We start from the raw sequence: 72,089 nt of genomic DNA, 5'->3' as shown, positions 1-72,089 counted from the left end.
AGTAAGCATATAAACGTGACAAAAATAGCCTGAAAAAGTATTTGTTTTTTACACGTAAAAAAAAAATAGTTGGACGATTGTATTCCATTTGAACTACGTAATATATTAGACCTGTGGCTCCTGGCCAATCTTAGGTTATGCTCCACTTAGGCATTTCTAAAATCCTGATGCCACCTCGAGGTATTTAAATTTTGTTATTCAAAATTTTTTGCGTGTTCACGTAGGGAAAGCACAAAATACCACTAATTTGGTATCTTTTTTGGATCTTCGTGCTCTAGGCAGGTTTTATGCTAATGAAAAATATTGTCTAAATATATAACGTCATTACATTGCTGTCTTGTGGTTAAAATGTGACTAAGTCCCCGTATAACTGAGCTCCCATACAACTGAACGCTGATTTAACTGAACCTCTTGCCACTGAACCCTCTGCAACAAAAAATATCGTGTAGTTCAACCCCCATTTAACTGAACCCTAATACAAATCAACCCTTTTTAACTAAACACTATTAAAATTCAGTTCCCATTTAACTGAGCCCCCCATTCAACTGAACCCCAATTTAAATAAACTCCCAATCACCTCGATATCCATGCAAATCAGCAAACATTGAGCTCAACCCCTATTCAACTCAACCTGCTTTGAAATCAACCATCAAGCAGCTCCCCTCCCTCTCGATTTATTTCAGCCCACATTCAACTCAACTATCGTGTAGTTCAACTCTTATTTAACTTAATCCTCATTTAACCCAAACATGTCTTACTCAACCTCCATTCATGCCAACGTCATTCAGCTCAACCCGTCTCAAATCAACAGTACAACTAGAAAATGCAATTCAGCCTGCTTTGTCGGAGCTGACAAAAGTTGATTTGAATGGAATGATCTTTATTTATTGGTTAGTTCTTTTGTGTAAGTATTGTTTTTAATACCGCTTCGACTTAAAAGTAATCCCCTCCCCTTTAAAAAACAAAATTGTATTCTTCTCTCTTATGCATTTGAGAAATCCCGATAAAATTTTCATTCCCAAGGCCTAAACAAGTTTTAAGGTCATAACTGCATTAATAGCTGCACACTACTACAGAAAAAAACACAACCCATAGTAAATAAAGTCTTAAAAATAGTTCTGGGAATTTTAAAACAGAGCAAGAAATAAGGCTCTTTTCTTTTGTTATACTTCTCTACTAGAATTGGCACTAGAGTATCATAGAGAACTGCTTAGTGCCCTTTGTAAGCTAATATTCACATTAGGTAATTTTTATAACTCTGTCAAGCATAAAATACCTTATGGCACCAAAATACTACTTTAATATGATTCCTAGAATGTAAAAACTTGAAACCATAAAAGGACTTGCACTAAATCTTTATGACCTAGAACTCTCAAACTGGGGTTAGAATCCCCAACTTGAATGCTCTTTTTCCCAGTCACCTTAGCAAGTGAAAAAAAGACTTTAGAAAACACAAAATCATTCAAACACATAACTGATTCAATAATGACAGAGGCCATTCATTTTGGTTTTTTCACTAAAATTAATTACGAAGATATTCTTGGAAATTACAAAAAAATGCTTGATACTCTAACATGTCTTCTATTTCTTTTTTTCCCTGCGCTAGCCGATCAATGAAACATCTTAGAGGTGTTGGAATGGTAAACACCTAGGGTTCTCAGAATTTGTGTTTTATTTCTGCTACCCCATAAAGGGGTGTATTAACTTGCAACTACTTTTGATATTACATAGCATACTTCACTTGAAAGTTCAAAATGAAGACGATTGATTCACTATTTAAAATCTGCTTACAGTTCAGTTCAGTTCAGTTCATTAACATCAAAATAAATGGAAAACAATAACTTTCTACCCCTACAAGGCTCCATGGCCCGTTACATAGGGGTTAAACCAAAAATAAATACCAAATAAAGAGTCTCTTCTTAAAAAAAAACAAGAAATCCAATTAAATAATTAAATAATCCGATTAAATAAAATTAAATAAAATATACAAGTATAATAATCACAACCGTCACAATATTCTTTCAGGAACCTGCTTTTTTCAGTAGAAATTTTTGAGCCCGTACAGCTTCAGTTTCTTCCCGATACCTCTAAATTTATTTTTCTAATCTTTTGCAGTTTTGGCGTTTTCCTAGACTAGAAACTACATACAAAAAGAAAATTTAATCTGAGCAAAAAAAAAATATTTCTTGTCTTAGAGCTAGGGCCCCAATTCAGCGACCATCCCTCCTCCCCATTCACAGGTTTTAAACAAATTAATTATAATATTTGATCAAGTACGGGAAGAAATAATCTAAATCTAGTTATTTACAGGGAGAATAGACAAATTCCAGCTTAACTGGAGTAATTATTAACTTTAATTGGAGTAACTAACTTTAATTGGAGTAATTAATTGGAGTAATTATCAAATTAAGAACGAAAAGATGCGCGCTAACAGCTTTCTGAAAGATAAGCATTTTCCTTGACTTCCCGTGACGAAAATCAGCCGTAATCGCGGCTATGCTGGCTCTTAGGTTTGGTTGAAATTAGTTTAGCGTTCCCAAATTGGCAATATGCGAACGGGAAACAGCGAACGAAGGTTCAAACAAATTTTAGCTTCTAACCAAGCAGTAGTTCAAATTTATTCTTTGGCCATGAGTTGAGCTCAGGGAAGCAGGTTCAGATTTATATGGGGGTTGAGTTACATAACAGTTGAACTAAAGAAAAGGTGAGTTAAGCAGTTGTTGATCTAAATAGGGCTCAGTTGAAGGAGCCCTTAGTTGAGGATTCTGTTAAATCGTGTCGACTTACACGTAGGTTGAGTTGCAGGGGGGTCCAGTTAAATGGTGGTTGAGCTGCACAAGGGTTCAGTTAAATGAGGTTGAGTTGCGCTTGGATATAGTTAAACAGGGCTCCATTGCATGAGGGCTCAGTTAATTGAGGTTGAACTGCACGAGAGTACAGTTTCATGTGGGTTATGTAAAATAGGGTTCAGTTGTACGATGGTTCAATTACACAGGGGTTAAGTCAAATGGAGGTTCAGTTACACCTGGGGTCAGATGCATGAGGGTTCAGTGGCTTAGGCTACATTCAGTTATACGAGAGTTCAGTTTCAAACAAACTCTATGGTGTAGGTTTTTTGCTATTTAAATGCATTTCAATGTGATGTCATTCACAAGAATTTTTTTTCTCCAAAAATAAGGCTCTAAAGTATAGTCAGCCTAACATTTGCTTATCTTGCCGATGAATGACCAAAATCTTGCCATGCCCCACCGGTGGGGTCTTTGCCACACTCCGGAAATCACTGTATTAGACTTTGACACTGTAATTGTCCTACAATGAAAGATAGTATAATATGGTATGGGAAGACTATGAGTAGAAATATTGAGCAGATATAATTAATGGATGCTATAGGATATAAACACTGCAATCATAATAGTAGGATATCTGTTTTTCTGGATTAGCTAGGGCCCGTCATCAAACCCAGGTCAATTAATTCCAATCTTCTGTGGCTACCATGGGATTAACATTCCAGACTTTCAATCCATTGTCAGTGGAGACAGGGCTTTGAGTCCTGTTGACACTGGCTACTTGGCTTAGAACAGAGATCATCGGTGCAACTTTGTATGCTCAGAGTTGACCCAGTCTTTAAATGGGTACCTGTAGTAAGTTGACAAAAGTAAAGAAGGAAAGGTGCGCAAAAGCAAAGGATGGATGGCCCCCAAATTCTCATTGCAATTCGTGGAAGAAGAGCCATGAAACGGAGATCAAAACCGCCAGTAGAGACTATGAAGTCCAACGCCAAATCCTTTACCTTTATACCATGGGACAAAGCTCAATCGTGGGGAAAAGGAAGAGAATAAAATCTCAAGTGGTAATTACTTTCTTATTTACGTGCCCGTAATTGTCCTGACATAAATTTAGACATGAAAATTGTTTTGTTTGAAAGCACAATTTCGTACTAACACATTTGAATGGCTTTCCTTAACTAAAATTGTACTCTTTCATTTTTAAGCTTTGCTTCCCCTCCCAGACGACATTTCCTTTCTGGCAATGTTCCTGGTTGTGTTCGATCACAGGTAGTAGGCTATAGGTCAGAACACGTAAAATTGTGAATTCTCTATGTAAAATACCATGACGGCTCGTAAATAATAACCATGGCGGTATGGATACTTAATTATGGAGTCGATCTGGTTGTAATGCATCTTATAAGACTCTAATGAGGTTCCAAATTCAATTATATTTTTTGAAGATTTTATTTTTTTACATTCTGTTTTGCCAAGTCTAAGTTAATCAGCTATCACTTCAAAAGACATAATTCGTGCTCTTGATTTTGAAAATCATTTTCAGGATTTAAGAATCCCCATGTTTGCCACCAAAGGCATAAACTCTACAGAGTTTAATTTAAAGTTCAGTTTTGCCACCAAAAACTACAAGCCAACAAACTCAGCTTAATTTTTAAAAAGTGTCAAAATTTCATCATCAAACAAAAATAGAAGGTATAAAATTATATGGGATTCACTATGATAAAAATCAGAAGCTTCAGTGCCATGATGTAGCAGGAAAAAAAACCCTGCAAATCAGTGTTTCCCACCACTCTGTGTCTATAAACAATAATGTCACCTCGAAGAGGTCCAAATAAAATACTTACCAAATTATGCTTACCAAATGCCAAATATACTTACCAAATACTTACCAAATACCAAATTAAAATAATGAGACTTCTAGTCGAATCAAAATAATCGAAACAAACTACAAACAGGCCTAAAGAGCTATTTAGTTTAAAATGTATAGTAGGAGGCTGGTGGAAAAGAGTTTTAAACCAATCTATAAGCCTCCTTCATTTCCATACTTTTTAATAAAACTGTAATGTTAGTACTGTATACTGATAGCTCTCCTTCAATTGAAGGATTATTTGAAGGAGTTTACCATTAAGAATCAAATTCATTTGATCAGCTAAACAAAAAGGAGAGAGATACTACGATCGTGAGTATTTCCAGATTATTTCTGAAAATTTTAGATGAGGGGGGGAGTGTTATTTTCTTAGAAAAGCTCTAAGTGTGTTATTATTAAGAAATAAAAACATTTCATATATATATGGGATAAACATCTTACGATATCTCCTTGTCTGTCGACAAGCGAGTGAGGTATTGCCCCTAATCTCCTCTTCCAATGTCCCACTGAACATTTTAATCGAAGCATTTTTCAGGAGAATTTAAATTTTGATATAAAGAGTGGGTTTTCAGGACTTATGGTAACTTCGGGTTTAATGTTAAAAGCAAATAGGCATTAAAAATACAAAAAACATATATTTTGAAATGAATGTGATTATCCACATTAAAACTTGACACAAAGAGATATTGTATACGTTTGGAATATTTTTGCTTTTCAACCCTAAATTTCTTATGCTAAAATTTTCTATTACTCATCCACTTTCAATTACTTCTGTAATAAATACTCGCTCTCCAAAAACTTGTTCAAAACTCGTAATGCCATACTTTACTTTCGTTTGAAATATATATATATATATATATATATATATGTATATATATATATATATATATATATATATATATATATATATATATATATATATATATATATATATATATATATATATATATATATATATATATATATATATATATATATATATATATATATATATATATATATATATATATATATATATATATATATATATATATATATATATATATATATATATATATATATATATATATATATATATATATATAGATAGATAGATATATATATATATATATATATATATATATATATATATATATATATATATATATATATATATATATATATATATATATATATATATATTTATATATATATACATATATATATTTATATATACTGAATAAAGAAGAAGAACCACTTACCATTGAAATAAAAATCTTCATTCTATAATTTAAAGTTTTCTTTTTTCACCAGTTAACAGTTTTAATCTGAATTTCTTCTGATATGTTTCATTCTTTATATTTGCTGGTGGCAGCCATCACATGATCGTTAACCAAGGACTTGTCGGCTAGCTGCTGCGTAATTTAGTATCAAAATATATTGCAAACCACGTCTGGTTGTAACCTTAAGTTGAAAACTTAATTGAAAAAAAAAAACAGCAAAACAACAGTCTAGTGAGACAAACGTTTTATTTAAAGTTGCCTCAGGAACATCGATTGCAAAAGCAATAGTAATAGTTGATAGTGAAAACAAATTAATAGGATTTGTTACATAATTCTGTTCTGTATCCGCACTGTTAAATTGACCAAAATCGTCCAAAATGCTCAAATGGAGGTTCCAGTGACCAATTTTTTAATTTTCAATAAAATCAGGTTCTAGACTGTTTATCAATTTTTTTGTTTGAAGTGGAGAGGCTAAAACAACTTAGAGAGCTTTTTAAAGGCTTATATAAAGTTAATGCTCGCATTCCTATGATTTGTAATAAACTCATACTTATAATTCCCTTCACTCATACCTTCCCTTCAAAAAGTACTAATGGGAATACAAAATGGCGAGATACCTGTCCTTGAGGAGAAAGACTGATTAGCATAACAAGCGCATAATTATAATCCGTGTTTTGTAATATTCTAAACTTCCAAATTACGATTTCTAAACTCGGATACCTCTCCAAAATTTTACAAGCTGCCGTAGTAATTTGAAATTGAATAATGTCTTTGAAAAATAAACTACCAATGAGAAAAATATATAACTCGATTCAGGAGTAACAAATGTCATTTGAGTCTTAATGCTAAGATTTAATAGCGACAAAAATTCTGAGGAATTCTTAAAACGGTTTGGAAACCACTCACAATGACGGCCAATAAGTATTATAAATATACCATCCAAATAACTTCAGTTGAAATATTGAAAACTCTTAACCAGAGGTTTGCAATCTCCCATCATGAAAAGTTCCACCAAGTTCTTATTTTATAAATACAGTTATCTTGCACTAGAAGTAATCATTTGAATATAACTAATTATATAATATAATTATAATTGATAATTATATAATTATATATATTAATATAATATATATTAATATAATTAAAATTATATATTATAATTGAATATAACTAATATAACTAAACGCTAAAGTCGAATAGGCTACTCTCCTGACAATGAATGCTAAGGCGTTACACACTAGCGCCCTGGTTTTAATTTTTTTTTCTTAGATGGTGCCAAATCTATCTGTTTTTTTGTTTTTTTTTTGTATTTCTGTGAAAATGTGTGTCTTTGTTGTGCCTTCCGTCGTTTTTTCACTTAAAAATTGCAGCAGAAGCTAGAACCTAGTTTACAAGAAACTTAGGCTCCTTACAGCATAAACTAAACAAGAAATTTCGACTGGAGAGCCTCATTAGAAAAACTACAAATAGTTTTCAGCTATTTGAAAATAGCTATCATTTTAGCAGATAGTAGATTTATTTAAAGATAAATTTGAAAAATAAGACAAATTATTTACCCCCTCTACCCAAGGCTAATATACCAGGAATGGTGGGTCCCAGAAAAATAGAATAAAAAGACACACTAAAAAGGAAAATTTCAAACATATACCCGGCACTGAATACCCGCAAGAACCAAGCCAGAGCCAAATACCATGGCCAATAAATGGCATTTGTTTTTTAAACTTGGCACAGAGATACCCATCCTACTAGTAGTGCAGTAAGGGAGGTGCGGCTATTAAAAGCCCCAGATGCAATTCTTGTAGGTGACACAAAATAACAAAAATGGATCTAAAAAGCTATTAAATAAAAAAAACAAGTTTATATATAACTGCAAGTATGGAGCGACATTAAAACTTAAAACGAACAGAAATTATTCCGTATATGAAAGGGGTTGTCCCCTCTTCAAAGCCTGGCTCTTTGCGCTAAAGTTCGACTCTCTCTCAGAACTCTACTTTTTAAAACAATAAAAACTTTAGCGGAAAGAGCGAGGCGTTGAGGAGGGGACAACCCCTTTCATATACGGAATAATTTCTATTCGTTTTAAGTTTTAATGTCGCTCCTTACTTGCAGCTAAAAAAATTTTTTTGTTTAATTTCTGAACGTTTTTGAATTAATACATGTTTTGATTTTGACTCACCGCAAATCAATAAATAAAGTAAACTTAGTATATTATATTTTTGTGCTACATGGCTTTTTCATAGTTTTGATCGGATGATTTTGATAAAAAAAGGGATGGGAGAGGAGGCCTAGTCGCCCTCCAATTTTTTGTTACTTAAAAATATAACTAGATTTTTTTTAAACATCTTTGCTAGTAATAAACATAAGTACCTTACGAAGTAACTTAAGTAAATAACTTATTTATTTGGGGATTTTTATTATGTATCTGAGAGGGTTCGCCTCCCCGTAAATATTTTGCTCTTTACACTAAAGCTTGAACTTTTCCCCAAATCTTTAAGAATAAGCCCTGAATCACAAGGGTTGTAAAATATATGATTGAAAATACTTTAAAAAAATTAGCGTAAAGAGCGAGGTGTTTTGGAGGATATCAAACCTCTTATTTTCGTAATAATTTCTGTTCTTCCTAGATTTTAATTCTGCTTCTCACTTCCACCTGAAATTTTTTAATTTTTTATTTTCTCATTGTTTTTTTTTTAATAATGCTAGAAAATTCTGCAGCCCCTTCATGAAAATTCTCTTCCCTCATAATAAATTACTCCATGGATCCCCCCACGTAGTCCCTTTCCCCAACCACCCCCCCTTCAACACGAAAATGTCCCTCTGAAAACGTCTGTACACTTCCCAATAAGCATTTCAGTATGTTGGTTATTGACAATGTTGAACAAAATGGCTATCTCAGAATTTTAATCCGGTGACTTTGGGAAAAAAGGAGCTTGGGAGGTGGCCTATGTGCCCTCCAATGTTTTTTGTCACTTATAAAGGGCATTAGAACTTTTAATACCACAGTCTCCCCTGGGGACTGTGAGGGATAAATTCGTCTCGAAAGACATAATTATTAAGCTTTTTGACTATGTTGAACAAAATGTTCAACACTAGAACTCTAGAACTCTTAATTTTCGTTATAATCAGCCCTCTCGCGACATTGTAGCAACACTGGGTCAATATGATCACCCTTGGAAAAAAAAGACAAATAAACATCAATCCGTGATCTGTCTTCTGGCAAATATGCAAAATTTCACATTTTATAGTAATGTGATTGATAGTAAAATTTTTGTTAAGATTCAATGACTTTTAGGGGACGTTTCTCCCGGTTTTCTAAGATAAGGCGAATTCTCTCAGGCTCGCAACTTTTGATCGGTAAGATTAAACTTGATGAAACTTATATATGTAAAATCAGACTGAAAATGCGATTCTTTTGATGTAACTATTGGAATTAATATCCCCTTTTTTAGAGTTTTGGTTGCTATTGAGCCGGGTTGCCCTGACTACAGTTTGTTACCACGAACTGTTTGATTTTTTTTTATGTTCAATGCTTGCAAGTTTGTTTTTTATATTTACAACAAATTCCTTTCAAACTCTTTTCCAATACCATGTCCTATTTGTTTCAAAATAAATCATAGCACCAGACGCTTGAATTAGCTAGTTTTTTTTAATACATACCCTGTAATGATTAATTAATTACTTTGCCACACACAATAATCCAAATTATTATAGAATTCATACTGTAATAATTGTTTAAACTTCATTACGTATTAAGTTTTTTATATTGAAATGCTTATACCCAAATCATTTAAAACTAACGATCTACTTTTCCTTTCACTTCTTTGCAAACACTTTAAATGAATTATGCTATTTTATGTCTAACAGTTAGGAATAAAACCTAAAATAGGGGGGGGGGGGGTAATTAAAATTATACAATGGGTGGCAGAAGATATTTTTACCATTATGGTCAATGGGAAGATTAAAAAAGAATATTAATCAAAAAAGTCTATGAAATTTTTCTAAGCCACCAAATGGGTGGCCTAATTTAAAATATAGGATATTTAAATATTTAAATATAGAAGAAAGCTTGTCTGGAAAGCCATATTTTAAATAAGGGGTAGATAATGCAAATACAGTAACCAAAAGATTTATTTTCTTTGTCTCTCTTTATATAAATTGTCTTTGTTTTTGATTTGAAATAGATAACAGATATTGACAAACATATCAAAAATAACTTTTCAAAATAACGTTTAAAGTTTTTGCCAAAACAAAGACTCGAGATATCAAGGATATCTTACATAGATATCAAGAAAAAATACTCCTGCTCAAATAGAATTATATGAAATAATTACTCTGAAGGTTTGTTTTCTAAACTTCCGTTACAAAGAGTCGATTTTTCTTTTTGTGCACTTAGTATCTACCAAGTGACGTATAGTGATCGCAGATTCTGTCAGTCTGTTGGTCGGTCTGTCGGTCTGTCTGTCAGTCTGTCTGTCCCGGTTTTGCTAGTTTAGGCACATCCAGGTAAGCTAGGACGATTAAGTTTTGCAGACGTATCAGGAACCAGACCAAATTAAACTAATAATTATTATTTCCTCGATTCGACCATCTGAGGGGGGGGGGCGACGGTAAAATCAGAAAAATCAGAAAAAGGAGGTATTTTTAACTTACCAACTGGTGATCGGATATTAATTAAATTTGATATTTAGAAGGATATAGTGTCTCAGAGCTCTTATTTTAAATCCTGACCGAATCCGGTAACATTAGGGGGAGTTGGGGGGACCTAAAATCTTGGAAAACGCTTAGAGTGAGGGATCGGGATGAAATTTGTTGGGAAAAATAAGCTTAAGTCCTAGATACGTGATTGACATAACCGGAACGGATCCATTCTATTTGGGAGAGTTGTGGGGGGGGGAGAGGGGTTAATTCTGAAAAACTAAGAAAATTAAACTTACGAAAGAGAGATCGAATCTTAATGAAATTTCATTTTTGGAAGGACCTCGCAACCAAGATCTGTTATTTTAAATCCTGACCGAATCCAGCTTCATTGGGGAGGGGAGGGTTTGGGGGGACCGGAAATCTTGGAAAACGCTTAAAGTGGAGAGATCAGTATGAAACTTGGTGGGAAGAATAAGCACAAGTCCAAGATACGTGACAGACATAACAAGAACAGATGCACTCTCTTTGGTGGAGTCAGGGGGGGGGGAGTAATCCGAAAAATTAGAAAAAATGAGGTATTTGTAAACTTACGAATGGTTGATCTTAGTGAAATAAATTTAGAGGGATCTTGTGCCTTAGAGCTTTAATTTTCAATCCCGACCATATCTGGTAACATTAGGGGAGTCGGAGGGGCAAACCGGAATTCTCGGAAAACGCGAAAATTGAGGGGTGTTAGGATCTTAATGAAACTTGATATGTAGAAGGATATTATGTCTCAGACGCTCCACTTTTAATTCGAATCGGATTCGGGGACATAGGTGGCAGGAGGGGGGAAACAAAAATCTTGGAAAACACTTAGAATGGAGAGATCGGGATGAAACTTGATGGGAAGAATAAGCAAAAATTATAGATATATGATTGACCTGACTGGAAGGGATCCGTTCTCTTTTGGGGAGCTGGGGGGTGTTCATTTGGAAAAATTAGAAAGATTGAGGTATTTTTAACTTAAGAACGGTTGACCAGATCTTAATGAAATTTGATATTTAGAAGGAACTCTTGTCTCAGAGTTCTTATTTCAAATCCTATGTTGACATTGATATGTTGAAATTGGGGGGATTTGGGGGGGGGGGACAGGAAATCTTGGAAAACGCTTAGAGTGGATAAATCGGGATGAAACTTGGTGGGTAGAATAAATAAATTTCGTAGATACGTAATTGACATAACCGTAATAGATCCACTCTCTTTGGGAGAGTTAGGGGGGTCGGGTTCAGTGCTTTGGCGAGTTTGGAGCTTCTGAACGTGCTAGGGCGGTGAAGATTGATAGGCGTGTCCGAAATCTGAACAAATCCACGATTCGACTATCGGGGGGGGGGGGCTGAAGGGAGAGGAAAAATTTGAAAAAATTAGATATTTATAACTTACGAGTGGGTGATCGGATCGTAATGAATTTTGATATTTAGAAGGGCTTCGTGACTCAGTTATTTTAAATCCCGACCGGCTTTAAGCCTCTGATTTTCCTTTTAAGTCAATCCCTTGATTCTTAGAAGTTAGCTAAAGCTCATAAAATATGAGCTCTTGGCTCTTCCGACCTCGTCACAAGTGCCATATGAGCTCTTAGCTCTTGTTTCTAGGTTGTAGCTGCTGCTATAATTATGAAACGGAAAAGATGGATGGTACTATATTCTATGGAAAAATCTCTAAATAAAACTACAAATTTAATTAGATTGGTAGCAACTGAAATCAAAAATAGTATCTATGGCTCTAGCGCACAACATATTAACACTCATCACAAAAACAAGTGATTTTTACCTGTTACGTTTAAAAATGACTTTAGGCACAATATGAACGTATTTTAATATTTAGAAAAGGTGGAAGTTTTTGAGATGGGGGATTGTTGTCCTCTGTTTAAAGAGTACCAACTGCCACGATTCTAATCCTACAGTTTTTATTCTTGTTTAACGAGAGCAGTTCGCAATCAAGTCTCGCTGTCAAAACAGAAATAGATAGTAGCCTAGTCCTGAATCACACATTAATGAACTTTTTAAACCTTTTCATAGCCTATGACACTTTACAATGCCAATTTAAACAAAGATATATAGAACGAGGTAACCTGCATTCAGTTGCTTCTTAAAGAGCACTTAAACGGATCTCGACAACGTTCTAGTGCCCCTTTAGTAGCGTAGAACTAAAAAAAAAAAAAAAAAATAATGATACACAAACTAATTTACAATTTTTTCTATGATTATCAAAATAGGGGATTAACTCCTTATAGGAATTATTTGGACAATAATGACTCCAATGGTCCCTTTTTGTTTCAATATGCTGCCTTATTTGGTCAATATAAAGTTCTTCTTCAAAATTCAAGGAGATTTGTTTTCACAATTAAATTGTATAAATGACATGACATTAATTTGCAATTAAAGAACGAAAATGATACGAGATAGTATTACTGATTCATAATTAAATGAAGATTATGTCATTGTGTATATATCTTTTATTTATTTTTAAAAATTTCAGTTATAATATCAACTTTGGTTGGTATTTGCTATTTTGCTGCAATTGCTTTAACCACAAATATAAGAGAAAAAGAAATTGTTTTGATTTAAGATTCAACTACAGTTGTTTTAAAAGACCTTGATTGAAGATTATGCAAAGGCTATTATCAGCAGATATAAGCATTGAAAATCTGCAAGAAGATATCAGATTGAAATTGTGCAGTGGTGAAAAACAGAACTTAAAACTGTAAAATGAAGGTTTTGACTTCAATGGTAAGCGTTCTTTTAATTTATTAAATAAAAAAATGTATTTTTCTAATGAAACTACCAAGTGGCAGTAGAACTTAAAGGAAATAGGTAATTTTCTTTTTATGGGGAATGTTGCCGTACTTGCCCTTCCTCAATTTCCTGTTCTTTACTCTAAACCTTATCATTTTGCTTCAACTTCCTAAAAACGGCAACTTAAACACCCAAAGCAATTGAAATCAATTATAAATTTTTTTTAAGGGCAAAAGAATTTTATTCTTTTTAGTTTTGCTTGAAATACTAAACTGTTTCGCGTTTACAATTTTGTTTATATTTTGTTGAAAGTTGGTTTTGAAATTTTTTTTTCAGTACCAAGCCCAAAGTTATTATTACTATGTACAAGGCTAAAACACTTGCCAATTTCCGCTCCGTTCCCAAAAAATTAGACATTTTTTTCATTCAATTTGAATTTTGCAGTACAACCCTTCACAAAAAGAGCTTGTTTAGTGCATCTAAAGTATTATTATGCAAATATTCAGCATATCAAGTGATATTTCCACGATGAAACAGGAACTTTCACCCCCATCAGCTTCCAAGTTGTAGGGCTGATCACGGATCAACCCAATAAAGTCCTCCTAATGTAAGGATATCATAAGTTAAATTTATGATCCTTTGATGGTTGATATATCATCCCAGTAATAGAATCTTCAAAAATACGGGCCTAGAAAGGTTTTTTAGGCCCCAGATACCCACCGACTTTACAAAAGAATGCATTGGCTAACATCTTCACAAACTATACAAAACCATTGGTTTTCAGATTAGTTTAAATCCAAGTAATTTCTATTTTACTAAAAATAGTAGATTCATGCACTTCAATTTATTAATATTATTCTAATTCAACAGAATCCCAAATATTTAATGGATTTAAACCCCTGTACTATTGTAATATTGTTGCTCATATAATATAGTGTTTCCTGCAAAATTGCAAATTCCTTGTCTCATATTCCATGTTGGCTCGTATACATTGGTCATACCAGAATTTTTTTGGGTGTATCTCACGTAGATACATCTTATGTAGTATGCTGAAGACCGTATCCAGGGGGTAAGGTCATTGATACCCCCCCCCCCCCGATATATTTATCTGACAAAAAAACGTACCAAAAATGAATTTCAGCAAAGTTTTAAAGTTTTTTCGTAAAATCCCCCCGCCCAAAATTCTTTTGTAAGCCCCCCTCTCAAAGACCATCCTGGATACGGTCGATTCCAAAACTAAGATGTAATTTCTTAGGTTTAACGAGACTTCCGATTTCCTAAGCAATCATTCCTTGCCAATCTTGATTAATAAGCCTCCAGCTGCTAAAGACACATTATGACCTCTTTGCTGTTACAAATTTCGTGACATATAGTTTTGCGATAAAACGGGAGAAATCAAAATACAAAAAAAAATACATTTGAAATTTTTTCACTTTTCTAATTTCATAAATATAAAATTATCAAAACTTATCAAAATTATCAAAATTTATTCACTACCGTCATAAAATTGATTATATTTACTTTGAGGTTAATTTTCGCCTGAATGTGTTATATAATGTGTATACAAAACGTGAATGTTGAAAATAATGAATAACATAATCAAATTACTCCTTTTCAGGTTATTTGCGTCCTCTTCATGTGCCTAGTCAGTTTCACTGCTGCCAGACCAAGAGAAGCAGGAGCCTTTGGAACATTACAATTTGATGATTTTGCAGAAAGAAGACAAGGCTCTGATGAAAGTAAGGAATCAGTTACATAACCAATGAACATGGGTTGTAGATACCTGATTCTCGAATAACCATGATCAATAGTCTAAGATCTTGATTAATTTCTGAATTTGCCCGTAAACAAAGTTGCCACCTAACTTTTAACTGCTTCAGTTTTCATTTACAAATCAACCGACAGCAAAAAAAGAACCTACAAAAACGCTGATGATAATAAACGTTACTTATAAATTGTTTTTTCTTAAGCCGAAAAGATATAATAATATATTAAAAGATATTGTTATAATAATATAATATTAAAAGATATGACAAATTGTTTTTTTAAGCAGAAAGGGGTGTAAATTTTAGTACGATTTTTTATTATTGGTGATTCACCATCATTAGAAGTTGTAAATTTTTTTTCAACTTTCTAAATTTTAATTTTACTTTTCCAACTAACAAATCTCCAACTAGAAATTTAAACACTGTTCTTGTCTTTTTACACTGCATGTGTGTGCGTTCTATTCCTTGTTTAAATAGTTGACGGTAACGAACTATAATTAAGGAGCAATCTGGCCCAATAGTAACCAATATTCTAGAAAAAAAACTTTCATAACAATTCATAGATACAGAAATCGGTTTTAAACTGATTTCCGAACATTAAAATACACTAGTTTTACTCATTTAAAGTCTAAAAACTTGACAAAAATTGCCTGGTTTCTAAAAAAGGAAGAAATACCCCAAAACTATCAACAGATCTAAATTAAAATCACACCGTCAGATTCAGCGTATCTGAAAACCTTATGAATAAGGTTTCAGACTCCTATCTTCAAAAATAATGACTTTTTTATTTTTGAGAGAAAACAGGACGCGTATTTTATTTTGAAAACAGGTCGCGTGTTAATTTATTTCAATGTCCATAACTATATAATCTAAAATCTAACTTCCCATTTTCAGAGAAATTAAAGCTAGACATTGGCGGCTTCATTCCTAAAAGCAACTTAGTCTGTAATACCGCTCTCTTTACTTGATTTCTCGTGAACTTATGTTTAGTGACGAATAATTGTATTTAGTAATGGTGGGTTATGGTGCAGGCCAGAAATCCAGAGAGATTCCTAAGCAAATAATTTCTGACTCTATTAAATAAAAAAAAAACATTTTTTCCAACTGAAAGTAAGGAGCAATATTAAACTACAGAAGTTATGCCTTATATGACGAGGTTCTCTTCATTTTAAGTTTAAATGTTGCTCCTTGCTTTCGGTTTCACATCCTTAATTTTCAAGGCAAAAAAGGGCCCATGTATATTGTAAATTTTTTGTTTCCTTTGGTCGTCTCTCCCAACATACACCGACAAAAAGTTAAATAAAAAATTTTAGACGGCAAAATTACCTTTGAAAACGCATAAGCATTAGAGCATTGCACAAACTATTGCAGAAGTTTGTTGCAGAGAGTTTGGAACTGAAGAGTAGGTAACCCTATAATTACAAAATAATTACGTCCATGTTTAAATTTTAATGTTTCTCTTTATTGTCATTTAAGAAGATTAATCTTGCTCAATTAAAAAAAAAAAAAAAAAAAAAAAAAAAAAAAAAAAAAAAAAAAAGAGGCGGCAGTTTCTTTCAGTTTCCACACGTGTTATTTTAAATAATTTAGAGCCCGTATTTTCAAAATTGCCTCTCATTGAAAAGTTGTGTTGTGGTCATATTTAACTGTCTGGACAAAATATGGAACAGTCCTGAGCAGTAACTTGGGTTTAAAGTATGTGTATTTAAATTGAGAGGGTGTCTTGAATCAGCCCTCTCCCATCCCAGAAGACCGGCTGAAGGGCCTCGAAACAGAGATCAGCACTACTGGTTAGGACCTTAAGGGTCTAGTGCTGTCATTCTTACTTACATATTTACTCCAAAGATGTCCACATGTTTTTAATTTTACATGTATTTTTTGAATTTATTTCTTCCCTAACAAGTATACATCGCTGCTATAAGCTTCAGTTTAAACTCTCCATACGGTAAATAACTATGTTTTTGAAATAGCTTAAATTGCAGTAGAAATCAATTGCCCTTTTATCATCAGTTTTTGTTTCTCGGCTGAGTATACAGAACTATTTCACGTGCTAGGCACTTACAAATAAGAATTTAGAGTCCTTCCCATCCTAAGCTATCTCAATGTGTACAATTTTACACACATTATTTTGTATAGTTCCCCAAAAGTCATCTTCACTGTAATGAACTTTCGTTTAATTTTGCCAAAAGTAAAAGTAAGAAATTTTTATTATGACGTAAAAATTGAATAAGAATACATAATAAAAAGGAACATTCGTGGAATATTAAACAAAAAAATTTAAATAAAAAACAACATCCTTTTTTTTTCGGTTACTCAAAATGTGGGTGACAATTACGAAAAATTGTCTTTTTAAAGATCCTACCAGTAAGCCGACATTTGGGCCCAACCACCAGGGAATATTTGGAAAATATAAAACAGAAGAAAACCTTTCTTGTTAAACTTTAAAAAAGGGGTAGTATAACATATTTTAAAAGGAATTTAAATTATCTTAGAAAGAGTGTTAGTTGGAAAGACTTTTAAGACTTCAAGAAAATATTAGTAGAGCAAAAAAAAAATACGCACTTCTGGTGAAACTTCCAATACAATAACAAGAGAAATGACAACTTTTGCTGCTTCTCTACAGTGCTTGTAAAGTTACCATAATCAGACTGAATTCTTTTATATCCATTTAGGAAACAATCAAAAGAGAGATGAGAAAGGCAGATTTTACGGAGGATATGGCTTCGGCTATCCATATTACGGATACGGTGGATATGGCCTTGGAGGATATGGAGGCTATGGTGGCTATGGCGGCTATGGTGGCTTTTATGGATAAACTGGAGAGGCTGTCAAATGTCTCGTGTTACCGCTGCTGTTGGCTGTTATAAGGAAAATATTTTGTTGCTTCTTTGTTAGAATAATTTTATATAATATACATAGTATTTTATGCGTATTTCTACCAATTCTCTAAACAACAATAAGGGACTTATGGCAATTACAAAATACTCAAGTATCACAAGAGATCTCTGTCAGAGAGAGAGAGAGAGAGAGAGAGAGAGGAGAGAGAGAGAGGAGAGAGGAGGAGAGAGAGAGAGAGAGAGAGAGATGAGAGAGAGAGAGAGGAGAGAGAGAGAGAGAGAGAGAAGGAGAGAGAGAGAGAGAGAGAGAGAGAGAGAGAGAGAGAGAGAGAGAGAGAGAGAGGGAGAGAGAGAGAGAGATTTAGCTTAATAATAAATCACAGACGTGACACTTAACTCTGAGTACACAGCTAGAAGAACTACTAATCGTTGACGTCCCATAAAAACTAAAACTCGTAAATTTAGTACAATATGTTCGTAGTCTTTTTTAAAATGAACAAAAGTAATGGATATCTTTAGGTTCACCCTCTAAAATATCTCAAGCATAGACCCTTGTAGATTAAATAAAAATTCAATCTGACTGTGAAGAAACGCTTTAATATGTTGACTAAATGTTGAATATTAATCCGTCACCGTACTTTACACCGTAATTGATTTGTACATTTATTTAGGATCCTATAAGAACAAATTTCGTGTGTCCATGTATAGTAATTGTTGGTTCTATAAAATATTAAAAGGCGAGATTCCTTTAGATTTAAACTAATCTAGGCCCGAAAACTAATCATCCACAGTTATATTTAATTGAAAGATCAGAAACGTAATCTGGACTAGGAGAAATCATAATGATGAAACATTTAACTGTATTAAATAATACAATTAAATAATACAGACAAAATAAAAACAAGCGAAAATAACCAAATACAGAGAATAAACCTCTCAAACGACTGCTTCTAATGCAAGTATTTTTACCAATGGGTCTCATACTATCTTATTGTTAGTAATTAAAGAGCAGCCAGGGTCAATAGATGCTGAAACTCTAAGGAATAGAAGTTTGATAATAATCAAACAGTTAGTGGTAACGAACTGTGGTAAGGAGCGACCCGGCTCAATAGCAAACAAAACTGTAACAAACAGAATTTTGATACTAAAAGATACATCAAAAGAATACAATTTTCATGCTGATTTCGAAATATATAAGTTTTATCAAGTTTAGTCTTTGTCATCAAAAGTTACGAGCCAGAGAAAATTTGCCTTATTTTGGAAAATAGGGAAAACCACCCCCTAAAAGTCATAGAATATTAACGAAAATCACACCATCGCATTCGGCGTATCAGAGAACCATAAAACAAAAATTTCAAGCTCCTATCTACAAAAATGTGGAATTTTGTATTTTTTGCCAGAAGACAAATCACGGATACGCGTTTGTTTGTTTGTTTTTTTTTTGTTTTTTTTTTTCCAGGGGTCATCGTATCGACCAAGTGGTCCTAGAATGTCTCAAGAAGGCTCATTCTAACGGAAATGAAAAGTTCTAATGCCCATTTTAAGTGATCAAAAAAATTGGAGGGCACCTAGGCCCCTCCCACGCTCATTTTTTTCCCAGAGTCAACGGATCAAAATTTTGAAATATGCATTTGGTTCCACATAGTCGAAAACCTTAAGAACTATGTCTTTGGGAATGACTTACTCCCCTACAGTCCCTGGGGGAGGGGCTGCAAGTTACAAACTTAGACCAGTGTTTACATACAGTAATAGTTATTGGGAAGTGTAGAGACGTTTTCAGGAGGATTTTTTGGTTCGGGGTATGGGGTTGAGAGGAGGGGGCTATGTGGGAGGAGCTTTCTTTGGAGGAATATGTCATGAGGGAAGAGAAATTCAATGAAAAGGCGCAGGATTTTCTAGCATTACTAAAAAAATTCAATTCAAAAAATAAACATGAAAAAGTTTTTTCAATTGAAAGTAAGTAGTAGCATTGAAACTTAAAACGAACAGAGATTATTATGCATATGAGGGGCTCTAAAAATATTTTAGCATAAAGAGCAAGGTATTTAGGAGGAGATAAATACCTCGCTCTTTATGCTAAAGTATTTTTAGTAATTTCAACTATTTATTCTACGGCCTTTCTGATTCAGGGGTCATTCTTAAAGAATTGGGACAAAACTTACGATTTAGTGTAAAGAGCGAGGTATGAACGAGGGTACAAACCCCCTCATATAAATAATAAAAATATAAGAATATAAAAGTTTGTTACGTAAGTTAATTCTTAAGTTACGTAAATTTTTTACTAAGAAAAACGTTGGTTAAAAATTAAAAGTTCTAGTTGCCTTTTTAAGTAACCGAAAAATTGGAGAAACTAGGCCTCCTTATTCACCCTTTATTTATCAAAATTGTCTTATCTAAATTAAGAGAAAGCCATTTATCCAAAAACAGAATTAATATGCAGATTTCATTTTAATAATCTATTTGCGGAGAGTCAAAATCAAACATGCATTAATTCAAAAACGTTCAGAAATTAAATAAAAAAAAACCTGATATTTCAAATGAAAGTAAGGATCATCATTAAAACTTGAAACGAACAGAAATTACTCCGTATATGAAAGGGGCTTTTGCTCCTCAACGCCCCGCTCTTTACGCTAAAGTTTCTTACTGTTTTAGAAATAGAGTTAAGAGAAAGAGTCAAACTTTAGCGTAAAGAGCGGGGCGTTGAGGAGGAAAAGCCCCTTTCATGTACGGAGTAATTTCTGTTCGTTTTAAGTTTTAATGATGCTCCTTACTTTCATTTAGAAAATCTAGTTTTCTTATTTTATATAACAAGACAATTTGATTTGATAGCTTTATTTACGTAAAGTTTAGTCGGTTTTAAATGACCAGCCAAATTTATTTGCAGAAATATATTTAACTGGACAAACAAATACAACGTAGAGACAATAGGGAAAATTTCAAGACAGTGGAAATTATTTCTGTAGATATTTCGTCGCTATTTTCAACTAGAATATTGAAAAATTACCGCCACAAAAAAGATGTAAACTTGACTTGAATCAAACCACCGAATTTCCCAAGTCTGACACTTCTTTTTCAGTGGTTTCAAGGTTTCACAGTATGGAAGTTTCAATTCTATCATATTGTATTGTTAAACAACAAACTTAGCAAGGACTAAAATGATAATGATAATACTTTTTGAGATACGCGAGAGGTTAAAAACTTTCTAAAATGCTATTTTGCATAGCCTCCAAGGTAAACAACTCCAGGGTAAACTTTTCTCTTAGTATAAATAAAAACTAATTAGAATCACGGTTTTGTATCAACTGTTTATACCAAGAGTGATCAAAAGGTGGAAATGTGCTTATTATATTTTAGTAGATGGCAATTAAAGATCCATCTTTCCACTAGAACATAATATAAAATTTTATGTAGAAATCATACTGTCAAAAGAATTATTCACAAATTGACTGCTATTTGACTTTAATTAGACACATTTCATATGTCTAAGTCGATAAGTCTAAGAGTCAAATTGATATTCGTAAAGTTTTTCATGTCGTCTTGCCCTTGCAGTGAACAAACATATTTTTTCCTATATAATACAATGAAGTGGACACTACTGAGGCAACATCGATGATAATTTTTTATTTTATTTTTTATGATCCGTAAGTCAGTTCTGATTTAACCCAATATTATTATAGTTACAGCAGTAGCTGTAACCTAGTAAAGAGTGAGCCATTGCAGATAGTAACCAAAGGTTGATAAATGCGTTGAAACAAACTGCCGGATGAGACAAATTTGCCGTCTCATACTGATTCAGGAACTATACCACATTTTTGCGATTTTGCCGGTAACTATACTCACTTATTTACTTTAACGAACTGTAAGCAAGAAGCAACGCGGCTGAATAGTAATGGAAACTTTAAAAAACGGAATTTTGATACCAATAAGTACATAACAAAAGAATCAACTTAATATGCGGATTCCATATATATCATAGTCGTTCTGTTTAGTGTTATCAATAAAAGGCTACGAGCCTGAGAAAATTGGCCTGATTATCGAAAAAGGGGTGAAAAATCCTAAAAATCAAAGAATTTCAAAGAAAATCACACCATCAGATTCAGCATATAAGGGAATCCTATTATGGAAATTTGAAGGCCTTGTCTGCAATTAAATAAAAAAAACAAGTTTTTTTAGCTGAAAGTAAGGAGCGACATTAGAACTTAAAACGAACAGAAATTAATTCGTATATGGAAGGGGCTGCTTCCTCATCAACGCCCCGCTCTTTACGCTAAAGTTTGACTTTTTCTCTCAACTCTGCTTTTTAAAACAGTAAAAAACTTTTGCGTAAAGAGCGGGGCGTTGATGAGGAAGCAGCCCCTTTCATACACGAATTAATTTCTGTTCGTTTTAAGTTCTAATGTCGCTCCTTACTTTCAGCTAAAAAAACTTGTTTTTTTTTGTTTAATTTCTGAACGTTTTTGAATCAATGCATGTTTGATTTTGGCTCTCCGCAGAGGAATAATTAACACGAAATTTGCAAGTTAATTTTTTTATGGGTAAATGGCTTTCTCATAGTTTTGATCGAATTATTTTGAGAAAAAGGAAACGATGGAGGAAGCCTAGTTGCCCTGCGACTTTTTGGTTACTTAAAAAGACAACTAGAATTTTTGATTTTTTTACGAATGTTTTTATTAGTAAAAGATAAACGTAACTTATAAATTAGTTTACGTAACGAACTTTCGTAATCTCATGTTTTTATTATATATACGAGGGGTTCGCCCCCTCGTCAGTACCTCGCTCTTTACACTAAGATTAAATTTTGTCCCAATTCATTAAGAATGACCCCTGAATCACAAAAGCCGTAGAATAAATAGTTCAAATCACTAAAAATACTTTACGTAAAGAACGAGGTATTAGGAGGAGGTGAGCCCCTCATATGCGTTATAATTTCTGTTCGTTTTAAGTTTTAATGCTGCTCCTTACTTCCAGTTAAAAAACTTTCATATTTATGTTTTCATTGTTTTTTTTAATAATGCTAGAAAATCCTGCACTCCCTTCATGGAAATTTTCTTCCCCCATGACAAATTCCTCGATGGAAAGTTCTCCAAACATATCCCCCTCTTGTAAACCTTTCCTTTCAACCAAAAAATCCCCCTGAAAACGTCTGTACACTTCCCATTAACCATTTCTATATGTAAGCACTGGTCAAAGTTTGTAACTTGTAGCCCCACCCACGGGGACTGAAATATGGAATTTTGATTTTTTTTTTTTTTATTTTTTTTTTCAGAAGAAAGATCATGGATGCACTTTTATTAATTTTTTTTGTGTGTTTCCTAGGGGACAATCGTTACGAACCAATACCCAGAATACTGGGAGAGGAGTCATTTGAACAGAAATTAGAAGTTTTATTACCCTTCTTGAGTGACCAAAAATATTGGAGGGAACTAGGCCCCCTTACTAACCCTATTTCTGCCAACATCGTCTTATCAAAATTTTGAGATAGCCATGTTGTTTATCATAGTTGAAAGGCCTGATAACTATGTCTTTGGATATAAAATGACCCCCTCCCCCAAAACTCCAGGCGAAAGATAGTTTAGTTAAAAAAAATTTTCCTCCTACCTAGAAAAATGTGAAATTTTGTATTAGGTTGGTGCTATATCATACATGTACTAAGTTGATATTAATGGTATTCAGAGCTACCTAAAAAAAACACAGTTTCAATATATTGAATATATAACTATATTTCAGTTGAATAACCATTTTAACTTTTGATCTCGCATTATATTTTGTCATGATAGGAACCAAACACCAATAAATTCTTTGGTTCAAAACATACCTTCGTTCTTTCTAGTAGTTGAATCCAGCTTAAGTGGGTCGGCATCAACCTCTTCTTCTTCTTCTTCTTCTAAGACTAGTTCAAGTTTTGCAGATACACTGGAAGAACTAGCCAAAGAACTTTCTTCCTGCTTAAGAAATAAAAATGTATTCGCAGTATCAAAAACTGGCCTATGATCATTTGTATATATGTTTTCAACTTCTGAAGGAAAATTGAGGTAAATTCAAATAGAAAGTCACAGAATAAAGCAAATCTATAGCAAATCTACTGGTCCAATGCCATGGATATAGGCAAAGAGCATAGCTAGCTTATAAGATTGGGAACTGGCTCTAGTGTAGACAAAAGAAAGTATCAAAGACATCTAGAGTTTGGAGACACTTGCCATATCTTCGGTGTAATAATAAGAGCAATTAATTGATTAGTACAATCAGTAAAATTTGGGTAGCGATGTGTGTCTGATCTCAGTTCCTCACAGAAAAAGAGCTAAGAGCTCATATGGCACTTGTCACGAGACAAGAAGCTAAGAGCCAAGAGCTTACATGGTATGAGCTCTAATAAAATTCTAAGAATCAATAGATTGATTTAAAAGGAAAATCAGAGGCTTAATGAGTTCAGGATTTAAAATAAGAGCTATGAGTCACGGTGTCCTTCTATATATCAAATTTCATTAAGATCCGATCACCCGCTCGTAACTTATAAATACCTAATTTTTTCTAATATTTCCTCTCCCTTTAGCCCCCCAGATGGTCAAATCTAAGAAAACGACCTTATCAAGTCAATTTGTGCAGCTCCCTGACACACCAACCAATTTTCATCGTTCTAGAACGTCCAGAAGCACCAAATTCACCAAATCACTGAACCCCTACCCCCCAACTCCCCAAAAGAGAGCGAATCCAGTACGGTTACGTCAATCACGTATCAAGGACATTTGCTTATTCTATCCACCAAGCTTCATCCTGATTCCTCCACTCCAAGTGTTTTCTAAGATTTCCCCCTCCAACTACCCCCAATGTCAAAAGATCTGGTCGGGATTTGAAATAAGAGCTCTGAGACATGAATTCCTTCTAAGTATCAAATTTCATTAAGATCCGATCACCTTTTCGTAATATAAAACACCCCGATTTTCACGTTTTCCAAGAATTCCAGTTTCCCCCTCCAGCTCCCCCCGATGTCACAGGATCTGGTCGGAATTTAAAATTAGAGTTTTAAAGTATAAGATCCTTCTAATTATCAAATTTCATTAAGATCTGGTCACTCTTTCGTAAGCTACAAGTACCTTATTTTTCCAAATTACCAGGCCCCCTCCCCCAACTCCACCAAAGAGAGCAGATTCGGTCCGGTTATGTCAGTCATGTATTTTAGACAGGTTTTTATTCTTCCCATCCAGTTTCATCCTGATCTCTCCGCTTTAAGTATTTTCTTAGATATCCCCCCCCCCCCAATGACGCTGGATCCGGTTGAGATTTAAAATAAGAGATTTGAGTTACGAGGTCCTTCTAAATATCAAGTTTCAGGAAGATCTGATCACTCCTTCGTAAGTTAAAAACACATCATTTTTTAAAATTCTTCAAAATTACCCCCCCCCCCCCCCATTAGAGCGGATCCGTTCCAATTATGCAAATCACGTATCTAAGACTTCTGCTTATATTTCACACCAAGCTTCATCCCGAACCCTCCAATCTTAGTGTTTTCCATGATTTTAGGCTCCCCCAAACTCCCCCCAATGTCACCAGATCTGGTCGGAATTTAAAATAAGAGCTTTTAGGCACGATATTCTTCTAAATATAAAATTCCATTGAGATCCGATCACCCGTTCGTAAGTTAAAAATACCTCATTTTTCTAATTTTTCAGAACTACCCCCCCAACTACCCCAAAGAGAGCGGATCCGTTTCGGTTATGTCAATCACGTATCTACAATATTTGCTTATTCTACCCACCAAGTTTCATCCCGATCCCTCCACTCTAAGTGCTTTCCAAGATTTTAGGTTTTCCCCTCCCAACTCCACTCAAATGTCACCAGATCCGGTCGGGATTTAAAATTACAGCTCTGAGACACATTATCCTTCCAAAAATCAAATTTTATTAAGATCTTATCAACCGTCCGTATGTTAAAAATACTTTATTTTTTCTATATTTTTTCGATTTACCGGGCCCCCCAATCCGCCCTCCCCCAGATGGTCAAACGGGGAAAACGACTCTTTTTAATTTAATCTGGTCCAGTCCCTGATACACCTGCCAAATTCATCGTCCTCGCTTACCTGGAAGTGCCTAAAGTAGCAAAACCAGGACCGACAGACAGACCGATAGAATTTCCGATCGCTATATGTCACTTGGTTAATACCAAGTGCCATAAAAACGAGAAAAAGCTTGAGGAAATGCCAAGCTTCACCGAACACTCGATGGTGTTTATGTTTGCTTGTCGACACTAGCGGCAGTTTCCAATCTTATGAGTTACCCTTACTCTTTGGGTACACATTTGTTACTAAAAAGGACTAGATATTAGCTGTTGTGATCGAGTAGCCCCTGTTTCAGCTTCTAACAATCATCCGTTCAATATGACTCGACAAGGGTGGAGGGGAATGCATGGGAGTCATATTACTCCTTATTAACTCTATGCTATTGCACAGATTATGATCTGTGTGCATCCAGGCTCTGATTTTAAGGTTCTGATTTAAGGTTCTGATTTTCTCAGGATTCTCATCAATCTGTTAGCACATCAAAAGATTCAGAAACATAAATAGATTTTGCCCCTTTAAGATGCAAATTCAATTGTTGTGTACCTTTTTCCCTTGTATTTTTTTTTTTTTTTTTTGCAGCAGCTTTATTTAACTTAGCAACACACGATTGAAAGGAATGTGTTTGATATGTAGCAAGAGAAGGAAGACTGATTTGATAAATATTTTACACGAGATGTGTAAGGCTCTCTACCTCCCACCTTTTCCATTCTTCTCCCAGTAAAGCTTAACTTGTCATGTACTAAAATGTGACATAATTCACAAGGTAGAATCAGATTGTTATTCCAAATGCTTTATTCACCTTTTATATTACAAGGCATTCGTCTCCCTTCCACAGTTAGGATGAAATTACAGGTTTGATAATAAGAATTAATTCTAGTAAAGTGAAAGCTAACCTCTATGGTAAAGAGCGATGAGCAGGTAGTTGAGGTAGCAACTTGCTCAGTCCCTCTCACGTATGGTATAATTTCTAGTCGTTGTAGGTTTTAACATCTCTCTTTAAGGAATGGATTGAAAAAAAAAAACTTTTACCACAAAGCAAGTTTTTCAGAGAGAAGTAATGAGCTGCATTAAACGATACAGCCCATGCCCCAAGGGCTGTAGGTGGGGTGTCTTACCTCCAGAGAAATATATATTGGACCTTTCAACTATGCCAAACAAGATGGCTATTTAAAAATTTGATTGAATGTCTTTTGGGGGAAAGGTGTGTTTGAGGGTGGGTTTCCGAAGTTTCTACAACAACTCCTTCTGTTCGAAATGTCTCGGTGGAAAAAAAAATATTAAACGATGAATAAGTAATTCACTGTGCCCACTTCATTCTTTACTCAGGCTGACTAAAAAAGCAAAATGATTGGACTAAGTCATAGGAAGCTCTATTGCGCTGCCTATAATATATCATTATTTATTATTTATTTAGTTTTGTTTCAGCCCAGGGGACTTCTTATCGAAGAAATCGTAGTAGGAACTTTAAAAAGGGTACATTCGATTGAAAATCAAATGCACCGAAGGGCTTGTGCCTTTTTTAATAGTCAAAAGTGATTGGAGGGCAACAAACACCTCTCCCACGTCCAGCATTTCCCTAAACACAGCCAACCAAAATTTTGCGATAGCCATTTTGTTCAACGTAGTTTGAAGGTCTGTCAATTATATCTTTGATGATGACAACCCCCCCCCCCCCAAGGGCTCTTGAGGGAAGGATTGTAAGTTGTGTCCTGGGGGCATACAAGGTTTAATTAGAAATGGTGATCGTATAAACTTCGGAGGGAGTTCATTAGATTGCTGATCAGAAGTTTTGGTGCCCTTTTTGAGATCCAGAGTGATGGGATTGTGGATATGCCCCTCACATTTCACATTTTCCTGAAATAAATCTGAAAGAAATTTTGAGATAGCTATTGGCTGTCGTTAAAAAAAAAATCAAAAAAGGCAGATTCGGTTGGAAATTGAAAGAGCTGGTGTCCTTTTTAATAGTCAAAGTGATTGGAGGGTGACTAACCGCCCACTTCCCACGCCTACTATCTCCCCAAACGCACCGAAGCAACATTTTGAGATTACCATTTTAATAAACATAGTTGAAAGGCCCGGAGAGTATGTCTTTGAGGAAGACAACCCCCACTGCCCACATGGTAAAGGTTGTAAGCTGTGCCCTAGGGACATATAAGGTAAGGATAGAAAGCGTGATCGTATAAACTTTGAAAAAGGACCCATTCGATTGGTAATCAGAAGTTCTAGGGTCCTTTTTATGATTCAGAGCAATCGGTGGGTAGATACCTCTACCCCCCCCACCTCGTATTTTTTGGAAATGTATCTGATAGAAACTTTGAGATGGCCATTTGTTATCGTAGAAACTTAAGGAGGTGGACACCCCTCCACCTCGTATTTTCCTGAAATGCATCTGATAGAAATTTTGAGATGGCTATTTGTTGTCGTAAAAACTTCGGAAAGAGCTCGTTAGATTGGACATTGAAAGGTCTAATGTCCATTTTAATAGGTGAAAGGGATTGGAGGGCCACTAACCCCCCTTCCACACTCACCAATTCCCCTAACACACCCAATCAAAATTTTAAGATAGCCATTTCGTTCAACGTAGTTGAAAGGTCCATAAATTATCCGTTGAAGGATGGCAACCCCTCCCCCTTAGTGCCCTTAAGGAAAGTGTTGTAGGTTATGCCCTGGGGGCGTGTAAGGTTTTTATAGAAAGAGTGATCGCATAAATTTCGAAGGGGGCTCTTTTGATTACTAATCAGACGTTTTAGCGTCATTTTTGAGATTCAGCGTCATTGGAGGTTGGATACCCTCAATACTTTTTATTTTCCCGAAATGTGTCTAAGGTTATGATTATATCTGAATTAATTTAGAGATGACTATTTGTTGTCGTAGGGGCTTCAAAAAACACTAGTTCCAAATTGAGAGGGTTAGTGCCCTTTGTAATAGTCAAAAGTGGAGGGCAACTAAACCCCTCCCACACCCACACTTCCTCAAACGCATCCAATAATAATTTTGAAAAATTATCGTATTTTTCAACAAAATTGAAAGGTCCGGAAAATATGTCTTTGAGGATGACAACAGCCCCACAGCCCTTAGGGTACAGGTTGTAAATTATGCCCTGGGGGTATATAAGGTATATATAGAAAAGACGCTTGTATAAACATTGGAAGAGGATCATTATATTGGTAATCAGACGTTTTAGTGCCTTTTTAAGGTTCAGAGCGATCGAACGGTGGACACCCCCACCCCACACACCTCGTATTTTTCCAACAAACATTTGATAGAAATTTTGAGATGGCCATTTATAATCGCAGAAACTTCGAAAAAAGCTAATTTTTTAATATTCGAAAGTCTTGGGACTTTCTGTTGTCCAGTTCTAAGCCTGGTTAAGTACTTTGGTGTATGCTTGAGAAGATATGTTGGTCCCCGTGCCTGCAGTGGTATCCGGGATCATTTTTTTTTCCTGTGACCAAAACATTTTGACTCACGAAATCAGACGGTTTGAACTAGATTTATTAGAAGTTTCACAAACTCATATTCCAGGGGTAGGAAGTAAGAAATTAGGTGACATAGAATTTGTTAACTCAGGCAGGAAGCATGGGGTACATAGGCAGGGAGTAGGGTTCATGATGAATAAGGAAGCTCCTAAGTCCTGTTTAGGCTGGGAAAATATTAACAATAGAATACTAATTGTTCATTTTATGACTAATAAGTTCAGAACGTCAGTTATAGTAGCATACGTCCCTGTTGAACCAACTAACGGAGATACTATTGACTCAGATCAAATTTACTTACAGTTACTGGAGCAAATAGACAAGGTATATCTGTTTAAGATAATTTGGTTTCTTCAACACGTTTCTTAAGCGTGGTAACATAGTTATAGCTATTTGTCTATTCACAATGACATATTGAAAAGTAGCCTTGTAGCTGAAAGTTAAAATGGATAAAAATCAAAATCTGGACACGAGTATAGAATGGATAAGAGACGGAGAGTGGTGGATGAATGTGCAAGGGGATCGAAAGATATATCCGGATATTTTGGTAAAATATCTGAAAATACTCAGAAATCGAAAGGGAAGTTTTGGCTAATAATAAACCCGTTCCACCCTCAAAAACATCATTAATTTTAGTTTTGCGGCAAATTAAATAGCAAATGGACCATTAGGACTTTCCCTTGAATAAATGTAACTATTTATTTATTCTAACTATATAGCTAATTTGGTTAAAATAAAATGAATGAAAGCGTCAAAAGAAATTTAGACCAAGAACAGATCCATGGGGTCTGAGGGGAGACCCTACCCACCAAAACACTTCTGGCACATTTATTCCATTCTTTTTTCTTTTTTAAAATAGATTTGTCAATTTGGCACCCACCTCGAGTCACATTGCCGCCCTTGATCCAGTGGCCCCTGTAAACAAGATTTTGTTCTTGATCTGTTAGACATTCAGACATGAAACTGCTCGCATGATCAGTTTACGAATAATTTCGTCATAAAATTATAAGATAAACCTTGTTTTCAGGAAAAATTAATCATATAGTTAAACTTGCTTGTTAGATCTTCATCTTCTGATTGTGTTTTCTTTTTTTCTTGTTTTGGTAGATTTTTTTTATTCTTGTCTTAAGAGCCAGTCGATTTAAGGTACGGTTTCTGGGGGTCAATGATGGAGATATAATAAGGCAACTTACAAGATTAATTTATGTTAAGGAGTAATTTTTGAACTACCCCTACCCACTCCCCACTAAAAAAAATCCTCGATTTTAGTTTTGTGACTAATTAAATAGCAAATGGCCCAAAAGGGCTTTCGCTTAATAAATCTATCTATCTATTTATTTTAACTGTATAGCTAATTTAGTTGAAATTAGATGAATGAATAGAGTTAAAAGCAATTTAGCCCAGAAACAGATGCATGGGTTTGGAGGGGACAACCCTCCCCCAAGACACTTTTAGCCACCCTTATTCTGTTTTTTGGGGGCTATTTTAAAATAAACTTGTCAATTTGGTGCCCGACTCGAGTCAAATTGGTTCTCTTGGCCCGATGACCCCCAAGACCCCTGCTCCCCCCCTCGTATTTTCCTGAAATGAATCTGATAGAAACTTTGAGACGGTCATTTGTTGTCGTAAACACTTCGAAAAGACCTCATTTGATTGGACAAGGAAAGGCCTAATATCCTTTTTAACTGTCAAAAGTGATTGGAGGGCAACTCTCCCCCCTTCCACACACACCATTTTCTCAAACACATCTAATCTAAACTTTAGGATGGCTATTTTTTTCAACGTAATTGAAAGGTCCAAAAGTTAAGTATTTAAGGATGACAACCCCCCTAGTGCCCCCACGTCAAGGGGTGGAAGTTATGCCCCAAGGTCATATAAGGTTCATATAGAAAGGGTGATAATATAAACTTAGAAGGGGGCTCACTGGACTGCTAATCAGCAGTTTTACTGCCATTTTGAAATTCAGAGCGTCAGAGTGAGGATACCTCCCCCCCGCACACTTTGTATTTTCCCGAAACTTGTCTGATAGGAATTTTAAGATGGCTATTTGTTGTCGTAGAAACTCTGTAAAACACATATTTGGTTGGAAATTGAAAGGACTAGAGTACTTTTAATTGTGAAAGGGGATTGGAGGGAACTAACCCCCTTCCCACGCCCACCGTTTCCTCAAACACATCCAATGAAAATTCTGATAGAGCTGTGATGTTCAACATAATTGAAATGTCCGGAAATCATGTTTTAGAGGATGAGACCACCCACCCCACCCGAGAATCCTCAGGGCAAGGGTTGCGAATTATGCTCTGGGGGCATATAAGGTAATTGTAGAAAGGGTGCTCGTAAAAACTTTGTGGGGGCTCATTATATTGGTACTCAGACGTTCTAGGGCCCTTTTTAAGATTCAGAGTTATCGTTGGGTAGATACCTCCACCCCCACACCTCGTATTTTCCGGTAATACATTTGATAGAAATTTTAAGATGACCATTTTTTGTCGCAGAAACTTAAGGAGAGCTCATTCGATTGGAAATTGAAAGTGCTAGTGTCCTTTTTAATAGCCAAAAGCGATTGAAGGGCAGTTATCCCTCCACCCACACCTAAAATTTCCCTGTAGTCATCTAATCAAAATTTTGAGATAGCCATTTTGTTCAACGTAATTAAAAGGTCCAGACAATATTTATTTCAGGATGACAACCCTCCCCCCACATATCGCTTCGGATAATGGTTATAAGTTTCTCCCTGGGGCATATAAGATATATATAGAAAGGATGATCGTAAAAACTTTGAAAGGGGCTCATTGGATTGGTGATCAGAAGTTCTAGAGCCCATTTTAAGATTGAGAGTGATAGGAGGGTGGGTACCCCCCACCACACCTTGTACTTTCCTGAGATACATCAGATGCAAATTTTGAGAGGTCTATTTGTTATCATAGAAACTTCAAAAAGAGCTCATTCGATTGGAAATTGAAAGGCTCAGTGACCATTTTAACAGTTAAAACTGATAGAGATCAACTAAACTCTCCTCCCATAACCACTGTTTCCCCAAACATATCCAATTAAAATTTGAGATGGATATTTTGTTCAACTTAATTGAATGGTCCTGAAAGTATGTCTTCGAGGAAGATAACACCCTACAGCCCCCAGGGCAAGGGTTGTAAGTTATCCTCTGGGGCATATAAAATATATATAGAAAGGGTGATCGTATAAACTTTAGAGGGGTCTCAAGAAGGAATGAGCTTCCAGAAAGGTCCAAAAATTATGTCTTTGAGAATGAAAACTCCCCCACTGCCCTCAGGGCAAACGTTTTAAGTTAAGGCTTGGGGGCATATAAGGTATATAGAGAAAGTAGTAGCAGTAGACAGGTGTAATAACAAAAACATGACAGCTATCGCTGATTTGCGTTTTGAATGTGCAACACATTCAAAATCAAAGTACACTTGTAAATATAAATCAGACTATAAACATTATTTCTTATTGTACATTTTGACGAAAACCGGGATGAAAGAATAATCATATCGGTTTGTTCTTGCTTTAACGGGAACTAGCTTATCTTGCTTTCTCATTCTTGATGGTAGAGGTTGATCAGGTAGAATGTCACAGTGCTAAGATTTAGAAAGCAAGAACTTTCCAAAACTCATTATCAGAGTTTCGTATCGGTTTTGGGGTGACGGCAGTCCTAGCAGTTCCGGAGCCTTATCGTAGATGATGTCACGGTGGCCCAAGATGATTGATACCGCTCGCTTCTAAACCGATTCAAGCTCCTGATAAAGATACACTGTTCCAAGTGCTGAGGGCACCCAAACAGGGCACGCATATTCCAGAATGGGGCAGACGTACACTATGTATGCATACTTAATACTCTCTGTGTTCGCCCTGAACCTACGTATATCGTTTAAAGTCTGTAGACTAGCGTTTTCACTTTTAACTACTTTTTCAATATGTGCGGCAAAGCTCAAGTCATTGGAGAAAGTAACTCTAAGGATATTGATACTGTTTGTTCGAGGGAGTGGAACATTTGGCTCCACAACATAACTTTTTGGCGGGTTAAAGCGCAATATCTTCGACTTGTTCACATTAATCTCAAGATTTAGCTCAGCGCACTCTTTTGTGAAAACACTGAAACAGTTTGAACTGAATTGTGGAGTCACAACTCCATTTTGTACTAAATATTTCAGGATAAATGACAGGCCGTCCAAGAAATTGTAGCGGTCGTCATAGTCAGCTATGAGGAAGTTAATTACAGACAAGAATACAGTAGCTGCAAGCTTAGTGCCGTGAGGAGCTCCACAGGTAGATGAGGACCGTTCGGAAATGCTACCACCTTCGTAGAGAGCAAACACACGCTGTATCCCCTGACTGAGGATTTCCAACACGAGCGTATGAGTCTTTTTCTTAACCCTCATTACCTTAAGGATTAAGGGCAGCTACAATGTGATTGATGAAATCAAATGCCTTTCGAAAGTCGTCTATGGCCGTATTATCTCTGGTTGATATATTCCTTGATTTGATTAAGTAAGACCCTCATGATAAAGGTCTCAGCTACTATTGCCAGGCATGGTGTTTGCGAAATGGGTCTAGGTTCGTCACATCTCTTAGGGTTGGCAACCTTCGGAATTATTCTAACGTAAGCTTTCTTCCAAACTGCTGGAAAGATCCCTATGCGAAAGCAAAGGTTTATCAGCACTGAGAGTGGCTGGTGATTGTACAAACTATGGAGGGACTCACTGGAACGGTAATCAGAAGTTCTAGTGCCCTTATTAAGGTTCAGAACGTTCGGATAAGTGCCCTTATTAAGGTTCAGAACGTTCGGAGGGTGAATACCTAACAACACCGCACATTTTCCTGAAATATATTCGATAGTTTTGAGATGGCCGTTTGTTGTTGCAGAAAATTCAAAAAGTGCTAATTTGATTGGATATTGAAAGGGCTACTGCAACTTTTTAATATTCGAAAGTGACTAGAGGGCAACTAACCCACCTTTATTGCCCAACATTTTCCCTAACATATCCATTCAAAATTTTGAGATAGCCGTTTCGCTCAAAGTAGTTGGAAGGTAAGAAAATTATGTGTTTAAGTATGACAATCCCCCCTAAGGTCCTCAGGGAAAGGGTTGCAATTTATACCCTGGGGGATATAAGGTTTATACAGAAAGGAAGATTGCATAAAATTTGGAGGGGGCTCATTGGATTGCTTATTAGAAGTGTTAGTGCCATTTTTTAAATTCAGTGATGGCTGTGTGTATACCTGGATATCCCCCCTAAACCTCATATTTTCCCAAAATGCCTCTGATGGAGATTTCGAGATGGATTTTTCTTGCCGTAGAAACTTTGAAAAAGGGTCATTTTATCGGAAATTGAAAGGGCTAGTGGCTATTCTAATAGTCAAAAGTTATTGGAGGGCAACTTATCCACTCCCGCGCCCACCATTTTCCCAAACATATCCAATCAAATTTTTTAGATATCCATGTTGTTCAACATAATTGAAAGGACTCAAAATTATGTTTTTGAGGGAGATAACCCTCCAGACCCCTCAGAGTAAGGATTGTAGGTTTTTCCCTCGGGGCAAATAAGTTATATATTGAAAGGATTTCGTACAAACTTTGCAAGGGGGCTCATTGGATTAATGATCAGAAGCTATATGTCCCATTTTAAGATTGAGAGGGGTCTGAGAGTGGATATCCCCCCACACCTCGTATTTTCCTGAAATGCATCTGATAAAAGTCACTCCTGTGGCTAATCCCAAGAATACAGATCACGGATGCGTGTTTACTTTTTTTTTTCCAGGGTGATCGTATCGACCCAATTGTCCTAGAATGTCGCTAGAATGTCGAATGATAGCCTCTCTGTTAAACTTAGTCAAAAACCTAATAACTTTGTCTTTGGGGACGACTTAATCCCCTACAATCCCTGGGTGAGAGGCTGCAAGTTACAAACTTTGACCAATGTTTACATAGTAATAGTGATGGTTATTATGAAGTGTATAGACGTTTTCAGTGGGACGACTTGCTCTTTACGCTAAAGTTTTTTTTTAAGTAGAATTGTGACTTCAACTTTGGCGTAAAGAGTGGGGCATTGAGAAGGGGACAGCCCCTTTCATATACTGAATGATCCCAGTTCGTCTTAGGTTTTAATTTTTCTCCTTACCTGCAGTTAAAAAACTTATTTTTAAAATTTAATTTTAAAAAAGCTTCTTATTGTCCAAATTAAAAAAACTCTTGCTTTTCAGGAGTCGTTCATAAGGATTTCGGAGAAAATTCTAAATTTAGCACAAAGAGTGAGGTGCTGGGGAGGAGGCATAACCTCTAATATAATTCCTGTTCTTTTAAGTTTTAATGTTGTTCCTTCCTTTCAGTAGAGCGTATTTATTTTATAATTAATTTTTTAATCGTTCTATTGGAATTTCTTTTTCACCTCCACGGAAAAATCCTTTAGACAATTCAATCCCAGTGAAAAATAACCCCAGAGAATTACCCTTAACATCTCCACTGGAAAAAATAAGCTGACAAAGAGAAAGTAAGACAAATAAAATTAATTTCATATTGAAATCCTGGTATTTTCCACCAGTGAAAAATTTGTCTTGAAAAGTTGGCCCCCAGATACTTCACTCACCACTGAAAATTCTAACCATAGAAAACAGCCCTAGCAGAAAATTCAACCCCCACCAAACGAACATTGATGCACACTTTTCAATAACAAAACCCATACGTAAGCAATGGGTCAATTTTATAAATTAAAGATCATCTCCTTGGGGTTTTGGGGGAAGGGGTCATTTTATATCCAAAGATATAGTTTTGGGCCTTTTAACTATGATAAACAAAATGTCTGTATCAAAATTTTTATCCGTTGATTTTGGCAGAAATTGGCGGAGGAGGAGGCTTAGATACCCTCCAATATTTTTGATCACTCGAAAAGGGCAATAAAACTTTTAATTTCAGTTCAAATAACCCCTCTCCCAGTATTATAGGCACTGGGTCAATACATTCATCCCCGAGGAAGCCAAAAAACAAATAAACAAACAAAAAACTACAAATAAACACGCATCCTTGATCTTTCTACTAACGAAAAAAAAAATCAAAATTCCATTTTTTTTGCAGAAAGAGCTTCAAATTTCCATAGTAGGGCTCCCTAATATGCTGAATCTGATGGTGTGATTTTCTTAAGAATTCTTTGACTTTTTAGGGTGTGAAACACCCTAAAAAGTAGGATGTGAAACACTCTATTTCGATAATCAGGTACATTTTCTTAGACTCGTATCCTTTGATGGGCAACACTGAATGGAATGACTCTGGTATATATGTAGAATCAGCATATTAAGTTAATTCTTTTATTATATACTTATGGGTATCAAAATTCTGTCTTTTAAAGTTTTGGTAACCATTGAACCATGTTGCTCCTTACTTGCAGTTTGTTACCACGCATTATTTGATCATTAAGTAAATATCTGAACCTAGTTAATAGGAAAATTGCAAAAGTATTCTGTAGTTCCTGAATCAGAATAACATGGCAATTTTTCTCATTATGCCTTTTTTTTAATACGCATTTATCAACTTTTTGTTACTATATCCTAGGGCTCACTCTTTACTAAGTTACAGCTACTACTGTGACCATAATAATCTTGGGTTAAATCAAAACTGACTTAGCCTATATATTATACACAAATAAAAATATATTCATCATCGATGTTGCCTCAGTAGTGTTTACTATATTGTATGATTAAATAAAAAAAAACAAGTTTTTTCAACTGAAAGTAAGGAGCGACATTAAAACTTAAAACGAACTGAAATTACTTCGTATATGAAAGGGGCTGCTTCCTCATCAACGCCCCGCTCTTTACAATAAAGTTTGACTCTTTCTCTCAACTCTTCTTTTTAAAGCAGTAAAAAACATTAGCGTAAAGAGCGGGACACATGATGTCCATCCATGGACACATGAAATTTGTTCTTATAGGAACCTAATTAAATATACAAATCAGTGCTGAACTTAGGTTCGGTGTAGGATGAAAATTCAACATATAGTCATCATATTGAAGCCTGACTTCACAATCATATTAGTGTTTTATTTTATCTACCGGGGGCTTATGCTTGAGATATTTTAGGTGATGAACCAAAATATATCCCTTAATCTTGTGCATTTTAAAAAGACTTCGCACATATTGTACTAAATTTACGAGTTTTAATTTTTTTGAGACTTCAACGACTAGGACTACTGTTCTTGTAGCTATGTATTTAGAGTTAAGTGTCACGTCTTCGATTTATCATTATGTTAAATCTTTATCTCTCTCTCCCTCTCTCTTTTGTCTATGTCTCTTTCTGTACCTCTCTCTCTCTCTCTCTCTCCCTCACACTCTCTCTCTCTCTTCTCTCTCTCTCTCTCTCTCTCTCTCTCTCTCTCTCTCTCTCTCTCTCTCTCTCTCTCTCTCTCTCTCTCTCTCTCTCTCTCTCTCTCTCTCTCTCTCTCTCTTCTCTCTCTCTCTCCTCTCTCTCTCTCTCTCTCTCTCTCTCTCTCTCTCTCTCTCTCTCTCTCTCTCTCTCTCTCTCTCTCTGCTTACATTCCTTTGTTTTTGCTTTAACTTCCATTAATCCCTTATTGGTCCTTAGAGAATTGGTAGAAATACGTATAAATACTATGTATATTATATAAAATTATTCAAACAATAATGGAACAGAACTTTTCGCTTGTAACAGCTAACTGCAGCAGCAACACCAAATTATTTGATAACCTTTCCATTTTAACCATAAAAGCCACCATAGCCTCCATAGCCTCCATAGCCACCATAGCCTCCATATCCTCCTAGGCCATATCCACCGTATCCGTAATATGGATAACCGAAGCCATATCCTCCATAAAATCTGCCTTTCTCGTCTCTCTTTTGATTGTTTCCTAAATTGAAATAAAAATATTCAGTTTGATTATGGGTACTTTACAAGCACTGTAAAGAAAAGAACTTTCAACTGCTTCTCACGGTGTGAGAGGCAGCAAAAGTTGTCATTTCTCTTGTCATTTTCTTGGAAACTTTACCATGGGAGGTTGTTTATTTCTTGGCTCTACAAACATTTCTTGAAGTTTTAAAAGTACTCCCAACTAACACTCTTTCTAGGAAAATTTTAAATACTTTTACAATATATTCTATCACCCCTTGTTTAAATTGTGAAGAGAGAGGCTTTCTACTATTTTGTATTTTCCAAATATTCCCCGATAATTTGTCCCTAAATTGGTAGGATTCTAAATTCCTTTTCGTAAGTGCCTAGTACGTGAAATAGCTCGGTATACTCAGCCGAGAGACAAAAAAACTGATAATACAAAGGCAGTTGATTTCTACTGCAATTTAAGCTATTTCTAAAATATAGTTAATTACCGTTTGGAGTGTTTAAACTGAAGCTTATAGCAGCGATGTAGACATGATAGGGAAGAAATGAGTTGAAATAATACACGTAAAATTAAAACCATGGGGATATCTTTGCAGTAAATCAAACAGTTCGTGGTAACGAACTGTAGTAAGGAGCGACCCGGCTCAATAGTAACCAAAACTCTAAAAAATTGAATTTTGATATCAATAGCTACATCAAAAGAATCGCATTTTAATGCTGATTTTAAATATATAAGTTTCATCAAGTTTAGTCTTACCCATCAAAAGTTACGAGCCTGAGAAAGATCTTAGCGAAGGATCTTAGCGAAAATGACACCATCAGATTCAGCGTATTAGAGAACCCTACTGTAGAAGTTTCAAGCTCCTATCTACAAAAATGTGGAATTTTGTATTTTTTGCCAGAAGACAAATCACGGGTGCGTGTTTATTTGTTTGTTTTTTTGTTTTTTTTTTTTTTCCCAGGGGTCATCGTATCGACCAAGTGGTCCTAGAATGTCACAAGAGGGCTCATTCTAACGGAAATGAAAAGTTCTAGTGCCCTTTTTAAGTGACCAAAAAAATTGGAGGGCATCTAGGCCCCCTCCCACGCTCATTTTTTTCCCAAAGTCAACGGATCAAAATTTTGAGATAGCCATTTTGTTCAACATAGTTGAAAACCATAATAACTATGTCTTTGGGGATGACTTACTCCCCAACAATCCCTGGGGGAGGAGCTGCAAGTTACAAACTTTGACCAGTGTTTACATATAGTAATGGTTATTGGGAAGTGTACATACGTTTTCAGGGGGATTTTATTTTGTTTGGGGGTGGGGCTGAGGAGAGGGGGCTATGTTGGAGGATCTTTCCTTGGAGGAATCTGTCATGGGGGAAGAAAAATTCAATGAAAAGGGCGCAGGATTCTCTAGCATTACTATAAGAAAACAATGAAAAATAAACATGAAAACGTTTTTTCAAATGAAAGGAAGAAGCAGCATTGAAACTTAAAACGAACAGAGATTATTACGCATATGAGGGGCTCTAAAAATACTTTAGCATAAAGAGCGAGGTATTTAGGAGGAGATAATTACCTCGCTCTTTATGCTAAAGTATTTTTAGTAATTTCAACTATTTATTCTACGGCCTTTCTGATTCAGGGGTCATTCTTAAAGAATTGGGACAAAACTTACGATTTAGTGTAAAGAGCGAGGTATTAACGAGGGTACAAACCCCCTCATATACATAATAATAATTAAAGAATATAAAAGTTTGTTACGTAAGTTAATTCTAAAGTTACGTATATTTTCTGCTAATAAAAGAAATTCGTTAAAATTAAAATTAATAGTTGCCTTTTTATGTAACGGAAAAATTGCATGGCAACTAGGCCTCCTTCCCCATTCCATATTTCTCAAAATCGTATGATCAAAACTAAGAGAAAGCCATTTAGCCAAAAAAGGAATTAATATGCAAATTTCATTTGAATAGTTTACGTGTGGAGAGTCAAAATCAAACATACATTAATTCAAAAACGTTCAGAAATTACATAAAAAAAAACTAGTTTTTTTAACTGAAAGTAAGGAGCGACATTAAAACTTAAAACGAACAGAAATTACTCCGTATATGAAATAGATTGTTCCCTCCGCAATCCCTCGCTCTTTACGCTAAAGTTTGACTCTTTGCCACAATTCTGCTTTTTAAAATAATTAAAAGCTTTAGCGTAAAGAGCGAGGGATTGCGGAGGGAACAATCTATTTCATATACGGAGTAATTTCTGTTCGTTTTAAGTTTTAATGTCGCTCCTTACTTTCAGTTAAAAAAACTAGTTTTTTTTTATGTAATATGTAAGTAAGAATGACAGCACTAGAAGCTTAAGGTTCAAACTAGCAGGTGCAGATCTCCATTTCGTGGCCCTTCAGCCGGTTTATTGGGATGGGAGATTTTTGGGGTGGGAGAGAGCTGATTTAAGACACCCTCTCAATGTAAATACATATACTTTAAATACAAACTACTGCTCAGGTCGGTTCCATAAACTGTCCAGACAGTTAAATATAACCATAAAACAAGTTTTAAATGAGAAAAAAATTTGAAAATATGGGTTATAAGTTATTCAAAATAACACGACTGGAACTTGAAAGAAACTGCGGCCTCATTTTGGCCAAATTGTGCAAAACAAATGTTCTTAAATGACAATAGAGAGAGACATTAAAATTTAAACACAAAGTAAAGCTTTTTCGTCTCATTAATAAGTAAAATACATTTGAGTGTACATGAAATCAGTGTACCCTTACCGCAGTAGCATTCTTTATAAATGTACAAAGGTTCAGCTTTAAGGGGGGAGGGTATTTTTGTATAGATATGTCGAAATCTCATAAGCTTATTCTATTGCTAAATGTTCATTAGTTTTGGTTAATGACATGTTTCGTTCGAATAACCTTGGGGGATTTCTCCATTCTCGCCTGAGTTCCTGGATTTTTTTACTGTGCTGAATAAAAAGGCTATTTCAAAATTTCGATCATGTGACTTTGGAAAAAAATGAGCGTGAGAGAAGGCCTAGATGCCCTCCAATATTTGGTCACTTTAAGAGAGCGCTAGAACTTTTAATTTCCGTTAAAATGAACCCCCTTGCGACATTCTAGGACTACTTGGCCAATACGATCACTCCTGGGGGAAAAAAATTCCACATTTTAGGAGATATGAGCTTAAAACTTCTACAGTAGGGTTCTCTGATTTGCTAAACTGATGGTGTGATTTTCATTAAGATTTTATGATGTTTTGGGAATGTTTTACCCTTTTTTTAAAAATAAGGCAAATTTTCTCAGGCTCTAAACTTTTAATGGGTAAAACTAAATTTGATGAAATTTACACATTAAAAATCAGCATTAAAATTCTATTCTTTTCATGTATATATTGGTATCAAAGTTCCGTTTTTTGGAGTTTCGGTTACTATTGAACCGAGTCGCTCCTTACTACAATTCGTCACTACGAACTGTTTTATCCATTTGGAATATTAAGCAACTCAGTTTAGTTAAATAAAGCTTGAAAATCAATGCGAGAAAAATTGTTTTTGCAACAATAAGGTAGTTATCACCCCAAACCACTGTTATAATGGTTAAATTGAAATTTAGCGACATACTAAATTTCGCCTTTTTACCCCATGCTCCTTTTTACACTTCTCTGAAAATCCATGGAGAAGAACACAATTTTTCACACTTTTCGTGTTAACGTACTGTAAGTAAAGAGTGACCGGGCTCAATAGTAACAGAAAATCTAAAGAACAGACTTTGATACCAATAGATACATGAGAAGAATTGGTTATTAATACTGATTTTAAATATATAAGTTTCATCAAGGTTAGTCCTGATCGTCAAAAGTTACGAACCTGAGAAAAATTTGTTTTATTATCACAAAAAGGGGAAAATGTCCCCTAAAAGTCATAGAACCTTAATGAAAATCGCACCATCAGATTTAGCGCATCAGAAAACCCTACTTCAGGTGTTTCAAGCTCCTATGTGCAAAAATTTAGAATTTTGCATTTTTTGCCAGAAGAAAGATCTTGGATACGTACTTATTTGTTTTTTGTTTTTTTCCTCAATGGTGGTCGTAGTGACTCAGTAGTCCTGGGATGTTACGGTATTGCTAATTCAAACAAAAATTAAAAGTTCTAGTGTCCTTTTCAATTGACCAAGAAAATTGGACGACAACCCTCCAGCCCTCATTTTTTTCAAAGTCACCAGATTTAAAATTTTGCAATAGCAATTTTGTTCAGCATAGTCGAAAAATCTAATGACAATTTCTTTGATGAGGACTTAATCCCCAGTGTCCCCGGGGGAAGGGTTGGAAGCTATGAACTTTGTCCATAGATTACATATAGTATGGGGTATTGGGAAGTATACTGATGTTTTAAGGGATATTTTTCTAGTTGTGGAGGGGGGTCGGAGAGAGACAGTTACTCGGAAGGATATTTCCATGGAGGAATTTTTCATGGGGGAAGAGAATTTTCTATGTAGGGGCGCTGGATTTCCCAGCATTATTTAAAAAAACGACTAGAAATAAAGTAAAATAACAAGTTTTTTCCACTGAAAGTAAGAAGCAGCATTAAAACTTAACATGTACAGAACCTTTTCATATACGTCCCTCATATACGTAATAATTTCTGTTCGTTTTAAGCTTTAATATTGCTCCTTACTTTCAGTTTAAAAAATTTGTGTTTTTTTATTTAATAGAGTTAAAAATTATTTGTTTAGGTATCTCTGAATTTCCGGCCTACACCATGACCCACCAATACCAAACACAATTATACATTACTAAACGCAAGTTCAAAAGAAATCAAGTAAAGAGATTGGTATTATAGACTAAATAGCTCTTTGGAACGAATACGCCGATGTCTAGCTTTAATTTCTCTGAAAATGGGAAATTGGATATTAGATTATTCAATATTAGACATTAAAATAAATTGAAACTCATCCTCGTTCTGTTTTTTGGCAAAAAATACAAAGTTCATTATTTTTTCAGATAGAAGCCTGAAACCTTTGACGCAAGGTTTTCAGATACGCTGAATCTAAAAGTCTGATTTTAATTCAGATCTTCTGATAATTTGGGGGTATTTCCTCCCTTTATAAAAATCAGGCTATTTTTGTCAACTTTTAAATTTTGATGATTAAAATTCACCATTTTGAGGGATAAAGGAACACTTGACCGGTATAAAGTGTATTTTTTATATTCGGAAATCAGCATAAAAACTCAATTTTCTTATGTCTGTATTGTTATCAAAATTCTATTTTCTAGAGTATTGGTTACTATTGGGCCGGGCTACTCCTTGATTATAGTTTGTTACCGTCAACTATTTAAATAAGGAATAGAACACACACACACATACAGTGCACAATGACATAAACAGTGGTTAAAATTCGAATTGGAAATTTGTTTATTGGAAATTGAAATTTGAAAAGTTGCAAACAATTTGGAAATTTCTAATGATGATAAATAACCAATAACAAAAACTCGTGCTAAAATTTACACCCCCTTTCGACTTAAAAAAAACTTGTTTGGGCTCTGAGGATGACGCGAAGAGTTAATTATATCTAAGTAACGTTTATAATTATCAGTACCTTTGCAGGTTCTTTTTTGTCTGTCGAATGATTTGTAAATGAAAACTGAGGCAGTTAAATGTTAGGTGACAATTTCGTTTACAGGAAAATTCAGAAGTTTATCAAGATCTTAGATTATTGATCATGGCTATTCGAAAATCAGGTATCTACAGCCCGTGTCCATTGGTTATGTAACTGAATCCTTACTTTCATCAGAGCCCTGTCTTCTTTCTGCAAAATCATCAAATCGTATTGTACCAAAAGGATCTGCCTCTCTTGGTCTGGCAGTGGAAAAACTGACTAAGCACAGGAAGAGGACGCAAATAACCTGAAAAGGAATAATTTGATTATGTTATTCATTACTTTCAACATTCATATTTCGTTTAAAATTACACAATATGATACAAATTCAGGCGATAATTCACTGCAAAGTTAATGTAGATAATTTTTGGACAGCAGTGAATAGATTTGTTAATCTGCAATAGTATTTATATCATACAAATATAATTTTTAAATTCATGGCTGTAGAGCATGCGTAACAGATAGAGATTATCAATTTGACCAAATCTGAAGTCCTATTAGGGAGCTGATACCACTTTGTATAGCGGATTGTAACAAGGGACTTAACTTTGTAATCGATTAAATAAAAAAAAAACAAGTTTTTTTAACTGGAAGTAAGGAGCGACATTAAAACTTAAAACGCACAGAAATTACTTCGTATATGAAAGAGGCTGCCACCTCATCAACGCCCCGCTCTTTACGCTAAAGTTTGACTCTTTCTCTCAATTCTTCTTTTTAAAACAGTAAAAAATTTTAGCGTAAAGAGCGGGGCGTTGATGAGGTAGCAGCCTCTTTCATATACGAAGTAATTTCTGTGCGTTTTAAGTTTTAATGTCGCTCCTTACTTCCAGTGAAAAAAACTTGTTTTTTTTTTATTTAATTTCTGAACGTTTTCGAATCAATGCACGTTTTGATTTTGGCTCTCCGCAGAGGAATAATCAAAACGAAATTTGCATATTTTTTTTTTTTTTTGCTAAATAGCTTTCTCGTAATGTTGATCGAATGATTTTGAGAAAAAAAATAGCGGGGGACGAAGCCTAGTTGTCCTCCGTTTTTTTGGTTAATTAAAAAAGCAACTAGAACTTTTAATTTTTTACGAATATTTTTATTGGTAAAAGATTTACGTAACTTATAAATTAGCTTACGTAAAGAACTTTTGTATTCTCATGTTTTTATTACATATATGAGGGGATTCGCCCCATCGTCAGTACCTCGCTCTTTACACTAAAGCTTAAATTTTATCCCAATTCATTAAGAATGACCCCTGAATCACAAAAGCCGTAGAATAAATAGTTGAAATTACTAAAAATACTTTAGCGTAAAGAGCGAGGTATTAGAAGGAGGTGAGCCCCTCATATGGGTAATAGTTTCTGTTTGTTTTAAGTGTTATTGCTGTTCCTTACTTCCAGCTGAAAAAGCTTTTTCACATTTATTTTTTAATTGTTTTTTTTTTTAAATAATGTTAGTAAATCCTGCTCTCCCTTCATGGAAATTTTCTTCTCCCATGACAAATTCTCGATGGAAAGTTCCCCCAGCATATCCCTCTCTTCTCAACCCCTCCCCCAACCAAAAAAATCCTCCTGAAAACGCCTGTATACTTCCCAATAACCATTACTATATGTAAGCACAGGTCAAAGTTTGTAACTTGTTGCCCCTCCCACGGGGACTGTGGGGGAGTAATTCGTCCCCAAAGACATAGTTATAAGGTTTTTCGAATACATTGAATAAAATGGCTATCTCAGAATTTTGATCCGTTGACTTTGGGAAAATAATTAGCGTGGGAGGGGGCCTAGGTGCCCTCCAATTTTTTTGGTCACTTAAAAAGGGCACTAGAACTTTTCATTTCCGTTAGAACGAGCCCTCTTGCAACACTCTAAGACAACTGGGTCGATACGATCACCCCTGGGAAAAAAAAAAAAAAAAAAAAAAAAAAAAAAAAAAAAAAAAAAAAAAAAAAAAAAAAAAAAAAACACGCATCCGTGATCTGCCTTGTGGCAAAAAATGCAAAATTCCACATTTTTGTAGATAGGAGCTCGAAACTTCTACAGTAGGGTTCTCTGATACGCTGAATCTGATGGTGTGATTTTCGTTAAGATTCCATGACTTTTAGGGGGTGTTTCCCCCTATTTTCTAAAATAACGCAAATTTTGTCAGGCTCGTAACTTTTGATGGGTATGATTAAACTTGATGAAACTTATATATTTAAAACCAGCATTAAAATGCGGTTCTTTTGATGTAGCTATTGGTATCAAAATTTCATTTTTTAGAGTTTTGGTTACTATTGAGCCGGGTCGCTCCTTACTACAGTTCGTTACCACGAACTGTTTGATACTTTATAACCAGTTAGTTTTATTTGATAAGCGGTTTCATTAACCCATGCATGATTAAAAATAAAGTCAACTAATCTTCCATACATAATACTACCGTAAATCACTATTGATAAATAAATGAAACTCAAAACGAACAGATATTACAATAAATAGCCAAGTCAAACTTAAAACAAAAATTAACATTAACAGGGTTGTTTGAACAATTGCCTTCAAAAGAGCAAAACAAAATTGGCGCTTTACTCAAAAAACAAAACAAAACAACAACAACAACAAAATAACCCTGGATTGTCAGTTTAATTGACATGGACTGATATTTATTCCCTAAAGGTTTTGATAATTTTATATTTATGAAAGTAAGAAAAGTGAAAACATTTCAAATGTATTTAGTTTGTATTTTGATTTACCTTTTATTATCACAAAACTACATGTCACAAAATTTGTAACAGCAAACAGGTCAGCATATTTCTTTAGCAGCTGCATAATTATTAATCAAGTCTTGCAAGGAAGGATTGTCTTGGAAATCGAAAGTCTCGTTGAACCTAAGAAATTACATCCCAGTTTTGGAACATATTCAGGACCGTATCCAAATTGTTTTTTGTTTTTTTTGGGGGTGGGGGCTAAGAAAAGATTTGTACAATAGTACAAGGAAATTTTTACCAGGGGTAAAAATGACCTCCAAATGCTTGGGAATTTGGTTGAAGAAGATTTATGTTAGTAAATTTAAGTGCATATAATGCATTACCAGGTAGTGTTATTTTTAGTAAAATAGAAATGACTTGGTTCTAAATAAATCTTAAAACCAAAAAAGTGTAGTTAGGGAATAAACAAATGGTTTTGTATAGTTTGTTAGGATATTAGCCCATGTATTCTTTTGTAGATGGGTGGGGAGGGGTACCTGGGGCCTAAAATAGCCGCAACTCTACTTTTTAAAACAAAAAAACTTTAGCGTAAAGAGCGGGGTGTCGAGGAGGAAAAGCCCCTTTCATATACGGAGTAATTTCTGTTCGTTTTAAGTTTTAATGTCGCTCCTTACTTTCATTTCAAAAAACTTGTTTTTTTTTATTTAATCACTTGATAAGCTGAATATTTGCATAATAATACTCTAGATGCGCTACACAAGCTCTTTTTTTTTGCGAAGGGTTGTACTGTAAAAATTAAAGTTCAATGAAAAGAGTGTTGTCTTTTTTGGGAGCGGAGCGGAGAGGGACAAGTTTGGTAGCTTTCTACATAGTTATAATAACTTGGGCTTAGTACTGAAAAAAAAAATTAAATTTCAAAACTAATTCTCAACAAAATGCAAACAAAATTGGAAACAAAATTCAGTTTCGTATTTCAAGCAAAATTAAAGAGAAAAAAATTCTTTTGTCCATTAAAACAATTTTCACTCCATTTCAATTTCTTTGATGTTAGAGTTGCTGTTTTTAGGAGGTTGAAGCAAAATACAAACATTTATAGTAAAGAATGGAAAATTAAGGAAGGGCAAGTTGGGCAACATCCCTCATAAGAAGAAAAATAATTATTTTCTTTAAATTCTAATACCACACAGTAGTTTCATTAGAAAAAAGAATTATTTCTTTTAATTTACTGAATTAAAAGAACGCTTACCGTTGAGGCCAAAACCTTCATTTTACAGTTTTAAATTCTGTTTCTCCCCACTGCACAATTTCAATCTGATATCTTTTCGCAAATTTTCAATCCTTATATCAGCTGATGATAGCCTTTGCATAATCTTCAATCAAGGTCTTTTAAAACAACTGCAGCAGAATCTTAAATCAAAACAATTTCGTTTTCTCTTATATTTGTGGTTAAAGCAATTGCAGCAAAATAGCAAAGATCAGCCGATGTTGATTGCATAGCTGAATTTTCAAAAAACAAGTTTTGAAAAAAATATATACAATGATTATATGATATATTTGATACGATATTTTTATTTAATAATGAATCAGTATTACTCCTTTTTATTATCTCCTTATCTCTCCTTATTATCTCCTTTTTGGTCTTCAATGGCAAATGAATGTGATGTCGTTTACAAAAATTGATTGTGAAACCAAATTCTCGTGAATTTTGTGGAAGAATTTTGACGTCGATCAAATAAGGCAGTATATTAAAAAAAAGGCCATTGGAGTCATTATTGTCTAAATGATTCCCATAAGGAGTTAATCCCGCATTTTGAAAACCTAATAGTGATTCCATGGCTCTAAAATTTGCTATGTTTAGCATCTTTATCTCCTCTTGAGTTTGCAGTCTTACCCTCAATTACTGGAAATCTGTTTTTCATGGACCCTCATCATATTTTTTCTATGGTTCTAAAAATTTGTTTCAGTATTTAGTTAAGTCTTACGTCTCTTATTGTTCTGCTGTATGAATATCAACTTTTTTTTCGTTTCTGAAACCACCCTTTAAGGTATTAAACAGTTCGTGGTAACGAATTTGTAACTAATTTGTGATTTGGCATAATAGCAGTCACAATTCTAAAAAAGGAAATTTTGATAACAATAAATAAATTAAAATAATTACCGCTATTGTTTATTTAATAAAAAAAAGATGTTTTTAACTAAAAGTAAGGAGTAACATTAAAACCGCAAACGAAGAAAAATATTTCAAATACATAATAATTTAAAAACTTTTAAAGAAGCTCCTGAATGTAAATAAATGACACTCGTATTTTAGGAGTAGTTCTTAAAGAATTAGAACAAAAGTCATATTTTAGCGTAAAGAATGAGGCATTGAAGATCGGGTAATCCCCTTCATATAAAACAACTACTGTTCATTTTAAGTTTGAGGTTGATCCTTACTATCAGTCCAAAATTTTTTTTTGTTTTGTTTAATTTCTGATTGTGTTGAATTAATGTCGTTAAATCCAGCTTCCTTCCATCAAAAATAAAAAAAATAATTTAAAACAAATTGTTTTTAATTGAAGGTATGCCTAAAGAGCAACATTAAAACTGCAAACGAAGAAAAAACTTCAAAGCACTAAATTATTTCAAACTTTTAAAGAAGCTCCTGATTCTAAATAAATGCCGCTCGTATTTTAGGAGTAGTTCTTACAGAATTAGAAAAAAATTCAAGCTTTAGCGCAAAGAGCAAGCTTTAGTTTAAAGAGCAAATAATTGAAAACTGTCGTGTTATTTCAAGAAGCTTTATATTTTTTTTAAGTATGCCCGTCCTTTTTCTGTAACTACATGTACATTTTCTTTGGCTCTACATGCCGGTTTTCTAATTCTGGCTGCATTCTATGACCATTTAGTCCAACAGTTAGATCAGATTTCAGTAATTTTTTTTAATTTGATACCCACAGATATTCCTTAGATACTGCCAATATGTCCTGCTAGACAGCTAGCACGAAATAAGAGTGTTTTAGCTGCGTTCAACATCTCTTTTAATATATTCTTGAAGTTTCACCCTGATATCCTAACTTTTTCTGGAGTCCCAGAATTGAACTTGCCACCTTTTTCTTATAAATTTTCTATAAATTAACAATGGGTAATTTTTTTAGCTTAAACCCCTTCTCCCAAAGGGCTATCTGAAGATACGTCAATCCCCCAAAATTAGCTATATCACCTTCAGACTGTACACAAATAAAAAGAATTTCGTATAGAATTAAATCTTGATAAATTCCCCCAGAGAATTTCTCTTGAAAAGTTCACCCCCCCCAGAAACTTCACTCTCCATTGAAAACTCTAACTAGAAAATAGCCCTAGCAGAAAATTCAACCCCTAACACCTGATAATGTATGCACACTTTCCAATAACAAATACCTTACGTAAGCAACGAGTCAGTTTTATTACTTAAAGATCTTTCCCCTGTATTTTTGGGGAGGGGGTTATTTTATATCCAAAGGCATAGTTATTGGGTCTTTCAACTATGATGAACAAAATGGCTATCTAAATGTTTATTGGACGATTTTGGCAGAAATGGAGCTGGGTAGGGGGGCCTAATCGCCCTAAAAAAAAAAAAAAAAATTAAAATTCCATATTTTTGCAGATAAGAGCTTCAAACTTCAATAGCTATGTTCCCTAATATGCTGAATCGGATGGTATGATTTCCTTTAAAATTCTTTGAATTTTAGGGTATTTGAATTTTATTTCACCCCTTTTTCGATAATTAGGCAAATTTCCTCAGGGGCGTAGGTTGTAGCCCCAGGGCTGGGTAGCACGAAACAGAACGATTTTAATATATACAGAATCAGCATAATAAGTTGATTCTTTTGTTATATACTTATGGGTATCAAAATTCCGTATTTCTAAAGTTTTGTTACTATTGAACCGCGTTGCAAATTGCTTACAGTTCGTTACCACGAACTGTTTTATCATTAAATAAATAAGTGAGCCTAGTTAATTGCAAAATTGGAAAAATGTGCTTTAGTTCCTGAATCAGTGTCGGATGAATATTTTTTCTCATTGGGCAGTTTTTTTAATCAGATTTGTCAACTTTTGGTTATAATCTGCTATGTTTCACTCTTTGCTAGGTTACAGCTAGTGCTGTAACCAAAATAATCCCGGGTTAAATCAGAGCTGACTCATATGTTATATACAAATAGAAATATATTCATCATCGATGTTGCCTCAGTAGTGTCTACTTCATTGTATAATACAAATAGAATGTATTATACAATGAATACTATTAAATAATTAAATTAATAATTAATAATTAATTAAATACTATTAATAAATAATACATATTAAAGAGAATGTGTTTGATCACTGCAAGGGCAAGACGACATGAAAAACTTAACGAATTTGACTCGACATACAATATGTCTAATTAAAGTCCAATAGCAGTCAATTTGTGAACCATTTTTTGGACAGTATGATTTCAGCGCAAAATTTTATAGTATGTTGTTTTTGGAATGATGGATCTTTAATTGCCATGAACTAAAATATAACAGATTCAGAGGCAAGGATGTCATGCATAATAAGTACTCATGCAAGGTAATCAATATGTTTTTCACCTTTTATTATGTTTGGCATAAACTGTTGATAATAAGCTCTCATGATAAAGCTCTCAAATATGGAGGCTATGCAAAATAGCTTTTTAGAAAGTTTCGAACCGTTCGAGTATTTCAGAGGTTTTTTCGCTATCATTTCAGTCCGTGCTAAGTTTCTTGTTTAAAAATACAGTATGATAGAAATGGGACTTCCATAATGAGAAACCTTGAAACCACTGAAAAAGAAATGTCAGACTTGGTAATTTCGGTGGTTTGATTACAGTCAAGTTTACATCCCTTTTCTGGCGGTATTTTTTCAATATGCTTATGCAAATAAATTTGGTTGGTCATTTAAAGCCAACTGGAATTTACCTATATGAGCTAAGAAGGCTAACAAATCAGGTTGTCGTGTTATATATTGTTATCAAAACTTCTATTTCTTTGAGTGTTGGCTCCAATTGACCCCGACTGCTCTTTAATTACTAACACTAAGATGGTATGAGACCCATTGGTAGAAATGCTTGCATTAGAGGCAGTCGTTTGGGAGGTTTATTTTCTATATATGGTTATTTTCGCTTGCTTTCATATTGTCTGTATATTGTTTCATTATTATGATTCCTCGTAGTCCAGATTACGTTTCTCATCTTTCAGCTAAATATAACTGTGGATGATTATTTTTCGGCCCTTGATTAGTTTAAATCCAAAGGAATCTGAACATTTAATATTTTCAAGAACCAACAATTATTATCCATGGACATATAAAATTTGTTCTTATAGGAACCTAATTAAATGTACGAATCCGGTCTGAATTTAGGTTCGGTGTAGGCTGAATATTCAACATATAGTCATCATATTGAAGCCTGACGTCACAATCATATTAGTGTTTTATTTTATCTACTGGGGGCTTCTGCTTGAGATATTTTAGGTGATGAACAAAATATATCCCTTAGTGTTTTTCATTTTAAAAAGACTTTGCACATATATTGTACTAAATATACTAGTTTTAGTTTTTATGAGACTTCAACAACTAGGACTACTGATCTTGTAGGTATGTGTTTAGAGTTAAGTGTCATGTCTTCGATTTGTCATTATGTTAAATCTTTATTTTTCTCTCCCTCTTTCTTTTGTATATACCTCTTTCTCTCTCCACCCTCCCTTTCTCTCTCTCTCTCTCTCTCTCTCTCTCTCTCTCTCTCTCTCTCTCTCTCTCTCTCTCTCTCTCTCTCTCTCTCTCTCTCTCTCTCTCTCTCTCTCTCTCTCTCTCTCTCTCTCTCTCTCTCTCTCTCTCTCTCTCTCTCTCTCTCTCTCTCTTTCTGCTTTCCTTCATTTTTTTTTTGCTTTAGGTTCCATTAATCCCTTGTTGGTCCTTTGAGAATTGGTAGAAATTCGTATAAATACCATGTATATTATATAAAATTATTCTAACAATAATGCAACAAAACTTTTTGCTTGTAACAGCTAACAGCAGCAGCAACACCAAATTATTTGATAGCCTTTCCATTTTAACCATAAAAGCCACCATAGCCTCCATAGCCACCGTAGCCTCCATATCCTCCAAGGCCATATCCACCGTATCCGTAATATGGATAGCCGAAGCCATATCCTCCATAAAATCTGCCTTTCTCGTCTCTCTTTTGATTGTTTCCTAAATGGAAATAAAAATATTCAGTTTGAATATGGTTACTTTACAAGCACGGAAGAGAAGCCGGAAAAGTTGTCATTTCTCTTGTCGTTTTCTAGAAAGCTTTACCATAGGAGGTTGTTTATTTCTTGGCTCTACAAACATTTTCTTGAAGTTTTAAAAGTACTCCCAACTAACACACTTTCTAAGAAAATTTAAAATGCTTTTACAATATATTCCACCCCCCCTCCCCCCCACTTGTATAAATTGTGAAGGGAGAGGATTTCTACTATTTTATATTTTTCAAATATTCCCCGATAATTTGTCCCTAAATTGGAAAGATTCTGAATTCCTTTTCGTAAGTGCCTAGCACGTGAAATAGCTAGGTATACTCAGCCGAGAAACAAAAAACTGATGATACAAGGAGCAACTGATTTCTACTGCAATTACATAAAAAAACTTGTTTTTTTAACTGAAAGTAAGGAGCGACATTAAAACTTAAAACGAACAGAAATTACTCCGCATATGAAATGAGTTGTCCCCTCCGCAATCCCTCGCTCTTTACGCTAAAGCTTTTAATTGTTTTAAAAAGCAGAATTGTGGCAAAGAGTCAAACTTTAGCGTAAAGACCGAGGGATTGCGGAGGGGACAACTCATTTCATATACGGAGTAATTTCTGTTTGTTTTAAGTTCTAATGTCGCTCCTTACTTTCAGTTAAAAAACTAGGTTTTTTATATAATTTCTGAACGTTTTTGAATTAATGCATGTTTGATTTTGGCTCTCCACATATAAATTATTAAAATGAAATTTGTATATTTATTCTTTTTTTGGCTAAATGGCTTTCTCTTAGTTTTGATCAGTAGATTTTGAGAAATAAGGGATGGGGAAGGAGGCCTAGTTGCCATGCAATTTTTTTCGGTTACGTAAAAAGGCAACTATAAATTTTAATTTTTAACGAATTTTTTTATTAGTAAAAAATATACGTAACTTAAGAATTAACTTACGTAACAAACTTTTATATTCTTTAATTTTTATTATGTATATGAGGGGGTTTGTACCCTCGTTAATACCTTGTTCTTTACACTAGAATTTTGAGAAGAAGGAGAAGAACTAGAAGGAGCTTGAAAATTTCGCTACAGGGTTCTCTGATACGCTGAATGCGATGGTGTGATTTTCGTTAAGATTCTATGACTTTTAGGGGATGTTGTCCCCTATTTTCTAAAATAAGGCAATTTTTTCAGGCTCGTAACTCTTGATGACAAAGACTATTTTTGATGAAACTTATATATTTAAAATCAGCATGAAAAATCTGATTCTTTTTATGTATATTTTAGCCTCAAAATTCCGTTTTTTAGAGTTTTGTTTACTATTGAGCCGGGTCGCTCCTTACTACAGTTCGTTACCACGAACTGTTTGATTTAAGCTATTTCAAAAACATAGTTAATTACCGTTTGGAGTGTTTAAACTAAAGCTTATAGAGGCGACGTAGACATGTTAAGGAAGAAATGAGTTGAAATAATACATGTAAAATTAAAACCATGGGGACATCTTCGGAGTAAATATACAAGTAAGAATAACAGCGCTAGAACCTTAAAGTCCAAACTAACGGTGCGGATCTCTTTTTCGTGGCCCTTCAGCCGGTTTATTGGGATTGGAGATTTTTGGGGTGGGAGAGGGCTGATTTAAGACAGTTTCTCAATGTAAATACATATACTTTAAACACAAGCTACTGCTCAGGTCGGTTCCATATTTTGTGAAGACAGTTAAATATAACCACAAAACAAGTTTTCAATGACAGAAAATTTTAAAAATATGGGTTCTAAATTATTAATTATAATACGACTGGAACTTGAAAAAAACTGTGGCCTCAATTTTGCTAACTTGAGCAAAATTAATCATCTTAAATGACAATAGAGAGAGACATTAAAATTTAAACACAAAGTAAAGCTTTTTCGTCTCATTAATAAGTAAAATACATTTGAGTGTACATGAACTCAGTGTACCCTTACCGCAGTAGCATTCTTTATAAATGTGCACAGGTTCAGCTTTAAGGGGGGAGGGTATTTTTTGTATAGATATGTCGAAATCTCAAAAGCTTATTCTATCAGTAAATGTTCATTAGTTTTGGTTGATGACATATTTCATTCGAATAACCCTAGGTGATTTCTCCATTCTCGCCTGAGTTCTTGGATTTTTTTTTACTATGCTGAATAAAATGGCTATTTCAAAATTTTGATCGTATGACTTTGGGAAAAAATGAGCATGGGAGGAGGCCTAGATGCCCTCCAATATTTGGTCACTTTAAGAGAGCGCTAGAACTATACATTTCCGTTAAAATGAACCCCCTTGCAACATTCTAGGACTACTCGGCCGATACGATCACCTCTTGGGGACAAAACAAATAAAAAAACAAAATTCCACACTTTAGCAGATATGAGCTTAAAACTTCTACAGTAGGGTTTTCTGACTTGCTAAACTGATGGTGTGATTTTCCTTAAGATTTTATGATTTTTTTGGAATGTTTTCCCCTTTTTTTTTAAAAATAAGGCAAATTTTCTCAGGCTCTTAACTTTTAATGGGTAAAACTAAACCTGAGAAAATTTATACATGAAAAATCAGCATTAAATTTTATTCTTTACATGTATATATTGGTATCAAAGCTCCGTTTTTTGGAGATTCGGTTACTATTGAACCGGGTCGCTCCTTACTACAATTCGTCACCACGAACTGTTTGATCCATCTGGAATATTAAGCAGTTCAAATTAGTTAAATGAAGCTTTAAAATCAGTACGAGAAATATTTTTCTGCAACAATAAGGTAGATATCATCCTGAACCACCGTTATAAAGGCGAAATTGAAATTTAGCGACGTAATAAATTTCCTCTTTTTACCCCATGCCCCTTTTTACCCTTCTCTGAAAATCAATGGAGAAGAACACAATTCTCACACATTTTGTGTTAACGAACTGTAAGTAAGAAACGACTGGGCTCAATAGTAACAGAAACTCTAAAGAACAGACTTTGATACCAATAGATATATGAAAAGATTTTGTTATTAATGCTGATTTTAAATTTATAAGTTTCATCAGGTTTAGTCCTGATCGTCAGAAATTACGAGCCTGAGAAAATTTCTCTTATTATCAACAAAAGGGGAAAATGTCCCCTAAGTAATGTCCCCCTAATGTCCCCTAAAAGCTTTAATATTGCTTCTTACTTTTGGTTAAAAAATTCATTGTTTTTTTATTTAATAGAGTTAAAAATTATTTGTTTAGGTATCTCTGAATTTCTGGCCTACACCATGACCCACCAATATCAAACACAATTATACATTACTAAACGCAAGTTCAAAAGAAATCAAAAGGGATAGTTCAAAAAGTTCAAAAGGGATAAAGAAACAGTTGACAGGTATAAAGTGTATTTTTATGTTTGGAAATCAGCATAAAAACCCGATTTTCTTATGTCTATATTGTTATCAAAATTCTATTTTCTAGAGTATTGGTTTCTATCGGGCCGGGCTGCTCCTTGATTATAGTTCGTCACCGTCAACTATTTAAATAAGGAATAGAACGCACACACATACAATACACAATCACACAAACAGTCTTTAAAATTCGAATTGGAAATTTGTTTATTTGAAATTAAAATTTGGAAAGTTGTCAACAATTTGGCAATTTCTAATGATGATAAATCGCCAATAACAAAAACTCGTGCTACAATTTACACCCCCTTTCGACTTAAGAAAATCTTGTTTGGGCTTCGAGGATGTCGCAAACAGTTAATTATATCTTAGTAAGGTTTATTATTATCAGTACCTTTGCAGGTTCTTTTTTGTCTGTCGAATGATTTGTAAATGAAAACTGAGGCAGTTAAATGTTAGGTGACAATTTCTTTTACAGGAAAATTCAGAAGTTTATCAAGATCTTAGATTATTGATCATGGCTATTCGAGAATCAGGTATCTACAGCCCGTGTTCATTGGTTATGTAACGGATTCCTTACTTTCATCAGAGCCCTGTCTTCTTTCTGCAAAATCATCAAATTGTAATGTTCCAAAGGCTTCTGCCTCTCTTGGTCTGGCAGTGGTAAAACTGACTAGACACATGAAGAGGACACAAATAACCTGAAAAGGAGTAATTTAATTATCTAATTCATTATTTTTAACATTCATCTTTTGTTTAAAATTACACAATATGATACCAATTCAGGCGAAAATTCACTGCAAAGTTAATATAGGTAATTTTAGGACGGTAGTGAATAGATTTGTTAATCTGAAATAGTTTTTATATCATACAAATATATTTTTCAAATTCATGGCTGTAGAGCATGCGTAACAGTTAGAGACCATCAATTTTACCAAATATTAAATAAAAAAACAAGTTTTTTTAACTGAAAGTAAGGAGCGACATTAAAACTTAAAACGACCAGAAATTACTTCGTATATGAAAGAGGCTGCTTCCTCATCAACGCCCCGCTCTTTACGCTAAAGTTTGACTCTTTCTCTCAATTCTTCTTTTTAAAACAGTAAAAAACTTTAGCGTAAAGAGCCGGGCGTTGATGAGGAAGCAGCCTCTTTCATATACGAAGTGACTTCTGGTCGTTTTAAGTTTTTAATGTCGCTCCTTACTTTCAGTTAAAAAAACTTGTTTTTCTTATTTAATTTCTGAACGTTTTTGAATCAATGCATGTTTGATATTGGCTCTCCGCAGAGGAATAATTAAAACGAAATTTGCATTTTTTTTTTTTTTTTTGGCTAAATGGCTTTCTCATAATTTTGATCGAATGATTTTGAGAAAAAAAGAGCGGGGGAGGAATTCTAGTTGCCCTCCGATTTTTTGGTTAATTAAAAATGCAACTAGAACTTTTAATTTTTTACGAATATTTTTATTAGTAAAAGATTTACGTAACTTATAAATTAGCTTACGTAAAAAACTTTTGTATTCTCATATTTTTATTACATATATGAGGGGGTTTGCCCCATTGTCAGATCCTCGCTCTTTACACTAAAGCTTAAATTTTGTCCCACTTCCTTAAGAATGACCCCAGAATCACAAAAGTCGTAGAATAAATAGTTGAAATTACTAAAAATACTTTAGCGTAAAGAGCGAGGTATTAGGAGGAGGTGAGCCCCTCAAATGGGTAATAATTTCTGTTTGTTTTAAGTTTTAATGCTGTTCTTTACTTCCAGCTGAAAGAACTTTTTCATATTTATTTTTTCGTTTTTTTTTTTAAATAATGCTAGTAGATCCTGCGCGCCCTTCATGGAGATTTTCTTCCACCATGACAAATTATTGATGGAAAGTTCCCCCAGCATATCCCCCTCTTCTCAACCCCTCCCACCAACCAAAAAAATCCTCCTGAAAACGCCTGTACACTTCCCAATAACCATTACTATATGTAAGCACTGGTCAAAGTTTGTAACTTGTTGCCCCTCCCACGGGGACTGTGGGGGAGTAAGTCGTCCCCAAAGACATAGTTATAAGGTTTTTCGACTACGTTGAATAAAATGGCTGTCTCAGAATTTTGATCCGTTGACTTTGGTAAAATAATTAGCGTCGGAAGGGGCCTAGGTGCCCTCCAATTTTTTGGATCACTTTAAATGGCACTAGAACTCTTTATTTCAGTTAGAATGAGCGCTCTCGCAACATTTTAGGACAACTGGGTCTATACGATCACCCCTGAGGAAAAAAAAAAAAAAAAAAAAAAAAAAAATAAACACGCATCCGTGATGTGCCTTCTGGCAAAAAATACAAAATTCCACATTTTTGTAGATAAGAGCTTGAAACTTCTACAGTAAGGTTCTCTGATACGTTGAATCTGATTGTGTGATTTTCGTTAAGATTCTATAACTTTTAGGGGGCATTCCCCCCTATTTCCTAAAATATCCCAAATTTTCTCAGGCTCATAACTTTTGATGGGTAAGATTAAACTTGATGAAACTTATATATTTAAAATCAGCATTAAAATGCAATTCTTTTGATGTAGGTATTGGTATCAAACTTCCATTTTTTAGAGTTTTTTTTGTTCGTTACCACGAACTGTTTGATGAAGTCCTGGTAGGGAGCTGACACCACTTTGTATAGCGGATTGTAACAAGGGACTTAACTTTGTAATCGATACTTTATAAGCAGTTAGTTTGATTAGATAAGCGGTTTGATTTCTCATAAACTGTTCATATATTTAGAGAAAATATTTGGCTAAAGAGAAATAAGACCTTCAAAAAGTAAAAATATATGTAATATTTCCAGAGGGTTTTTGCTTGATAACATTTTCATCGTGTTCTGGTCAATAATTACTGTGGCAAGTGCCAAAACAATCGAGCTGAGCAAGTTTTTTAAAGCAAGGACTCGGGTGGCTTAAAAGAAGCATAGAACTATAAATCATTAATTTAAGAAACTAATTTCAAAACACAAGTTTTCCAAAGAAGAGTAAAGAGTTTCATCAAGCCATGAATAAGTAAAAATAAGGTCAATAATCTTCCTAACGTAATACTACTGTAAATCACTATTAATAAATAAATGAAACTCTAAACGAACAGATGTTACAATAAATAGCCAAATCAAACTTAAAACAAAAATTAACATTAACAGGGTTGGTAGAACAATTGCCTTCTCAAGACCAAAACAAAATTGGCGCTTTACTGAATAAACAAAAAACAAAACAACCACAACAACAAAATAACCCTGGATTGTCAGTTTGGTTGACATGTACTGACATTTATTCCCTAAAGGTTTTAATACTTTTATATTTATGAAGGTAAGAAAGGTGAAAAAATGTCAAATGTATTTAGTTTGTATTTTGATTTACCTTTTATTATCACAAAACTACATGTCACAAAATTTAAATTTGTAACAGCAAACAGGTCAGCATATGTCTTTAGCAGCTGTTGGCTTATTAATCAAGACTTGCAAGGAAGGATTGTCTAGGAAATCGAAAGTCTCGTTGAACCTAAGAAATTACATCCTAGTTTTGAAACATATTCAGGACCGTATCCAAATTTTTTTTTTTTTGGGGGGGGGGGGGGTTTAAGAATTTGTTTTTTAAAGCGTTTCATAAATTGTTCATATTCATTTTAGTTACTTTTTTAGTCGGATAAACATTAAGAGGGGGGGGGTATAACCCCTCCCCCATGGATACGGTCTTCAACATACTTCATAAGATGTCTCTACAGGAGATACACTCAATAAAAGCTGGTATGGCCAATATATACGAGCCATCATGGAATATGAGACAGTGAACTTGCAATTTTGTAGGAAACACTATATTTTATGTACAATTAAATAAAAAAAACTAATTTTTTTAGCTGCAAGTAAGGAGCGACATTAAAACTTAAAACGAACAGAAATTACTCCGTATATGAAATGGGTTGTCCCCTCCGCAATCCCTCGCTCTTTACGCTAAAGCTTTTAATATTTTTTTTAAAGTAGAATTGTGGCAAAGAGTCAAACTACTCTTAAATTCTCGTGCCACTCAGAAAGAGTCATAAAACTTTAAATTCTCGTGCCACTCAGTAGTTTCATCAGAAAAAAATAATTATTTCTTTTAATTAAATAAATTATAAGAACGCTTACCATTGATGCCAAAACCTTCATTTTACAATTTTGAGTTCTGTTTCTCCCCACTGCACAATTTTAATCTAATATCTTCTCGCAAATTTTCAATCGTTTTATCAGCTGATGATAGCCTTTGCATAATCTTCAATCAAGGTCTTTTAAAATAGCTGCAGCAGAATCTTAAATCAAAACAATTTCTTTTTCTCTTATAATTGTGATTGAAGCAATTGCAGCAAAATAACAAAGATCAGCCAATGTTGATTGCTTTAACCGCAATTATAAGAGAAAAAGAAATTGTTTTGATTTAAGATTCTGCTGAAGCTATTTTAAAAGACCTTGATTGAAGACTATGCAAAGGCTATCATCAGCTGATATAAGGATTGAAAATTTGCGAGAAGATATCAGATTAAAATTGTGCAGTGGGGAGAAACAGAACTTAAAACTGTAAAATGAAGGTTTTGGCATCAATGGTAAGCGTTCTTATAATTTATTTAATTAAAAGAAATAATTATTTTTTCTGATGAAACTACTGAGTGGCAGGAGAATTTAAAGTCTTCTTCTTATGGGGAATGTTGCCCAACGTGCTCTTCCTTAATTTTCCATTCTTTACTATAAACGTTAGTATTTTCCTTCAACCTTCGAAAAACAGCAAATCAAACATCAAAGCATTTGAAATCGAGTAAAAATTATTTTAATGGACAAAAGGATTTTTTCTCTTTAGTTTTACTTAAAATACAAAACTAAATTTTGTTTCCAATTTTGTTTGCATTTTGTTGGAAATCAGTTGTTTAAAGTTCTTTTTTTTTTCAGTACTAAGCCCAACCTATTATAACTAAATAGAAGGCTACCAAATTTGCCCCTCTCCGCTCCACTCCCACACAAGTAAACAATCTTTTAATTCAAATTTTATTTTTACAGCAGAACACTTTTCAAAAAAGAGCTTGTTTAGTGAATCTAAGGTATTATTATGCAAATATTCAGCTTATCAAGTGGTATTCCCGCGATCAAACAGGAACTTTCACCCCCATCAGCTTCTAAGTTGTAGGGCTGATCATGGATCAACCGAATAATATGCTCCTCCTTATGCAAGGATATCATAAGTTAAATATATGATCCTTTGATGGTTGTTATCTCATCCAAGTAAAGAATCTGTTAAAATATTGAACTAGAAAGCTTTTTTAGGCTCCAGGTAATCCCCCCTACCCATCTACAAAAGACTATACTGGCTAACATCCTAACAAACTATCCAAAACCATTTTTTTATTCCCTAACTACACTTTTTTGGTTTTCAGATTTGTTTAGAACCAAGTCATTTTTATTTTGCTTAAAATGATACTGCCTGGTAACGCATTTCATGTGCTTAAATTTATTAACATCATCTTATTCAACCAAATTCCCAAGCATTTGGAGGTCATTAACGACTGGTAAAAATTTCTTTGCAGTATTGCACATATAATATACTGTTCTTACAAAATTGCAACTTCCATTGTCTCATATTCCACGATGGAGTTTCTTCACTCGTTTAGAGTTTCATTTATTTATTAATAGTGATTTACAGTAGTATTACGTTAGGAAGATTATTAACTTTATTTTTACTCATTCATGGCTTAATGAAAATCTTTACTTTTCTTTGAAAAACTTGTGTTTTGGAATTAGTTTCTTAAATTGATAATTTATAGTTCTATGCTTCTTTTAAGCCACCAGAGTCCTTGCTTTCAAAAACTTGCTGAACTCGATTGTTTTCACACTTGCCACAGTAATTTTTGACCCGAACAAGATGAAAATATTATCAAGCAGAAACCCTCTGGAAATATTACATACATTTTTACTTTTTGAAGGTCTTATTTCTCTTTAGCCAAATATTTTCTCTAAATATATGAATAGTTTATGAGAAATCAAACAGCTTATCAAATAAAACTAACTGGTTATAAAGTATCGATTACAAAGTTAAGTCCCTTGTTACAATTAGTTATACAAAGTGATGTCAGCTCCTTACTAGGACTTCATATTTGGTAAAATTGATAGTCTCTAACTGTTGAGCATGCTCTACAGCCATAAATTCGAAAATTATATTTGTAAGATATAAAAATTATTTCAGATTAACAAATCTATTCACTAGCGTCCTAAAATTACCTACATTAACTTTGCAGTGAATTATCGCCTGAATTTGTATCATATTGTGTAATTTTAAGCAAAAGATGAATGTTAAAAATAATAAATTAGATAATTAAATTACTCCTTTTCAGGTTATTTGCGTCCTCTTCATGTGTCTAGTCAGTTTTACCACTGCCAGACCAAGAGAGGCAGAAGGCTTTGGAACATTACGATTTGATAATTTTGCAGAAAGAAGACAGGGCTCTGATGAAAGTAAGGAATCCGTTACATAACCAATGAACACGGGCTGTAGATACCTGATTCTCGAATAGCCATGATCAATAGTCTAAGATCTTGATAAACTTCTGAATTTTCCTGTAAACGAAATTGTCACCTAATATTTAACTGCCTCAGTTTTCATTTACAAATCATTCGACAGACAAAAAAGAACCTGCAAAGGTACTGATAATAATAAACCTTACTAAGATATAATTAACTGTTTGTGACATCCTCAAAGCCCAAACAAGATTTTCTGAAGTCGAAAGGGGGTGTAAATTGTAGCACGAGTTTTTGTTATTGGTGATTTATCATCATTAGAAATTGCCAAATTGTTGACAACTTTCCAAATTTTAATTTCCAATAAACAAATTTCCAATTCAAATTTTAAAGACTGTTTGTGTCATTGTGCACTGTATGTGTTTGCGTTCTATTCCTTATTTAAATAGTTGACGGTGACGAACTATAATCAAGAAGCAGCCCGGCCCAATAGTAACCAATACTCTAGAAAATAGAATTTTGATAACAATACAGACATAAGAAAATTGAGTTTTTATGCTGATTTCCAAATATAAAAGATACACTTTATATCTGTCAACTGTTTCTTTATCCCTCAAAATGGTGAATTTTAATCATCAAAATTTAAAAAGTTGACGAAAAAAGCCTTGTTTCTAAAAAAGGAGGAAGTTCCCCCAGATTATCAGAAGATATAAGTTAAAATCAGACTTTTAGATTCAGCGTATCTGAAAACCTTGCGTCAAAGGTTTCAGACTTCTATCTGCAAAAATAATGAACTTTTTATTTTTTCCCAGAAAATAGAACGAGGATGAGTTTTAATTTATTTCAATATCTAATATTGAATAATCTAATATCCAATTTCCCATTTTCAGAGAAATTAAAGCTAGACATCGGCGGATTCGTTTCTAAAAGCTACTTAGTCTATAATACCACTCTCTTTACTTGAATTCTTTTGAACTTGCGTTTAGTAATCTATAATTGTGTTTGGTAGAGGTGGATCATGGTGTAGGCCGGAAATTCAGAGATACCTAAACAAATAATTTTTAACTCTATTAAATAAAAAAACAATGAATTTTTTAACCAAGAGTAAGAAGCAATATTAAAGCTTTTAGGGGACATTAGGGGGACATTTCCCCCTTTTTTTGATAATAAGAGAAATTTTCTCGGGTTCGTAGCTTCTGACGATCAGGACTAAGCTTGATGAAACTTATGTATTTAAAATCAGTATTAATAACCAATTCTTTTCATAAATCTATTGGTATCAAAGTCTGTTCTTTAGAGTTTCTGTTACTATTGAGCCAAGTCGCATCTTACTTACAGTTCGTTAACACAAAATGTGTGAGAATTGTGTTCTTCTCCATGGATTTTCAGAGAAGGGTAAAAAGGGGCACGGGGTAAAAAGAGGAAATTTAGTATGTCGCTAAATTTTAATTTCACCTTTATAACGGTGGTTCAGGATGATACCTACCTTATTGTTGCAAAAAAATATTTCCGTATTGATTTTAAAGCTTTATTTAACTAAACTGAATTGCTTAATATTCCAGTTGGATCAAACAGTTCGTGGTGACGAATTGTAGTAAGGAGCGATCCGGTTCAATAGTAACCGAATCTCCAAAAAATGGAGCTTTGATACCAATATATACATGTAAAGAATAAAATTTTAATGCTGATTTTTCATGTATAAGTTTTCTCAGGTTTAGTTTCACTCATTAAAAGTTAAGAGCCTGAGAAAATTTGCCTTATTTTAAAAAAAGGGGAAAACATTCCAAAATAATCATAAAATATTAAGGAAAATCACACCATCAGTTTAGCAAATCAGAGAACCCTACTGTAGAAGTTTTAAGCTCATGTCTGCTAAAGTGTGGAATTTTGTTTTTTTATTTGTTTTGTCCCCAAGGGGTGATTGTATCGGCCAAGTAGTCCTAGAATGTTGTATGGGGGTTCATTTTAACGAAAATGAATAGTTCTAGCGCTCTCTTAAAGTGACCAAATATTGGAGGGCATTTAGGCCTCCTCCCATGCTCATTTTTTCCCAAAGTCATACGATCAAAATTTTGAAATAGCCATTTTATTCAGCATAGTAAAAAAAAAAATCCAAGAACTCAGGCGAGAATGGAGAAATCACCTAGGGTTATTCGAATGAAATATGTCATTAACCAAAACTAATGAACATTTAGCAATAGAATAAGCTTTTGAGATTTCGACATATCTATACAAAAAATACCCTCCCCCCTTAAAGCTGAACCTTTGCACATTTATAAAGAATGCTACTGCGGTAAGGGTACACTGATTTCATGTACACTCAAATGTATTTTACTTATTAATGAGACGAAAAAGCTTTACTTTGTGTTTAAATTTTAATGTCTCTCTCTATTGTCATTTAAGAAGACTAGTTTTGCTCAAGTTAGCAAAATTGAGGCCACAGTTTTTTTCAAGTTCCAGTCGTGTTATATTTAATAATTTGGAACCCATATTTTTAAAATTTTCTGTTTTGTGGTTATATTTGTTTTGTGGTTATTTTTAACTGTCTTCACAAAATATGGAACCGACCTGAGCAGTAGCTTGTGTTTAAAGTATATGTATTTACATTGAGAAACTGTCTTAAATCAGCCCTCTCCCACCCCAAAAATCTCCAATCCCAATAAACCGGCTGAAGGGCCACGAAAAGGAGATCCGCACCGCTAGTTTGGACTTTAAGGTTCTAGCGCTGTCATTCTTACTTATATATTTACTCCGAAGATGTCCCCATGGTTTTAATTTTACGTGTATTATCTCAACTCATTTCTTTCTTAACATGTCTACATGGCTGCTATAAGCTTTAGTTTAAACACTCCAAACGGTATTTAACTATGTTTTTGAAATAGCTTAAATTACAGTAGAAATCAGTTGCCCTTATATCATCAGTTTTTTGTTTCTCGGCTGAGTATACCTAGCTATTTCACGTGCTAGGCACTTACGAAAAGGAATTTAGAATCCTTCCAATTTAGGGACAAATTATCAGGGAATATTTGAAAAAATAGTAGAAAGCCTCTCTCTTCACAATTTAAACAAGTGGGAGGGGGTAGAATATATTGTAAAAGTATTTTAAATTTTCTTAGAAAGAGCGTTAGTTGGGAGTAATTTTAAAACTTCAAGAAAATGTTTGTAGAGCCAAGAAATAAACAACCTCCAATGGTAAAGCTTTCTAGAAAACGACAAGAGAAATGACAACTTTTGCGGCTTCTCTTCGGTGCTTGTAAAGTAACCATATTCAAACTGAATATTTTTATTTCCATTTAGGAAACAATCAAAAGAGAGACGAGAAAGGCAGATTTTATGGAGGATATGGCTTCGGCTATCCATATTACGGATACGGTGGATATGGCCTTGGAGGATATGGAGGCTATGGTGGCTATGGAGGCTATGGAGGCTATGGTGGCTTTTATGGTTAAAATGGAAAGGCTATCAAATAATTTGGTGTTGCTGCTGCTGTTAGCTGTTACAAGGAAAAAGTTTTGTTGCATTATTGTTAGAATAATTTTATATAATATACATAGTATTTATACGAATTTCTACCAATTCTCAAAGGACCAACAAGGGATTACTACTACTACTACTAATAACGCACTGCAGCCAAGCCGCCTGAGGCCAACACAGCTACGCACGCTCCTCCTCCAACCTAATCTATTTAAAGCCTCCCTCTTTACACCCTCCCAGGAAGTTCCCATTTCCTTTAAATCTTTATTTATGACATCCTCCCAACCCAGACAAGGACGACCTGCTTTCCGTGTAGCCCCAGACGGTTGGCCAAAGAGGACAATCTTCGGTAATCTGTCATCCTTCATCCGTAGAACGTGGCCTAGCCATCTCAACCTTTCTTTCATTATAGCCCCAGAAAGTGAGATTGAACCACACTTTTCGTACAACCTACTGGTTGAAATACGGTCAGTCAGCCGGGTACCCAGAACAAGTCGTAGGCAATTTCTCTGGAAAACATCTAGTAAATTTTCATCCGCTTTTCGGAGTGTTCTTCCTCCCGATTTGATTCCATGGTCTCCAATTGCCTTTCCTGTGCTCCTTAAGACGAAGTCCATCAAAATGATCCATATAAAGGGGGATAGAACACAACCCTGCTTAACTCCTGATCTAATAGAAAACCAGTTGCTAACCTCATTTCCTACCTTAACGGCAGCAGTATTATTCTCGTACATAGCGCAAATCACTTTAATGTATTTTTCAGGTATACCATATAACGACAAGACCTTTGTTAACGCTGTTCTATCAACAGAATCGAAAGCTTGCTCATAATCGATAAAACTGAGGACCAAAGGTGTTTGACAACGAAGGGACTTCTCAGTTATTAATCTAAGAGTGAAAACATGGTCAACACATCCTCCACCTTTTCTAAAACCTCAACAAGGGATTAATTGAACCAAAAGCAAAAAAAATGGAAAGAAAGCAGAGAGAGAGAGAGAGAGGGGGGTGGAGAGAGAAAGAGATATATACAAAAGAGAGAGGGAGAGAAAAATAAAGATTTAACATAATGACAAATCGAAGACATGACACTTAACTGTAAACACATACCTACAAGATCAGCAGTCCTAGTTGTTGAAGTCTCATAAAAACTAAAACTCGTATATTTAGTACAATATATGTGCAAAGTCTTTTTAAAATGAACAACACCAAGGGATATATTTTGGTTCATCACCTAAAATATCTCAAGCAGAAGCCCCCAGTAGATAAAATAAAACACTAATATGATTGTGAAGTCACGCTTCAATATGATGACTATATGTTGAATATTCAGCCTACACCGAACCTAAGTTCAGAACTGATTTGTACATTTAATTAGGCTCCTATAAGAACAAATTTTATATGTCCATGGATAATTATTGTTGATTCTTAAAAATATTAAAAGTTGAGATTCCTTTGGATTTAAACTAATCAAGGGCCGAAAACTAATCATCCATAGTTATATTTAGCTGAAAGATAAGAAACGTAATATGGACTACGAGGAACCATAATAATGAAACAATTAACTAATACAGACAATATGAAAGCAAGCGAAAATAACCACATATTGAAAATAAACATCCCAAACGACTACCTCTAATGCAAGCATTTCTACCAATGGGTCTCATACCATCTTATTGTTAGTAATTAAAGAGCAGCCGGGGCCAATTGAAGCCGAAACTCTAATAATTTTGTTAATACCAAAATATATCAAGACAACCCTTTTATAGCCCTCTTATCTTATATACGTAGCGTTCAGTCAGTTTTAAATGACCAACCAAATATAATAGCATAAGCATAGTGGAAAAATAGCATAAGCATAGCCACAAAAGGGATGTAAATTCGACTGTAATCAAACTACCGAAATTACCAAGTCTAACTATTCTTTTTCAGTGGTTTCAAGGTTTTCCAGCAGGGAAGTCCCATTTCTATCATGTTGTTTTGTCTAACAACAAACATAGCAAAGACTAGAATGATGGGGATAAAGATTTTTGAAATACTCGAACCGTTCAAAACTTTCTAAAAAGCTATTTTTCTTGGCCTCCCGATTTCCAAGCTCGAAAACAACTTCAATGTAAATTTTTCTTAGTATGAAAACAAACAAAACAAAATGACGGTTTATTATCAACAGTTTATTCCAAGCGTGATCAAAGCTTGGAAAATGTAGTGATTACATTGTATGAGTACTGTATATGCATAACATCCTAATTTCTTAATCTATTATATTCTAGTACATGGCAATTAATGATCCAGAATTCCAAGTAGAACCTACTAACAAAATTTTACGAAGTAATCATACTATCAAAAGAATCTTTTCTTCGTTTGCGGTTTTAATGTTGCTTCTTACTTTCAGTTAAAAACAACTTGTTTCTTATTTAATAAACGATAGTCGCAATTTTTTTTGTTTATTTATTATCATCAAAATTTCCTTTTTTAGAATTGTGACTACTATTATGACAAGTCTTACATTAGTTACAAATTCGTTACCACGAATTGTTTAATACCTTAGAGGGTGGTTTCAGAAACGAAAAAAAATTTGATATTCATACAGGATAAGTAGAGACGTAAGACTTAACTAAATACTGATTTTAATTTTTAGAACCATAGAAAATGCATGATGATGGCCCATGAAAAACAGATTTACTGTAATTAAGGGTAAGACTGCAAACTCAAGAGGGGATGAAGAGGAGATAACTGAATTTTCAAAAAAATAAGTTTTGAAAAAAATATATACAATGACATAGATTTTTATTTAATAATGAATCAGTATTACTCCTTTTTATTATCTCTCCTTATTATCTCCTTTTTCTTCTTTAATTGCAAATGAATGTGATGTCATTTACAAAAATTGATTGTGAAAATAAATTCTCGTGAATTTTTTGAAAGAATTTTGATGTTGGGCAAATAAGGCCGAATAAAAAAAGGGCCATTGGAGTCATTATTGTCTAAATAATTCCCATAAGGAGTTAATCCCCCAGTTTGAGAACCAGAAAAAAATTGTTAATTAGTCTGTGAATTGTTGTTGTAATAATACTGATTCTATGGCTGTAAAATTTGCTATGTTTAGCGTCTTCATCTCCTCTTGAGTTTGCAGTCTTACCCTTATATACTGGAAATCTGTTTTTCATGGGCCGTTCTCATATTTTTTCTATGGTTCTGAAAATTAGTTTCAGTATTTAGTTGTCTTACGTCTCTTACTGTTCTGTATGAATATCAACTTCTTTTTTTTGTTGCTTAAACCACCCTCTAAGGTATTAAACAATTCGTGGTAACGAATTTGTAACTGATGTGTGACTTGGCATAATAGCAATCACAATTCTAAAAAAGAAATTTTGATAATACAAGTTGTTTTTAACTGAAAGTAAGGAGCAACATTAAAACCGCAAACCAAGAAAAACATTTCAAATACTAAATTATTTTAAATATTTTAAACAAGCTCCTGAATCTGAATAAATGACACTCGTATTTTAGGAGTATTTCTTAAAGAATTAGAACAAAAGTAATATTTTTGCGTCAAGAATGAGGCATTGAAGATGGGGTAATCCCCTTCATATAAAAAAATTACTGTTCATTTTAAGTTTGAGGTTGATCCTTATTTTCAGTCTAAACAATTTGTTGTTGTTTTTTTTTTGTTTAATTACTGATTGGGTTGAATTAATTTCGTTAAATCCACCTTCCCTCCATTTATAATAAAACGATAATTTAAAACAAGTTGTTTTTAACTGAGGGAAGGTCTAAAGAGCAACTTTAAAACTGCAAACGAAGAAAAAAATTTCAAATACTAATTTATTCTAAACTTTTAAAGAAGCTCCTGAATCTAAATAAATGCCGCTCATATTTTAGGAGTAGTTCTTAAAGAATTAGAAAAAAAATTCGAGCTTTAGTGCAAAGACCAAGCTTTAGTGTAAAGAGCAAGCTATTGAAAACTGTCGTGTGATTTCAAGAAGCTTTATAATTTTTTTAAGCTTGCCTGTCCCAATTCTGTAACTACATGGATATCTTCATTTGCTCTCACGTTGAGTCTATCTCTGATCATTCTACATGCCGGTTTTCTAGTTGTGGCTGCATTCTATGACCATTTAGTCCAACAGTTAGATCAAATTTCAGTTGTTTTCAATTTCATATCCACAGACATTCCTTAGATACTGTCAATATGTCCTGCTAGACAACTAGCCTGAAATATTTCGTTTTAATTGCGTTCAACATCCCTTTTAATATATCCTCGAAGTTTCATCCTGATATCCTGACTTTTTCTGGAGTCCCAGGATTGAACTTGTAACCTTTTTCTTATAAATGTTCTATAAATTAACAATGGGAAATTTTTATAGCTGAAACCCCTTATCCCAGGGGCTTTTCGAAGATACGTCAATCCCTCAAAATTGGCTATATCACCTTCAGACTGTTTTGAAAAAAATTACCAGTTCAAACTATATAGGGTGTTTTTCTTAGAAAAAAAGAGTATGCTAGGGGGGGGGCTTATTAGTCTCTGATTACCCTTGACTCTCAGTAAGGGCACGGGAACATTCAGTTTCCAATCAAATGAACGCCCCAAAAGCTTACGCAACCACCACTTCCATGTGAAGTGTCTCTGGGGACACATAAATTCAAAAAATGAATGGAAACTTGTGTTCTTACCCCCGGTGTCGTTTGGACGGGAGAGGGTTAAGGAGGGGTCACTCCCAAATATATGGATAAAAACTAAATTTTTTTAACTAACTTTAAAAAGTTATTAGTTTAAAGTTTTAAATTCGCTTTATACTTCGATTAAAAAAAATAATAATAATTAATCCGAGCTCGTTTTTAATAGGATATAATTTAAAAAAAAACGAAAATCAGGGATCCTTTTTACTTCCTAGCATGTTCCACATTAATATTTATGCAAATATACTAGCTATGCAACCTTATTAAACGAAAAAAAATTCTGCTGAAAATAAGGACCGACATTAAATCTTTTAGACAATTCAATCCCACTGAAAACTTACCCCAAACAATTACTCTTACATCTCTACGGGAAAACAGAGTCGACACAGAGAAAATAAGACAAATAAAAATAATTTTGTATAGAATTGAATCTTGATAAATACCCTCAGTGAATTTATCTTGAAAAGTTCGCCCCCCAGAAACTTCACTCTCCATTGAAAACTCTAACTAGAAAATAGCCCTAGCAGAAAATTCAACCCTTACATCCCGATAATGTATGCACACTTTCCAATAACAAATACCATACGTAAGCAATGGGTCAGTTTTATTGCTTAAAGATCTTTCCCCTGGGGTTTTGGGGGAGGGGTTCATTTTATATCCAAAGGCATAGGGCCTTTCAAATATGATGAACAAAATGGCTATCTATTAATTTTGATTAGACGATTTTGGCAGAAATGGGGCTGGGTCCAAAAAAAAAAACAAATCGAAATTCCATATTTTTGCAGATAGGAGCTTCAAATATCAATAGTCAGGTTCCCTAATATGCTGAATCGGATGGTGTGATTTAATTTACAATTACAAACAAATACAAAGTAGAGACAATAGGGAAAATCTTTTCAAGACATTGGAAATTAGCTCTGTGGATATTTCGGCCCCATGTCCAAGGGCCGTCTTCAGCACAATACAATAATAAGAGAGAAACTATATATATATATATATATATATATATATATATATATGGAATGATGGATCTTTAATTGCCATGGGTTAAAATATACCAGATTTCGAGGCAAGGACGTCATGCATATGAAGTACTCATACAATGTAATCGATACGTTTTTCCCTTTTGATCACGCTTGGCATAAACTGTTGATAATAACCCGTGATTTTGTTTTGTTTGTATTCATGCTGAGAGAAAAATT

The 72,089-nt window shown here is 34.2% G+C and overlaps 5 protein-coding genes across 5 annotated transcripts in view; 2 read left to right on the top strand and 3 right to left on the bottom strand.

Annotated features, from left to right (window-relative positions):
• Window positions 1-6,043, bottom strand: part of LOC136031626 (uncharacterized) — a 7,890-nt gene extending 1,847 nt beyond the window's left edge. The window contains exons 1-2 of the mRNA XM_065711265.1: window positions 5,892-6,043; window positions 1-29 (exon numbers count right to left, since the gene is read on the bottom strand). The exon at window positions 1-29 is cut by the window's left edge and continues 92 nt beyond it. Of these exons, the coding sequence (XP_065567337.1) occupies window positions 1-29; window positions 5,892-5,912 (50 nt within the window). The 5' untranslated portion in view covers window positions 5,913-6,043. The remainder of the gene's footprint in view (window positions 30-5,891) is intronic.
• A 7,129-nt stretch (window positions 6,044-13,172) lies between these two features.
• Window positions 13,173-18,022, top strand: LOC136031629 (protein suex-1-like). Its single transcript, XM_065711268.1, has 3 exons — window positions 13,173-13,318; window positions 14,943-15,063; window positions 17,763-18,022. The coding sequence occupies exons 1-3, from the start codon at window positions 13,298-13,300 to the stop codon at window positions 17,903-17,905; spliced, it is 285 nt and encodes a 94-aa protein (XP_065567340.1). The 5' UTR covers window positions 13,173-13,297; the 3' UTR covers window positions 17,906-18,022.
• Window positions 18,023-38,060: 20,038 nt separating this feature from the next.
• On the bottom strand, window positions 38,061-48,004 carry LOC136032374 (keratin-associated protein 19-2-like). The gene is made up of 3 exons (XM_065712696.1): window positions 47,875-48,004; window positions 44,087-44,207; window positions 38,061-38,329 (listed from the first exon to the last, which is right to left on the bottom strand). Exons 1-3 carry the CDS (start codon window positions 47,893-47,895, stop codon window positions 38,178-38,180), a joined length of 294 nt encoding a protein of 97 aa, XP_065568768.1. The 5' UTR covers window positions 47,896-48,004; the 3' UTR covers window positions 38,061-38,177.
• A 4,577-nt stretch (window positions 48,005-52,581) lies between these two features.
• Window positions 52,582-60,503, bottom strand: LOC136031628 (protein suex-1-like). Its single transcript, XM_065711267.1, has 3 exons — window positions 60,385-60,503; window positions 56,816-56,936; window positions 52,582-52,841 (listed from the first exon to the last, which is right to left on the bottom strand). Exons 1-3 carry the CDS (start codon window positions 60,403-60,405, stop codon window positions 52,699-52,701), a joined length of 285 nt encoding a protein of 94 aa, XP_065567339.1. The 5' UTR covers window positions 60,406-60,503; the 3' UTR covers window positions 52,582-52,698.
• Window positions 60,504-60,700: 197 nt separating this feature from the next.
• On the top strand, window positions 60,701-66,302 carry LOC136031627 (keratin-associated protein 19-2-like). The gene is made up of 3 exons (XM_065711266.1): window positions 60,701-60,836; window positions 62,613-62,733; window positions 66,034-66,302. The coding sequence occupies exons 1-3, from the start codon at window positions 60,816-60,818 to the stop codon at window positions 66,183-66,185; spliced, it is 294 nt and encodes a 97-aa protein (XP_065567338.1). The 5' UTR covers window positions 60,701-60,815; the 3' UTR covers window positions 66,186-66,302.
• Window positions 66,303-72,089: the final 5,787 nt, after the last annotated feature.

The sequence above is a fragment of the Artemia franciscana genome, chromosome 10 (assembly GCF_032884065.1).
Source record: "Artemia franciscana chromosome 10, ASM3288406v1, whole genome shotgun sequence".
Lineage (NCBI taxonomy): Eukaryota > Metazoa > Arthropoda > Branchiopoda > Anostraca > Artemiidae > Artemia > Artemia franciscana.
The sequence above is the reverse complement of the archived record's forward strand: the minus strand, read 5'-3'. Positions and strand labels throughout refer to the sequence as shown.

Coding starts and splice junctions, on each gene's coding strand:
- LOC136031628 (XM_065711267.1), bottom strand. CDS start 60,405: ATGAAGGTTTTGGCATCAATG. Junction 56,937..60,384: donor TGAAGGTTTTGGCATCAATG/GTAAGCGTTCTT, acceptor ACTCCTTTTCAG/GTTATTTGTGTCCTCTTCAT. Junction 52,842..56,815: donor AAGACAGGGCTCTGATGAAA/GTAAGGAATCCG, acceptor ATTTCCATTTAG/GAAACAATCAAAAGAGAGAC.
- LOC136031629 (XM_065711268.1), top strand. CDS start 13,298: ATGAAGGTTTTGACTTCAATG. Junction 13,319..14,942: donor TGAAGGTTTTGACTTCAATG/GTAAGCGTTCTT, acceptor ACTCCTTTTCAG/GTTATTTGCGTCCTCTTCAT. Junction 15,064..17,762: donor AAGACAAGGCTCTGATGAAA/GTAAGGAATCAG, acceptor ATATCCATTTAG/GAAACAATCAAAAGAGAGAT.
- LOC136032374 (XM_065712696.1), bottom strand. CDS start 47,895: ATGAAGGTTTTGGCCTCAACG. Junction 44,208..47,874: donor TGAAGGTTTTGGCCTCAACG/GTAAGCGTTCTT, acceptor ATTCCTTTTCAG/GTTATTTGCGTCCTCTTCCT. Junction 38,330..44,086: donor AAGACAGGGCTCTGATGAAA/GTAAGGATTCAG, acceptor ATTTCAATTTAG/GAAACAATCAAAAGAGAGAC.
- LOC136031627 (XM_065711266.1), top strand. CDS start 60,816: ATGAAGGTTTTGGCATCAATG. Junction 60,837..62,612: donor TGAAGGTTTTGGCATCAATG/GTAAGCGTTCTT, acceptor ACTCCTTTTCAG/GTTATTTGCGTCCTCTTCAT. Junction 62,734..66,033: donor AAGACAGGGCTCTGATGAAA/GTAAGGAATCCG, acceptor ATTTCCATTTAG/GAAACAATCAAAAGAGAGAC.